At 37.5% G+C, this 60,377-nt stretch overlaps 3 protein-coding genes across 3 annotated transcripts; all 3 read right to left on the reverse strand.

Annotated features, from left to right (window-relative positions):
• Positions 1-8,092: 8,092 nt before the first annotated feature.
• tmem236 (transmembrane protein 236) lies at positions 8,093-12,247 on the reverse strand (the record flags this gene model as incomplete). Its single annotated transcript, XM_084120252.1, has 4 exons — positions 8,093-8,899; positions 8,982-9,105; positions 11,462-11,534; positions 12,000-12,247. The coding sequence occupies 4 exons, from the start codon at positions 12,245-12,247 to the stop codon at positions 8,289-8,291; spliced, it is 1,056 nt and encodes a 351-aa protein (XP_083976378.1). The 3' UTR covers positions 8,093-8,288.
• Positions 12,248-14,356: 2,109 nt separating this feature from the next.
• On the reverse strand, positions 14,357-27,178 carry stam (signal transducing adaptor molecule (SH3 domain and ITAM motif) 1). The gene is made up of 14 exons (XM_084121042.1): positions 26,964-27,178; positions 24,048-24,132; positions 23,881-23,956; positions 23,659-23,754; positions 23,428-23,574; positions 21,259-21,349; positions 20,975-21,170; positions 20,540-20,634; positions 19,147-19,235; positions 18,863-18,950; positions 18,712-18,766; positions 18,386-18,539; positions 18,113-18,243; positions 14,357-15,971 (listed from the first exon to the last, which is right to left on the reverse strand). The coding sequence occupies exons 1-14, from the start codon at positions 27,001-27,003 to the stop codon at positions 15,764-15,766; spliced, it is 1,551 nt and encodes a 516-aa protein (XP_083977168.1). The 5' UTR covers positions 27,004-27,178; the 3' UTR covers positions 14,357-15,763.
• A 1,944-nt stretch (positions 27,179-29,122) lies between these two features.
• On the reverse strand, positions 29,123-58,868 carry colec12 (collectin sub-family member 12). The gene is made up of 10 exons (XM_084120038.1): positions 58,337-58,868; positions 55,059-55,109; positions 38,016-38,138; positions 34,998-35,084; positions 33,389-34,432; positions 31,745-32,245; positions 30,460-30,602; positions 30,216-30,325; positions 29,893-30,035; positions 29,123-29,773 (listed from the first exon to the last, which is right to left on the reverse strand). Exons 1-10 carry the CDS (start codon positions 58,341-58,343, stop codon positions 29,754-29,756), a joined length of 2,229 nt encoding a protein of 742 aa, XP_083976164.1. The 5' UTR covers positions 58,344-58,868; the 3' UTR covers positions 29,123-29,753.
• Between the last annotated feature and the right edge of the window lie 1,509 nt (positions 58,869-60,377).

Raw genomic sequence — 60,377 nt, forward strand, 5'->3', positions numbered from 1 at the left:
CCACATATAAGAATTCTGTCATCATACCCTCATGTCATCTCAAACCTGTTTGATTATCTTCTTTATTTCTTAAAAAAAAAAAAAAAAACATCAGCATGCATGTTTTAACTATATCCATTCAATGAAGGTATGGGGTCCAAAAAATCTTTTTTTGTGTTTATATGAACTTTCTGAGGGATTCAGTTCGGTTATTGCTGACTTTAATGATAAATCAAATTTAGTCCAGTACCAACTAGAATATCTGCCTCTTTTTTGTACCTAAAATGTTGGCTATGTAACTGTCTACTTTACAATACTCCAGAAGAGCTTATTTTGTGTTTCTGGGAGTTTTTTCCTCAGTAATCCTTGTTCTTAACAGCATTCAGGTCACTCATTATGCCTGTTTGAAATGCGTCCTGGCATGAAAGCATCTTTCCCTGCACATCTGTTTGAATATGGCATTATAAATCAAATTTATAGGGTCTTCAGGGACCATGGAGCAATTTTTAGTCTCGCTGAGCAGCGTTTTCAAACCTCAAACCACTTTCGCAAGATCATCGTGCTAATAATGTCAAACTAAATTATATTTTACATAAAGGCTAGTGTTGTGGGCTTTGATGGGCTGCTCCTTTTATATGCTAATGAGGACCATGTTTAAAAAAAAAAAAACATTTGACAGTCACATCATTATAACCACAAACTGGCCCTCACACAGTGTCAATAAAGAGCTCAGTTCCATCTAAAGCCAAATGTCCCAACGAAATCCATGTGCCTTGAATGACAATTTAGCTAGACACACACTTACAATGAACCTTAGGGCTTACCCCTTTAGTTTAAGACAGTACTCACCCAAGAGACGTTTTTATTCTTAAGAGTTCTAGGCATTTCTGCAAAGAGGAGAAGGAGAACCGGCGACTGATGCCCTCAAGTTCCAAATTCACCTCTGAGATCTGTGGCCCATTTGCGCTGGTGTCTGGTCCCACCGAAGTTAGGCTTTGATATGATACACAGTAGCCATTGGCCACCACCTACATGATTTATACAGCAACTGACGTGACCATAACATGAAGAAAACTACAAAGTTTGATCTTCTTGTCTCTCATTTTCTCCCTCCTCAGCCCCTCTGCCCGGCAATGCATTATAATACTGCATGGATATGCAACGTAACATCTGGATGATGCTCCGCCCCATAGTACTGGAGGCAGGAACTCATGAGCGGCCAATCCAGCCCACCCAACAGCTGGGAGAGGAGATTTAAAATGATATAAAGAATAAGGTGGAGCACAGGGCACGTCCTGCCCAGTGTTGTCAGACAGATTGTATGTCTCTCTAAAACAGTATGAGCAATGCTCATAATCCTACGGCACAGTTCAAAACACTCCCTGTCCTGCCTCTGGAATAGGTCAAAGCATTGAGTGCTGCAAAACAGCACGGTATGCTTTTCATAACCATCAACTAATACCAGCCTTCTCTTTGTAAATATGATAGGTCCATTCTGTAATAAGTTTGGTAGTAACAACAAATTAAACAGATCTGACCAACGCTGAAAATGTAATGTATTTTAATGGATAAGTATGTGAATGGCGCTCTGTGGCACGACAGGGTTTTTGAACAGCTCTTCACTTCTAGTACAGGGTGCGACCTTCTTTATCCTTAATCTTATGTATCTTGCAACTGTTCATTTTTCTCTTAATACTCAACATTGATATACATGAACAACAGGTAAAATTAAATTTCAATCAGCATCGAACTGTCAGTATAGCGAATTAAATTTTGGGGTGGCCAATCAGATGTCAAGGGACACCCCTCTGGCTCCACCACTTGCAGTGGCCGATTATTGGGAGTATTTTGTACATTGCAATGGACTGTTTTTTATCACATAATTTTTAAGATAATATACAGGTAAAATATAATAACCCAAACTAGCAAGTACAACTCCAATATTTATACCATGTAATGAAAACAAAAAGTTCCGCTCCTTTCTCCTTTCTTACTACTTTAAAATGCTATAGAAACAACAAACAGCCACATAATCTAAAAAGACTGAAGAGAAAAAGAGAAAATATCGTCTTGCACCAAAATTTATTGTAGTTGCTGAGGTCAATTTTGAACACAAAATAAATAAATAAATAGGCCTAAACATTTTCAGTATAAGAACATTAATTGCACGTACTTAATTGCAGTTATCAACCAACTTTGCATGTGTAGATGATAGGTAATCTAACATTTTGTAAATAAATAATTCTAACAAGGGGACCCCGCTAAAACTTTACTCTTCAACCCCCAATGTTAAAACCAAATCTACGCCCTTGGTGAAGCTTAAAACTTTGTACTGGTGCCTACATTCGTAATTCAAAACCTTTGCCACTCATGTGACACATGATTCTTCACATAAAATAATAAAATAATCAGCGTTCCAAAGGGTTATAAAATACATGAGCCCATTGCTAAAGTTTCATGTGTACATTAATCAAAGGGGTTTTTTTTTGGGGGGGGGGGGGGCGTCTTGGGGCGTTGACAGCGTCTGTCAACTCTACGAACTGTTAAAAAAACACTCAGAGTGAGGGAAATGGCTTATCAAACAAAATAGAATGGGTATGCTCAACCTTTTCATTTAAATTATGTGGTGTATGTCAATGCCAGAAATTGGCATTAACAAAGGCATGTCCTTCATCCGCTGCCATCCTGTCTCCAGTATTCTGGCAGAATATGATAGAAACGGGTTCTCTTCCATTAGCCACTGCCAATAGCCAGATAAACACTTAATATAATTCAAATTCACTCAAGATCAATATCTGCCAAAGAAAAACAAGAGTTGAACGTCGTATTGGAAGAACATTAAAGTCAAAGCTGAACTAGGCCGTGTTTCAAACCCTTCCACTCATATTAAAGCCTTAATACTTCACCTTGTCAAGTTCAGCTGCTAAGTGACAGCAATTCCATTTAATGATTTCTTCATGAAACTATAATGGATTAAGTCAGTTTCCTCACAATATCACACTTATGTGAATCACATCTAACAAAAAAAAAAATCACTCAAAAAACAAACATAAGGTATAACGTTTGATCACATCTGAGCCTTTTGTCAAGAGAAGTGTTAAATGTGTCTGCAAGAGATCTCATGTAAGCCTGGATGAAATCTAAATTGTGTCTTTTAGACACAAATACTTGCCATATAATCCATGTTAGGTGATATAACAGAAACCAAGAACACATGGAAAGCAGTTGGAACAGGCCGCACCTCCCAAGTGCACTTCAGAGGCTTAACATGAAAGTTCAATACATTCAACACATCAATATATCACACAGAGCTCCCACACTGTCCTGCTCTATACTGAAGACAAAAATAGAGTTTGGTGGGGAAAAACCCACTTCACATAATCTCTTTAGTCTTGTTTTCTAATAAAAAATATCTAAAATCATTTCAGTAAACATGAAAACGCAAATTTGCAACTTGTTGTCCATATAATGTGATGTAGGCTTATCTATGTCAGAGGGAAACAGGACATTCAATGCTAATTATAATTGCATACTACTACCATACATGTATTGCTGCAGTAGTGTGTGCAAATTTTCTGTATGCATAGAATATTATACGACAGAGGTTACTGTCTGAAATACTGCATCCCACAATGCAATTTACTTTACTTTTAAGTATCAGACTATCCAAATTTAGGATATTTCTTCACAAAACTAGATTTAAAATACAAAATAATAGTTTTTTATAGCCTACCCAAGATGCTAAGTTGACTCCACTTGCTGATGACCACAATCATGTGGTCGTGATAAAAACGAAGCAGCTTGAAGCGTTTATTATGAAATGTTTATCACTTTAAAAAAAAATAGGCCATATAGAGTTTGTAGTAGGCTATGTATACAGCAAAAAGTTGTATACTAATTCCATTCTGAACAAAACCTAAAAATGTGACTAATTAACATTTATTATCATTATTATTATTATTCATATTGTCAGCGGCTGTTGCAAATAAAGATGAGAAACGGATCTAATTAAACTCAAATTCAAAACAAAAACTAGAAAACCATGAACAGAACAACTGACAATTTAATGAACTGAAAGAAATGCAGCTTAAGCAAACCAATCAACGAAATTAACAGGTGCAAAACTGATAATCAATTCAATGAAAAACCATATAAACTAACTGAAACTTAGGAAAACAGAAATAAACCCACCCAAACAAAAAACCTAAACACAGATTACCCTTAACAAATATGAGGCTGCGTCTGAAATTGCATAGGCCTACTCTCTTGAGTAGGTAGTCATTTTGAATAATTGAAACTTCACGACCGCTAAAAATATGTTCTATAGTATGCTATGAGTGTGTATAATGTAATCAGGACGTATTCGCCATTATAATGTGTGACCTACCAGCATTAGTTGCGTTGCTTCACTACCATTCACAAATCCTCTCCCGTGGCCTCATGGGATAGTAAAGTGTCCATCGCACACTTCAGAATCTCGCTGGAAGAAGTCATCCGGGTAGCATACTTTTTGCCTACTCTTTTATGAGTAGGCCACTGTGAATTCAGACATATGCTTCTTTTGTCACATACTGTTTTTCGCCTATATAGAAGGGAAGTATGCTGCCTTTATGTTCGCCCGTGACATCAGCACAAGGCAAGTCGAAATTAATTTCATGTTGACTAGGCTACTTGAGAAATTACTACTAATCAAGGTAATTTCTTTGAAAACCATAGATTAATATCCTATGCAGTGCTGGAATATATTTTACTTACAAATCGCACTATGTCAGTTTGACTACTCATAGCTAAAGACATTGATCGCCCTGTGCCGAAAATACCAACGGCACATTTCTGAGGATTTGCAAACATCTGACGCAGCGTTTACAGTAAAAGACGGCGCTTTTTTTATGATTCCTTTCTTTGCACTTTGAGGTCTGCGCCTGACACTGCATACGGTCTGAGGCACGATAAGCCTATTTACTACCTGTTTGCTTTGACAGCTTTGGAGCTCAATGTGCTTCAGTGTGACTGTGATCCCCTTCCGCCTGCTCTGGGGGATTTAGGTAAGGCATTCATCATGACACACACACACACACACACACACACACACACACACACACACAGTGACTCACGCGTTTCTCATTCTGTTCTTTTACACACACTCTCGTTCTCTTTCTCTCCATGCGGCAGCCCAGGTGGCAGTAAAACATGGCTTATAATAGCAGCAATGATATTTTTAGACCTTCTACGTTTTGAGTCGAGTTCCCGCTGAAAATACGTACTCGTACGTCAGTGTTATGAATGACAAACTCAGAGAGATACTGTGGAGGCGGTGGTGGTAGTAGTAGGTAGATCATGGGATCTTTTCAGTTCTGACCTCTACACTCAATGCAACTGAGTGAACAGGTTGCCATTTTGAAATAATAAAAGTCCAGAACAAAACAGTCAGGATTAATTACATAAACTTCACCCCTGTTTTTATCATTATACATAATAGACAGAAACACTCAATGGAAACTTTGAGGCTTAGAATGACAGTACCCTTATTTCACACATTCAAGTTCTACATAAAGTGCATTTTGTGATATTTACTCAAAATTGTATGTTTACAGGTTATATCATCATGTATTTTCAACCAAGAGCATCCTGACAGTGGAATTCACACTGAGCATGCTGCAGTTACTCACATAGGTGGACTGTTCTCTCCGCCAGTGTCCCAGACCACAGCAATACATCAAGAGAACATCCAGTGGGGTCCTGATGATGGTGCAGCCAAATTACTCTTTCTGTGAGACACAGCCTCTGGTTCCCTTTCTGTAAGGGACAGCCATCACATCAGTCTGATGAGAGACACAGCAGCAGGTAACTGTCTCCGTTCCACGCAGCCTCTGGTCCAGCCCATTGGTTTACCGAGCGTGTAAAAAGCGAACATTCCTCCACAAACAGTGATGAATGCGATGCAGTCAGTCAAAGTGAGTGATTCACATCCTCCTGATGCTTGAGACCAACAGGCTCACAGTCTGCTGGCTCCAGGTGTGTGCGATTTTGTTTGATCCACTCCGCTCCCGTTGAGTTCCTCGCCTTATTTATTTATGCCCTCCCCAGACAACCCCCCCCCCCCCCCACCACCCCGCCCCTCCCACCGCACCCCTTTTTTCAAAGACAGACACAGGCTCAGAGTTTAAAATTGATACACGGTGTGAATGTCATTTTCCTGCCTGACTTTCTCTGCGTCAGCTTTTCCCCGCCCACTCCGGCCAATCAGAGTCCAGAAGCGAGCCACGTCTGGGTTACCTTGTCTCCAGTCCACACAGGCAGAGGAGGCTGGAGTACACCGTCTGCTGTCTCTCCTCCCTGGTTTCTGATGTTTCTCTAGCTCCCGGCTCTCGCCTCCTGTGGATACGGGCTCTTTCTGTCTCTTTTCCCTCAGTGTCGTCAGGGGCGCTCCTGATTACTTGCATTACCCCCTTGTGTCCTTTCTGTGGCTGTAGTTTGCCATTTTCCCTCGCTCCCGGTTGCTACACTGCGTGCTCGAGCACTTAGTGAAGCTCGTAACGCAGGAGAAACACAGACTGAATTCAAATGCGCTCCCTTCTTCCTCTCATTGAATCTCAGCCCCTTTTCTGCATCATGGGCTTTATCAGTCAGTCCACTCCTCTTCTTTATCTTTATACTGTATCTGAGTGTCTGTCCTTGCTGTCTCCTCTCCCTCTGTTGTCCCCTGCTGAGGAGGCGAGCGAGAGCTCATGCAATTTCATTTGCAGCATCTGTTCACATGCTGACTGTCAAGTTTAAATGGAATGAATTAAAATTAAGCTCTATTCTGAAATCTGTGGGAGGCACACTGAGGCGAACAATTCAGTCACACTCAGAGATGGGTTTTTATCATCTCCTTTCGAGCGAATAAATTACACCTCATTGGTTAGATGGGAATAATGCCAAGCTGAGAAAATAGGCTTGAAATAAGCATCAGACAGACAAAAGAAGAATATTATATTCAGAGATTTCTTCAGGAATACTTACGATACATAAAGCAATATTCTGGTGGTCATAGACTTCAAAAATGTTTGAATGTTTAATAAAATTTATTTGACATATATATACATACAGGACATTTCATAGATTTTGGAAGTAAAAAGTATTCATTACCATATAATTCTCTGTGAAAAATATGACAGACGATACATGTACTTCTAGAAATAAAAAGTATAATTTAATATAATTTTATGTGAAAATCTACTAAAGACAAAGCATGTTCTTTACAGTAAAAAAAAAAATTGTTGTTGAAATTTTTGAAAGTGAAAAGAATTACCTTAGAATTAGCTTATAATTAAAATACATTTATACAGTTAATATGTCAATAATATTATAATTTGATCATTTGAAAATGATTGAAAAAATAATGAATTTTTTTTTTTTATTAAAAATCCTGTAAAATTGACTAACGTGCATATTATCCTTATTATTAAAATTCATTAAAAAAAATAATATATATATATATTAAAATGTATTTAATAAATAGTAAAAGAGTTAAGATCTAGTAAAAAGAATGTTGAACTTTATAAACTCTCACACTGTCATAGCTCTCAAGGTTACAAATGCATTACTTAGTATCTGACGAAAACAATAACATATCAAGTGTGCCCATTTATCATGAAATTAAAAGGAAATGATGGATGGAATTATGGTTTGCAGCAATATGAGGATTCATTTATGAGATGCAAGAGGATTTCTGATCATGGAAATTCAAAAGCTTCTCTGCATCTTATGATATGCATGAGAGTAGAATCAAAGTATTACTGTTCAGGCTTTTTAAGAAAAGCAATCAGTTTTTACATGATCAAAACATGTCCTGGCATAATATGAGCTTGCATTATCTTAAGTCAATGGAATAGCTCCACTCATATGCTGAAATGAAATCCAACAATAAATGTTTGCAATATCAGATGTTCTTAATAAAATGTTATATTCTACAAATTTGAATGACATTTGGCATAGTGAATTAAAATGTACATTAATAAAAAATAAATAAAAAAAATGCATGGATTGTGATGCATAGAAAAACACCAAAAAAACAGAAAGCCTTAAAACATGTAATGTACTCAAAATATTAACACATAAAACAGCATTTACCAATATATTTTTCAATAAATATTAATAGAATGACTAAACATTCAGATCCATCTATAGTTTTGGTCATCTGTAAAACAAAAAATAACAATCATGAAATATACACTTTCATTCGGAGACTGAAACATATTTACAAGTTAAAATTCAAGGGCTGTAAATCTGTATGGATTTCTTCTGCTATTTTGACCACAATGTCCTCAGAACATGCTTCTTTTGTTCAGCAGCTTTAGTTTAGTCATAAAGACAAAGTACACAAAAGATACCACAGCAAGAATGTTCTTTAGTATGTACAGCACGGGGGTCACGTAACCGAAGACCCCCACCAGACATATGCGTACCACCAGAAAGGGCAAATCTTGGGAAAGGACACCGGATGAAGCCAGCAGAGGACTGTCTGGAGTTATGACAGCACGCAGGATGGACAGATAAGCCAGTATGTAAATGGGAAACACCCACGCTGAGTAATACACAGAATCAGTCCCGGCCACCCTCACCATTTCCACGGTGTCAAACCAGAACATGAAGGTGGCCATGAAGAGGTCATGCCGAGGGTCTCGTATCCAGACGAAGCGAAAGGGACCTGAGTGAGAATGAGAGGAGTAGAGATATGCCGCGCTGCTGGTGCGAGACGGGCCGTGCACATCTGCGTCTCCCCAACGGCCCGAGAGTGACCCGTTCCTGACCGCCGACCTTGGAGACGTGTCGCCGTCCCGTCCGTTAGCCTGCAGCTGTGAGGACACTGATGTCACCTGCTCCAAGTGAGTCAGAACCGGAGCCGGCATCTCAAAATCCAGCTCTAATCCGCTTGCTTTTTAAAAAGAGCATAAAGGTAGAGCACAACTTAGACAGATCATTTAATTGGCCTGTATTTATTGGCTATTATCTCTTACCCTGTCCTGTCAGACGAAGAGGACGAATTCTCTCCACTATGTCCACACAAATGAGGGAGAACAAGACCAGAGAGACGGGGAGCTCAGTGAAGCGGTCATATTTAATGCCAGCGTCAACCTGAACCTGCACAACCATAATTAGGCCAGAAGGTTGCTGAGAGAAGAAAGTGCTGGGAGCAAAAAGCCTTTTATCATCCCAAGTGAAAATAGATATGGAAGACTGACAATGAGTTTTAGATGTATCAAAATCAGTTTTAGATACATGTATCACCAAAAACCAATCAAAAACCGTGAGAACCCCTTTAGAAACTGGTAATGCATTGACAGGTAATGCACATCTGAAGACTACAGGCCTCGTGATTTTAACCAGACTTAAGTTGGCTGTAATACAGCTCCATTCACATTCCACAGTCTATAATACCCCATCTTTGGGTTAATAGTAAATCTGACAGTGAGTTACTGAGTACCTCAGAGAGGATCTGTTTATGAAAGTTCGTTGTTGATGAGCCCTACGGTTTTTATTACATACCGAAACTGCCATAATGTCTCTCACACACAGTATTTATTTCGTACTTTCAGAACAAAGAAACAGCATATGGTGTTTGTATATGTTCAAATGGATACAGACTTTTAAAAAATAAAAGTTCTACGTTTTACAGCCTGATTCCATTAAGAACCTTTTTAAGTTCCAAATTATTCTCTAGTCCTCAGGAAACCATCAATAGCCGCGTTTCCATTACAGATTTGCGCAAATGTTTTGCGCTATTATCTAAATATCGATAAAAAACTATTGCGAAATGACGGTGTTTCCATTAACCGATGTTATGCGACTAACACGTCCTTTTTTCTCTCGCGATAAGTCATTCCAAAAATCACGGCAATATGGACGTTGGTTTATATAATATCACAGCCACCGCATTAGACATTATTATTATTATCAATCGAAGGAGACGTGGCGTGTTATCCAAGCATTAATGGCAGGAAAGACCCTTATACTGCGAACGACACATAAAGCCTAAGCAGTTTCTGGGTGTTTCACCCTCATTTCTGCTCCGATCTTTGATTGTGGCATTTATTTGAGATTTAGAATCCAGTATTCCTATAGGCTAATTATTGTTTCTTTTATTAATTTAATAAAGAACTCTGTCTCGTATTCTGTCCAAACGATCCATGTAGGCTACTTTTGTGTCACCAAAATTTTAATTTGAACTGGCTAGACCAACTGCTGCGCAAAAAAGTAAATATCGACGAATTTTCAGATTTTTTTTCAGTTTATGACTTTTTGCCCCTTTATTAAACATTTAAAATATTCACAAATTAAAAATGGAAAACATGTCGATTTTACTGGTTTTCTAAGGCCAAATTAGAACCTGGAATTGATGTTTTTCCCGCAGTGCTGAATGAGAAGAGCCATTAATATTATTAATAAACTATTGTTTTGGCTAAAATCACATCTCCATCTCCGCTGTTAAGCAGACGGATTACATAATCAGAAGGTATTAGCCTTCGATTCGAATTTGTTCGTTTTAAAGTGGACATTTCAAGCTTTAGCCTACATTTTGTTTCAGTTCTCGCGCTCCAGTTTATGGAGATCATGAAAGTGCGTCTGATTGTTTTCTTTTATTTTACAAAAGCACAACGTTTTCTTGTTATTGTGAGTTTACACAAATTTTGAGAATAATGTATTATTATTTTCTGTATGACCAGAAATGATAGAGTATTTTAAGTTGTTTCCACTGTTGATAGGAAAATGCAAGTGTTCGCGCTCGCGCCTCCGTGTCATGCAGTGCGCGCTCCACACTCAGCTTCCTTTTTTGCATAAAAGCGTCTTCTAAATATAGCCTATTAAATGTTAGAATAAAATAATATAAAATTATTATTATTTGTGTAGCTATACATGGACCTCAAACACACCGCGTCTTCTAAGTCAGGTGACTGTAAATGCGCAAAAACTGTTTCCATTGCGGTTTTGCGAAATATTCCTTTTTCGAATTGCCTGAAAAACCACCTCATGAGAGCGTAAAAACTTTTTTGCGATAAACGGGAGTTTTTGCGAAATTGACGTGTTTCCATTGTGCGTATTTTCAATTCGCAATTTCAATTTGCGCAATTTGAAGGGTAATGGAAACGCGGCTACTGTAGTCATGTTTAAATCAACCTATTAAAGAACTAATAACATAACATGAAACATTTTAATCTCCAAATAACCATATGGCAAATCGAAAACAATCTACATTGAACCAGGGAAGAACCTTTATTTATTTTTTGTAATTGATAATATGGATTCTAATAATATTTTATTTTAATATACCATTGTTACAATGTAATTACAAAATAATTGTAATTAACAACATTAGGGTTTAGTGTTAGTTGCTTGTAATTATGCATATTAACTGTTATTAATACAGGAAATGCATTCAAATAAAGTGTTGCCGCATATTCATATAGTCGTTTCTTAGTGAGACTGAATAATGCATTACCTTTGAGTTGGCTATGATGATAGCAAAGCATGGTAAAGTGCTGAGAATCACATATGCAAGTGTAACAGGTCTCCTGCAGAAGAAATAAGAGCGTTTTCATTATTAAACACAATTAGCATTACAAACCAAGAGACATAGGTTAGAAATTAAGAGCATAATTTCATATTTTTCATATTAGAAGGGGGAGGGGTCCCATGATGTGCCTTACTTATAATGCAGCTTGGTTTATAGTTAGTTGACATTACATGTTTGCTATATGCTATAATTCGTCTAAACGTTTTCAGTATTTTCCCACATAATTCTATCATTAGTTTTTATGACTATACTGAATATATTACAACAATTTGTTATTACACCGCAGAACCATTTACAGTGAAGGCAAAAAAACCCCGGTGATTCTGAAATGTGAAAATTGAAAAGAAACTATCAAACTAATCAAGAAACGAAATTCAAACTAAAAAGTTACTGCTGAATAATAAAAGAGTTCATGGATCGACTAGCCTCGTATAAAAATGGAGAAGCAGCGGTTAGTACTCACCAGTTAGTCACTTCTGAGAACCGTTGAGTCTTAAGGATGAAGTATTTCAAAGGAACCCACACAAACAGGGTTGCAGACGCCATATAGGCCACAGAGGCCGCCACCACCAGCCAGTAGGCAGTGTTACTAGACTTCACAAGTCGAATGACTGAAGCAAAGCGCTCCATAACTACAAACACAGGAATACAGAGACATGCGAACTGCAGAAGCTCATAAAGGATGAGTTTGACAGTCTTCCATGAGGGCATCTTGACAGTATGAGTCTTCAGTAAATCCCCACGAGTGAGCCGTCCCTGAATGCATCCAGTGCATCTCCCACAACACTGAATGACTGAACGCGCTGGACTCTGTACACTGGCACTGCTTACACTGCATTCTTACCTGTGCTCTTTTATTGCCACGGTAATGAAGCAGTCATTCTCTTTTTATGGAGTTATGGAAGAAAAATGTGTCATTCCAGTAGCAAACTGAAACATTACAGACAGTCATAATGATAAGCTGCAATGTCCCCACATCAAAAACATGTATTAATGGTGTTCTTAGCACAAAAACAGTAAAAAAATTAAAAATTAAAAGTGAGGATGAAAGTGTCTTATTTTATTTTACATATCAAGTAGTATTTTGCGGAGACTTTAGTCTGCACAGTAAAAAAAAAAAAAAAAAACTCTTAACAGTATCTTTATTTTTTCAGTAAAAATATCTAAACTCTCTTAAAACAAAATTTACTAAGTTGATGGAAAAAAAATACATGCTTCATAAATATATTAAAAAACTTGACAGTAATTGTCAGAAATACTCAAAATTATTTTTTTAAATGTTTTTGAAAGTCTCACCAAGGCTAAATACATTTAACCAAAAAACACGTAAAACTGTAATATTGTGAAATATTATTACAATTTAAATAAACTTTTTTCCATTTTAATACATTTTAAAATGTAATTTATTCCTTTGATGGCAAAGCTGAATTTAACATCATTACTCAATTCATCATGTCATATGATCCTTCAGAAATCATTCTAATGTGCTGATTTGCTACTCAAGAAACATTTCTTATTATTATCAATACTGAAAACAGTTGTGCTGCTTAATATTTTTGTGGAAACCATGATAGTTTTTTTTCGTATTCTCTGATGAATAGAAAGTTCAAAAGAACAGCATTTTTAATCAATTTAATGCATCCTTGCTGAATAAAAGTACTTATTTATTTTTATTTTTAAATCTGACCCTAATAATAATACACTGATTCCTGAGACAAGGGACAAAACATGTCATACACACAAAAGCCCTCTTTATATTAAAAATGAAGAAATTCATCAAAATAAAAATACGTAAAAAGTTACATCTGAATAAAATCAGTATACTCAGGGCATTCATTGCTTATATTTTTGAATAATTTATTTAGTATTATTTTAAATACATGCTCTATACTTGGAAAATACATGTAATTTAAACTTGCCTCACCATTAGTTACATTTAAACATTTGGCAAACACTTTTATCCAAAGCGACTTACATTTCAGGGTACACATTTACATTCTTATTAGTTCTTGCTTTCCCTGGGAGTCGACCCCATGACCTTGGCGTTGCAAGCGCCAACGCTCTAGTGTTTGAGCTACAGGAAAGCTCACAATGTTAAACTGCCAAACAAAGTGTTTTCTTTTTTTTGTGTGCAATTTAACGTGTTAAAACAGTAAAACCAACTGAACTACATTTTTATTTTATGTCTGATTTACCTAAGAACATTGGTTATATATTCTTAACATTAAAAAGGAGGGTAGAGAATTAAGGAAGTTAGGAACTGGATTGTTCATCATTGTGTGAAAACAGACATTTTTTTTAGAGAATGTATTTTAATCACTTAGCTCATTTACCAAATTATTATACAACGGAAGACTTTACACTGCTGTTGGATGGATCAAATTACAATAGCATGCTTTTTAGTGCGTCTGACAGAGTTGACACAAATTAAGTTATATTAAGTGAAAAAATTTTTTTTTTTTCTTTCCTAAAAACCTGTTCCCTTACATTATTCATTAGCTGAGCCCTTTGTCTACAAATATATCCATTTCTAATAATGTATTATTAAATGATGAAAATTAACATCTAAAGCATGTTTTTGTAACTTATCTGAAGAATCAGTGAATCATAGTTAGAGTCTGTTTTGTCATGTTAAATTAGCACTTACCCGAATCAAATGTAAATTATATTTTTCATGTGAAACTACTTATACTACACTCATTGCAAGGAATGTCTTGCTGTTGTAAACTAGCTCCTTAACCAATAATAAGCCACTAATAAACCACCTGTCTGCCTGAGCAAATAACACACTAGTGATGCATAAATATGAGACACAACATGTGCTGTACATTTGGCCTAGTTTTATTGTGAATACTAATAATTAAGATGATTAAAATAGTACATACAAACAACTGGGTACATAGAACTGATACACCAAAAACAGTCATTTTCCCTGTGGATAAGGTTGACGTAAGGATTATCATCTCCGTGTGCAAATGCTAAGGTGTTACATTAGAACTGGCCAGTGGTCCCAATTTCCCAGAATGTTCTCAATGAAACGTCAGTAACTCACTGTAGTTACATCGAGACGGAGATGTGGGGTACTGCCTTAGTTTAGAGTAGGAGATTCCAATGAACCGAGTCTGTTCGCTTTTAGTGTCAGTCTCATCCCTTGCCAGGACTTATGAAGTTAGATCAAGCATTCAACGCGCTACAGTGCATTTAAACATGACCATTCATTCCCAGGGGATAAGTTTCCAAAATCCAAGACAAGTTGCATGAGTATTTCTACCATCTGTTTTGAAACGGTTATGGAAAAAAGGGGAGGGTTAGAGTGCAGGGTTAATGCCATTCGGGTTCTTCGAGAGCTTAGGAAATGTACGTTTTAAATGGACACATCTGAAATGAGGGTAATGAAAAAGGTAAATTAAAAGTGCATGATGTGGAGTAACATTACTCCTCAACTTCCCATGTGCCCTTTCTACAGAAGCAGCAGCTGCTTTGAACGTTACGCTCTAAAGACAGAGGTGAGCTCTTGTATATACACATCTGCACACAGGCAGAAAATTACATCCTTCTATTAATGTACTGTCAATTAAAACAGCAAAACGACAATCAAAATATAAATAAAATACACTAAAAAACATTTGATCTTTTTTAACACTGAGAAGTGAGCTTAAAGACATTTGGGGTGATGGGCCACTGTCAAGACAATGGCAGTGTTTCGCTATATGGTTCTGGAGGAGAGATGCGAGATGACTTCTGTGGGCCTGAACACACTCTCGCATACACACACAGACACATAGTGATGACAAGTTTAAATGATGATGTAACCTCCCCTTTAGGACCTGTTGTGACAAACGCTGGACTATCGGGGACCGTACAACACAAGCATGCTCTCTTTGTGTTTTCCTGTAAGAAACGTCCAGTTAATTATTACTATAATGAAAATGCCAAATAAATGGTATAACTTAGCGTTTCTCATTACCTTCAGCAAAATGTTCTTATAAAAGAGAAGAGACCAAAAAAAGTATCAATCAGAACCGCTCTGTGAGAACACCACCTGTTAGTAGACAACAATCGGCACATCCTGTCATGATCAGAATCAGTTTTTTTATGTAGTGTGTCTTAAAGAAAAGGAGGAGAAGAAAATCTAAGAGATATCTGTGTGTGAGCTGAATGTTCTTTGTTTATGACTGTAAGTGTGTGTGTCTGTATGAAACCACAGAGGTTGAGTCTCTAGGGGTCCTATAAGAGGGCTTTCTCAGGGTAAGGGGTCTGTAGGTTGTCTGCAGTAGCAGGGTGGCTTTGGGAGGAGGGCACGTTGTAGCCATGGGTCTGGGTCATGGTCGCTGGAGCGCCGGGTTGGGTCTGGTAGTACTGAACATCAGCTGGGGCCAGGCTGCCAGGAGAGGGGCTGTAGACTGGAGGCTGGCTCATGTACATATGGGCATCACTGATAAACACATGTGACAAAAACAAATCAGACTTTTATAGAATTATACAAATATAATAATATTAATAATAATTTCATCAATGTATTGCTACAGATTTTTGAAACGTACAGGAAGTTCAGTCGACTATGGCAAAATTGGTATCTATGTTCTTGGCATCTATTAAGACCAGGGGCCGGTTGCATAAACATAGTTAGTTAGGGGTAATCAGTCTTACTGTTCGGTATTAAATTTGAACAATGTACGTTTTTATGTAACTAACTTTTAAAAGTTATGAATATAACATTTTATAGAATAAGCTAATTTAATCAAAAGTTATTAGCATTATTGGAAATTTCTTTATAATTTTTGACCACAAGGTGGCGCTGCCCCAAAACGTTTTGAGTACCGTCAGGGCATGGAGCCGAAGACAAATACCGAGTTCCGTAATGATACCCCAATGCGTTAGTAAAATATAACATTTTACGTCAAAATTCAAAATGGCCAACACCCAAAATGGCCGATATGAAAAAAAATTGGGTATCGTTTCGAATCAGCATGCTGCACTGAATCTAAAGAGACCAGTTTTGTGATTTTTTTTTTTCCAAACTGTTCAGAAGTTATAAGCAAAAATAACTATTTTTCATATCTCAGATCATGGTTGTCGTAACAGAAACCACGTTTGGTCAGAATACGCTAAAGCGTTACTGAGATATAGCCTCATGTTCATATTGGCATACTATTTGTCAAATTCATTCAAAGTCAGCGTTTTTCAAAAATGGTTTGACGAATCAACTTGAATTGAACATTTTGTCGGAATTCATTTGGTCTGAAGATGATCTGGTTAAACTTTCGTGAAAATTGGAGCAACGGCCTAGGAGATCGAAAAAGTTTTTTCTGAAAATTGTAAATGACAGAAAAATTTTCATGATAGAAAATGATGTCATATGGTGCAATCAAATCATCCTTGCCAAGGAATCAGAGGGAAAAATTTTTTTCTAGCCCTTACGGTACAAAAGTTATTAGCAAAAACGTAAGTGAAACTTTTTACAGTTGGTGGCGTTAGAGAGGTTGAATTAGATACTCCAAAACTGCTATGGTGACAGATCAGGCTGTCCTCTATCTGTGTGCCTAATTTCATAACTTTCCTGCAAGCGGGCTGCCATAGACTTCCAGAGCGGAAGCATCAGCGGCATAATAATAATAATAATAATAATAATAATAATAATAAGGCCAAACAGATACAATAGGTGCTTACGCACCTTCTGCCCTTGGCCCCTAAATATAGCTGCAAGCAGCCATTAAGGGGCTAAGTCAAGTCACCTTAATTTATATAGCATTTTTTACAATACAGATTGTTTCAAAGCAGCTTTACAGTGATAATAGGAAATTAATGCAACAAAGATTGTTTTGGCTGTACAGCAGCTCTAGAAGAAAGTCATTGTTTAGCTTTTTTAATTAAGTTTTTAAATTAAGCATTTCTGATGTAAAAATCATTAGTTAGTAACTTACACGACACCGTTTTCAACAGAAAACTTTTAATGCGTTCTGGCAGTTCAATTACACAACGTCGTTTTGACACAAGCTAAGCACAAAGGCGGCACGATAAGTCATGCCAGCACGGCATGAAAAAAATTAATTAAGGAAAATGATGTTATAGGGTGCAATCAAATCAAAAACCAAGGAATCATAGGGATTTTGTTTTTGTTTCTAGCCCTTACTGTTCAAAAGTTATTAGAATAAACGTGAGTGAAAATTTGGACAGCTGGTGGCGCTAGAGGGATTGAGTTAGAGACTCCACATCTGCTATGGTAACAGTTCAGACTGTCCAAATTTCATAACTTTACCGTGCGCAGTTCTATAAGCTGCCATAGACTCAATAGTGGAAGAAGAAGAACACTAACGATTACAATAGGTGCCTACCCACCTTCAGTGCTTGGCCCCTAATAAATAAAAAACTAAAATAATAATAATTTTATAAATGCATTGATACAGCCTTTTTTATTATTGTAAATGTAATAACAGCAACAAAATAAAAATTATATTTACATCCTCATCATAAATGCATTGATAAAGCCTTTTATGTTTTTATTTCTTTAAATACTAATAACTTCAAAATATTGAAAAATTATTATATTTGTGAAATATAATAAATTCTGATTACCTGGGAGGCTGCCCAGCCATTGGTGTTCCGGTTTGGTTCATTGCAGGGAGCTGCTCCATTGGAACATTGTATCCCGGTACTGATGTGCTGCCCATTGCATACTGCCCTCCAGTGGACTGGCCAGAGTACACCTGAAAACAAAACACAGAGACTTTCTCTAATATACCATTGCCAAAACATCAACAACAAACAGCCATCATAACAAATTATATTTAGCATTAAACCATATCAAACTTATAATATACACACTTTAATCATTTGACAGATTCTCACCTGCTGTGAACCGTTTGGGGTCTGCTGCATGTAGTACTGCTGGCTCTGTAGTTTAGCATACATAGTGTATACTGGGTCTTCATTCATTAGCTTAGCATAGAGAGACAGTGCTTCCATGACCTTCACGTTCAGGTCGGACAGCTCTGAGTGTTTTCTGAAAGCATGACACATTTCCTACATGTGAGATCTATAATGGGGAATGACGTGCACATTGGTTTCAATGGATTCCATTTGCTACAAATAATTGGAGGTTTGTTTATACGCTTTGCTACATATATGGAAGGATGGATGCTTTTTTATTTAAATTAGTTTTTAGATGGGAATACCTGTCAATGTCCTCCAACTTCTGATCAATGAGAGGACCCATCTGGTTACAAGCAGCTGATTGTGGGAGGGGGAACAAATATGAATCAATGTGCTCTACAACACAGATCCAATGTACTCTGTCAGAGCATACGGATATGGTTTTAGACTCACCCTCCAACTGCAGGAGTTCACAGGAGTCCGACTGGTCGTCTGTTGGGTCTGCGCTCTGGATCATCTGAAGCAACTGGTCCATTTTCTCCTGCAGAACATTCAAAGACATTCAAACCATGACACTTCTATGAGAGCTGAACACAGTTCTCCAACGAGAGTATCTGACATCTTTGAAATGAAATAGTGAATAGTGAATCATTCATTTCACTGTCCAATTTCATGTGTGTCTATGGTTGTGAGGGGTGTGTATGAAGCCAAATGCTGTGAGATATATGCAGCCTCACCTCATCAATGTAGACAGGCTCTGGCTCCGGTTCAATCGTCTCTACCTGGACGTCTTCACTGAACTGCACAGTCTTCTTCTCTGTTTTCACTAAGGACAGAGAAATATTAAAGATGAAATAATGTAATGTAATAAGCAGAAAACCAAAACCCAAGAGGATATTAGCTTGTGTTAATGAACGTCAGTCGGCTATGAAGCACCTGCCGTTTACTTCCGTTTTATTTATTTTAAAACTTCCGTTTACCGTTCACCGGTTCCCCCTTCTTCCCTGCGCCATGAACTTTGTTACATTTATATTAAAAAGCATTTTAAATAGCACATTAAAATAAAATACTTAATAATAATACTAGTAATACCTAAAGAGGTAGGGCCTAATCTTTTAATTTTTCTGTCTCGTCTTCTGTCCAAACATACCGCGCCATCTTTCAAGATTCATCGACTTTTACGTACGCCAGGTGACATGTAAAATCAAAAAAATAAATAAATTACCATTGCAGGTTTGTGAAATATTCCTTTTTCGAACTGCCTGAAAAACCACCTCATGTTAGCGTAAAAACTTTTTTGCAATAGATTGGAGTTTTCGCAAAATTGACATTTACATTTTGGCCATTTTCGTTATTGACGTTTACATTGGGCATATTTTAAGTTCGCAATTTCAATTAATTTTTTTATTTAAATCTGGAAATAAACATTTTAAAATTAAAAAAAGATTCTGCACTATTTCTAGGTCCTCAAAACAAGCATTTTGTGACACTGATCATGTGAACTCCATTGTACAGACAGTCAGATGTTCTTCTAGTGGAGCTCAAGATGCTCTTTTGATCATTCTCAAATCATGCAGGAGAACATGATCATCAGATTTTACACAAAAGCTCAAATGCTGCTGCCAATAAAGCAAGAGCCATATACAAAGTAATGACAATTATGAGAAAAGAAAGAAAAAATATACTTAAAAACTCCCTAGTGGTCTCTACCTTTTGGACCCCACTGTATTTCTCTTTTTCATTGTATTGGAATACTGAATGTTTAATATACGCTACTGTTCAAAAGTTTGGGGTCGGTAAGATTTGTTTGATTTTTTTTTAAGACTCTTATGCTCACCGAGGCTACATTTATTTGAAGAAACACCAATAAACATTTCTTACTTTTATCTATACTTAAAACAGTTTTGCAGCTTAATATTTATGTGGAAACCTTGATCCCTTTTTTGTTTGTCGGGCTTCTTTGGTGAATAGAAAGTTCAAAAGAACAGCATTTATTTGAAATAGAAATCTTCTGTTACATTATAAATGTCTTTTGATCAATGTAATGCATCCTTGCTGAAAAGGAAATATTGAAATATTGTGTTCACAATTGAAGGGCTGCAAAAGAGTAGATGTGACAACTTTACTCACTCATCTCAGGCTCTGCTGTCAGGTCTGCTGTGACGAAGTTTGACGGAAAAAGCCCAACACCCTGGTAAGTCTCGCCCTTCCACCAGTTAGGGTCACTGTGATAGAGAAAAGATGCTTAAGCCCCCTCCCACCAAGTTTCATTTAAAAATAACAACTCATTGGCTGTGTTTAGAATCATTCACTCCATCTCTACAGAGCACTGAATGAACAAATTACCAGTGAATAATACAGAAGCCCTATTCGGACGGGACTTGTTTTCTAATCACCCAACATCTTTGATTGAATGCGTAGATTTGGACGGGTTAGCCCTGGGAATTTTACTGATGTTGTGTGAAAAACACTAAAAACACAAAAAAACTAGTCCCATCCAAATAGGGCTAAAGGGAATGATTTCAAACACAGCCTGAACCATCCATTGTGACCATCAATGAACACCTGTCATCCATGATGGTGATGATCTCGCCTGATTTAAAGGTGAGCTCATTGTCCTCGGCTGCCTCAAAGTCATAGATGGCCCTGACCTTTCTGCCCTCAGTCTTGTGAGAGGTGAGGAGGCTGCTGGTGCTCGGGTAGAGGCCAGACAGAGACACCTGAGGCTGCTGCCGCTGGTCCTTCAGAGACAGTTCGATCGCTGAGAAAGAGAGACACAGACATCGAGATTACTTCTCTTTCTTCAAGGAAATTCATTGCTGACTTCAGCATTACAGATTTGTGCCCACCTTTAGCAAGGTCTTCTTCTTCCTTCTTGTTTGTTGATGTTGCAGGGTCTTTAGCTACCAATGCAGGACTGGCTTTAGCTTGTTCTGCTGCCTGAACAAATAAAGTTAAACATCTCATTACTAAACACTCTCTCTGCCATTGACGGAAATTTCCGTCATTTGTAACACAACATTTCCTGCGATTGATGGACAAAACACATGTGAAGAAGACGCAGAAACAAGCGATATCATGTAAATATGTAAAATAATGCAGTCATCAACATTAAACAGCATATAATTCAAAACTGCCTAACGTTACTGAATGAAATGTTGACCCGACGAGCTAAATATTGAGCTGTTCTTTCTTTTGATATATTCATTTTGATATATTGAGATATATATATTAATATATATATATATATTAGGGTGACCATACGTACTCTTTTTCCAGGACATGTCCGGCCGGGATTTCGAGATCGCCCAAAATATCCGGGATTCGGCTTTTGCTTTCTCGTCGCCATTCATTTTGTTTACATGCACACCTTTTGATTCAATAGGACTGAATTAATTCCGATTGGTGAATCTGAATAGTGTTTACATGAACGCTAAACAAGTGATCGGTTGATGTGCATTTTAGCATTGCTAAGAAAATTCCTGTGTTTTTGTCTCAATCGGGATCCGTGTGAAGCAGAATGCATGACCTGCAAAGCTGGCACGTATGTGTCAGTATCAAATAATGTAAACATAATGAATGGTGACTGTAGAAAGCAAAAGCCGAATCCCGGGCATTTTGGGCGATCTCGAAATCCTGGCCAGACATGTCCTGGTTAAACAGGACGTATGGTCACCCTATATATATAGCATATTCAAATATTCATACAACAAAATATTCTGGGGACCATGAAACTTGTGAAAATGATCACAAATGCTAGCAGTGGCATATCAATGTTTTTCCAAAACGCTGGTGGGGAAAGAGTTAAACATTAATCATGCACATATTTTCTTGTATTAAATCTAAATACTAATTCACACAAAGTCTGTCACTACAGAACACAAGGTTACAAATTTCCAACAAGTTTTTCATTTACTTTTTTTGTTATTCCATTTGAACTGTGACTCAAAAAAACATAAAAAAAACTGAAAAGTGCATAAACACGGTTTGTTTGAGCAGCCCAACATAATGGAAAAAATACTTTTTTGCAAAAAAAAAAGAAGAAGAATAAAGATATAATAATAATAACAAAATAAGATTATACAAAATACATAAAGATTATAAGAAAATACAAAATGCATGTGTGTGTGTGTATATATATATATATATATATGCACACACCGATCAAAAGTTTGGGGTTGTGATATTTTTTTGTTTTTGAAAGAAGTCTAATATACTCACCAAGACTGCATTTACAGTAAGAAAAAAAAAAAAAAAAACATTAATATTGTGAAATATTATTGCAAATTAAAATTATTTTCTATTTGATTATATTTTAGTCTATTTATTCCTGTGATGATAAAGCAGATTTATTTTAGCAGCCAGCACTCCAGCCTTCAGAGTGTCACATGATCCTTCATAAACTTACATTTATTCATTAAACACAGGCAATAAACAGGAGAAGTGCTACTAATACAAAGTTTCAGACATTGTTCAGATTCAGAATAGTAAAAGCTACAACAAGGACGGATTAAGAAATAGTGAAAGCACTGACTTTTTTTTCAGCAGGATGAAATCATTTTAATATGCTGATTTGCTGCTCAAGAAACTTCTCATTATAGTCAATGTTGAAAACAGTTGTTCTGATTAATATTTTTGTGGAAATAAATAATAATAAAAAAACAGGATGCTTTGATTAACATAAAAAACAGCATTTATTTGAGATAGAAATCTTTTGTAACATTATTAATGTTTTTTCTGTCACTTTCGATCATTTAATGCATCTTTGCTGAATAAAGGTATTATTTTCTTTAAAAAAAATAAAATAATAATAATCTTACTGACCCCAAACCTTTGAACGGTGTTTCCTGTAATATCAGGTTAAGCTTTTTTTTGTGCTGAAGATTCAGATTTTCCCTTTAAACTGAAACTGCCCTCCTGTCCTGACACACATTCAATTCCCTACATACTTGTATAACAAGTAACTACAGCATTTCACAGAATCCAGTGAACTGGCAGATCCTGGTAGAACTGCTCACCTGAGAGCCCACCGCAGGGAAGATGACGCCCTGTTCTCTGAGGTTCTTGATCATGGCCGATATGAGGCTGAGCTGGGGGTCATTACGGAAATCCTCAGCCCATTCCACCATGAGAGCCTTCAGCTTCTCACACACTTTTGGGTGGCCCTTGAAAAGAAAGGCCAAAGCATCATGCTTATGCTCCTGGACAAAACAATGAAGCATAGTAGTTCTACAAACAAAAGTACGTACCTTATTTAGCACGTTGCTAACTTCACTAGCAAATTCTCTGGAGCAGACCTCTAAATGGAATATTTTTCCACAGTTTGACACACATGCACCAAGTAGCTATGGAAGAGAAAACACTTATTTCATTTCAACAGTTCATTAATGGCCTCTGATGTCTGCATACTTGATTATGGAACCGTGCTTCCTGTGCATCCACTAGAAAGCATTAAGAATTGTTTGCCTTACCGTCAACGCTTGCATGGCAACATGGGGATCCTTGTGATTCACTCTCCTCATTATAGATCGCAGGCATTCTTTAGGCCTTCAGAAGTAGAGCAATAACGTTAAACCTGTTAAACACCCATTCATCTAAAAGACACTCTCAAAATCATTCTGAACGCTTGTTCACTAACCCAGTGCGAGACTGTCCGATCTTGTCACAAATGTCCAGAATGAGGCCCCAGTCCTCAGCTGTGTTCATCTCACATGTTGCTTTCTCTGCAAAACAACAGTTACTCGAATATTTATCCCTCATATTGACAAAGGTTTCCTATGATTCCACAGATTAAACAGCATAACGTTTATATATATATATTCATACTTAATAAAAGTGTATCTATCTGTAAAAGGCCCCAGGTTGTTCAAGCAAAATCGAAGAACTGATGATGTCCTTTCGAACGAAATCAGGCCAAGACGAAGTTCGTTTTGTGTTTGTTTCGGGAATTCGAAACAGCTAGCCAAAGTGAGCTTTCCGGAAAAGTCGAACTATCATTGGTCCGTGGCGATTACGTAATGATAAGGTGTGCGAGAAGGATCCACCTTCTTTGACATGGAAATATTCTCCAGTTCAATCCGTCAATGTCAGACTTCAACGAGTAACAACATGAACACTCTTTCTAACTGAAAGAGACACTGACACTGTTCTTCATGTTTGATACTGTTTAAAAGCAAGCAGTTTAGATCACATTGCTATGATCAGATGGTGCTTACTGCTGTTTTATCATCGCTGTCATACTAGTTTTCTATTTATTCTGTTATTGAGAGGAAAGCGCGCAGCACATATTTACATATTCATTTAAAGGCCGCTCTCAGCAGTGTGGGTGGCGTCGGATGTTCGCTAAAGGCCTCATTATACTTCTGCGTCGGACCTACGCCGGAGCCTATACGCCGTAGGCAACGTGTTGGTTTTAATTTATACTTCTGTGTCGTTGTCCGCGTTGACGCGCACCTAGGGAGCATGTGAAACCCCGAGGGAGGGGTTCTGGCAGACCAATCACCGCGCTTGTGTCCGCGTAGAATTGACGCGTTGTTACATTTTTGGAGAGGTGCACGTCAGGGTACGCCGTAGGGTACGCGCGCTACACACAGCCTACGACGTAGCTACGGCGGCAGTTCGACGCAGAAGTATAAAACAGGCTTAACAGTATACCGCTGGTCGAGTATTTCGAACTTCTTTTTACTCCTAAGCGAAGAACGAAAGAACAAAAAAGAACTTGAGTGAGTTTATCGGGGCTTTTACACCTCATTAAAGAAACCAGAGTCAGAAAAAAATGCAACCGAAAGGGAAAAATCACCCTTTTATGAATTATACTATTATTATATCTGTAACTATACACTACCTTTGAAATATTTGGGGTGTAAGATTTTATTTTTATGTTTTTGAAGGTCTCTTATGCTGAAGACTGCATTTATTTGAAATATCTATTTATTCCAGTGACAGCAAAGCTGAATTTTCAGCATCATTACTCCAGGCTTCGGTGTCACATGATCCTTCAGAAATCATTTTAATATGCTTTTCTGGTGCTCAAGAAACATTTCTTAGTATTATCAATGTTGAAAATTGCTTATTTTTGTAAAAATATGATTTTTTTTCAGGATTCTTTGAATAACAATTAAATAGAACAGCATTTATTAAAAACAAATCTTTTTAACATTCTTAAAATTATTTAGGCCTATTACAATTTCAATTTAATACATCCTTGATGAATAAAAGTATTAATTTCCTTCAAAAACTGACTGACTGAACTTTTGAATGGTAGTTTATATGTCAGATATCTGTTTATATTTACATGACATTTAAGAATGCGGCTTTCGAAAATCGCCATGTTAATTGTTATAATATGTTACAAATAATTATTTACAGCAACTTTTGTATTTGATGTGGATTTGATTTTATAATTAACAGCCATAATTTCCATTGTAAATCAAAAAAAGTCCCATGCAAATCAATTCCAGCAGGCAGCAAACATTCCCCTTAAAACAAAAAAGGTTAATGTATGACACTTACAGAAAGCAGAAGGTTAACTACAGTGACCTACATTTGTTGTGAGATTCTGTTGATCAATCTAGCAAAGTGTCAAATAGAGGACAAAGGTTACCTTACACAAAAACACACCTGCCATGGTCAGTATCTGCGATTTGGCACAGAGATAACTTACTTACCACTACAAAACACTCACAATAAACAAAACCGACCAGGATATTAATTCTATATAATACAGTCTTATACCATCAAACAGCCAATAACATCTGCAGCCCCAGAACACCAGTCACTGCCAAAATATGACATTTCCCACATCACCATGATTTTATCTGCAATGTTTGATCAACTCATATGTGATTGTATTAACTAACCTACAAGTGCATGAACTAAATACTAAATATAAACGCGTTTATATTAACGTTACATCAACACATTCTGGCTTTAACGGTGGTCCAAGCAAAACTATCATCAACAGGCTCATAATACAGTGATAATATACACAATACAACACTGAAATCTTATTAAAAGCCTATTATAAAGGATACAGTCATGCAGTAGGAACAGCATCATTTTGCAAAACAAACACGGATAATAACATATAAGAGGTGCAGAAGGGGGCATTTGCAGCGTCACCGTATGAACCGTTAGCTCGAGTCAGTCGGTGCTGAATTAAACCATTATAAGTGTGAGATGGCTCAAATCATCTGAAGTAAACTGCAAAGCGCCTGTTTTTACTCAATTGTGCACTGTCAGTGCCATAAAAACAGAGAAAATTAGATCTGCTCGCTAACAATCATAGCTTCTTCAGCTACAAACTTGACTAACGGTTAGCCATCAGGCTAATAACATGTCTAGCTGTGAGACTGTTGTCATTAATGCCTAGGTTAATAGTGTCAAGGTAAAACCGCTGGTGGGAAGTATTTAATCACTGGAATGCCATTGCGAAAAAAACACAAATATTTAAAGTGAACTCGAAAGGAAACAGAAAGCCGGTGGGTTGCCATGAACAACAAAAGACAGAGATGAGGTCCCGTTAGCTCGCCTGCTAACTGCATGACAAACTTACCAACATCTTGATCAAAGGGATTTGACGTGAAGAGAGGCATGGCCGAGATATACACACAACGAAATCTAAGCTCGATCCTCTTCTTGTTCGTCTCCCTGTCAGCACTTGTTTAAACGTGAATTAATAAACATAATCAAATAGAAACTACAGTCAGTGTTGCTGATGGGATCCCCTCCTCAGTCTCTTACTCAGTCTCGCAGCAGTGCATTCTGGGTAATAGAGGTGTCGCTGGAGTGCACTGCACATAGCCTACTACATAGACAAACAGTTTGGCATATCCAAATAAATATGAGCAGGATTAGATGTAACGTTACTGTACGACATGTATGTTATTCGACACTGGAATTTGTTAATCGGATCGTGTAAATGATGAATTAGTGAAGGTTATGGAAAATACAGCTGATAAATCATATGACTTAATCACATGGTAGACTGTCTGACTCAGCAGCAGTCACGAGATAATATAAACACATTTTTTTTGTTTGTTTGTCTTATTAGACACTTGAACATAATTTGTGACATTTGTGACTGGGGAGACCGTGGAAGTGGTCACAACAAGTGCTTTATCTCAGTATCTATAAAAGGAGTGAGGTGTAGGGCAATGATAAATGTGTTTTCTCTAACAACAGTGACTTTATATGTTGGTTTCAAAGAGGATAATTCATACGTTACAATATCATCATATTTTTTTATATGACTTTAGTTTTAGGTAAACATATGTTATATTTAACATATGTATAACACATACATTAGACAACGGGATTTTCCATAAATATGTTTTATCAAAAAATGTAACATTTAAATATATACATTTATGCTCACCAAGGCTGCATTTATTCGATTAAAACAGTAATATTGTGAAATATTTCAATTTAAAATATTGTTTTCTATTTTAATATATTTTAAAAAGGCTGAATTTTACACACACACACACACACACACACACACACACACGTTATGTCTTATGGACTTTCCGTTACCACAGACTTAATAATTTTCATACTGTACAAACTGTATATCCCCTAACCCTAAACACAACCCTCACAGAAAACTCTCACATAAAATGTTCTGCATTTATATATACAGGGGATGCAATGAAACTGAAACACCAAGTTTTAGACCACAATAAGTTATTAATATGGTGTAGGGCCTCCTTTTGCGGCCAATACAGAATCAATTCATCTTGGGAATGACAGATACAAGTCCTGCACAGTGACCAGAGGGATTTTGAGCCATTCCTCTTCCAGAACAGTGTCCAGGTCACTATGCGATGCTGGTGGTGGAGGAAAACGTTTTCTGACTTGCTCCTCCAAAATACTCCAAAGTGGCTCTAAATATTTAGATCTGGTGACTGTGCAGGAGATGTTCAACTTCACTTTTATGTTCATTAAACCATTCTGTCACAAGTCTTGCTGTGTGTATCATGTTGATACACGGCACCCTCTACAGTGTACAATATTTGAACGATCAGGTGCACATGGTCCTCCAGAATGTTTCTGTAGTCTTTAGCAGTGATGCGCACATCAATCACAGTAGGGAATGCCATGATGTGGGACAGCGAAGGTGGACTCATCAGAGAACAATACATGTTCCACATTGTCCACAGGGCAAGATTTGCACTGTTGGCACCATTGAAACCGACATTTGGCATTGGCCAAACCAAACCAAAATTAGCCCGCCCATTAATATTGACTCTGTGGAGCTGCCGACAAACAATTTTGATGGAAACGGGAAAGTCGAGGTGTGCATTTAATTCTGCAGTGAGTTGGGCAGCTGTGGTTTTATGTTTTTTGGATACAATCTGGGTTAGTAGCTGGACATCCCTTTCAGACAGCTTCCTCTTGCATCGACAGTTACTCCTGTTGGATGTGGTTTGTCCTACATGGTGGTATGCCGACCTTACCCTGGATAACATAGCTATCAATACACCACAAATACTTGCTGTCCTGATCACAGATGAGCCAGCGAGATGACCACACCAAATTCTGTCCTCTTATTTGTTCTGCTCTACTGATGGAATGTAAAATCAGTGAAGATTGGCCACACAATAAAAACTATATACACACACACACACAAACACTGGCAGACAAGGCAATACAGGAAATGAATACATTCCACATTCAGACATAAATAATAATGATAATAAAAATGTCAACATAGAGCATTTTGAAAAATACCAACTATATTTTATTTCAGATAAAAACATGGTCTTTCATGATGATTACATACATGTACATGTATTCAAATACACAACTATTTTATACATAGCTACTGCATAATCAAATATTTGAAGCGTTAAAGATTTATTCACAAAATCACATCAATAATGTCCAAGACTTAAGAAGTAAAACTCTGGTGTGAACAAATGTTGGATTATAGTCATAACAACATATCAACATATTAATTTGTAGCTTTATGGTTGGCTGTTCAAAGCTTTATTTTAATTAAAGCAGCTACAAAGCTTCATTGTATTGCACTGGAGTAATGTGGCATCAGCTTTGTTAATGACACAGGTAAAACAGGTATTTACAATCATGTGATTACAATACATTACAGCTTTTTCACTTATCTAAACATTAACATAACTGGTGATCAGTGTATTTAAAATAGTTTGCAGTCTTGACTTGCTCGTGATTGTCAATGACATTTACTTTTGTGTCCATCCTGTATGCTGCTCACTGGGCAAAGCGAACGTTCGTGCTTTTGTGAGAGGATACTGTGACGGAAGTCTTCTGTACTGTCTCTGTGATTGTTATATCCAATACTCTCTGTTCATTCATAACACTCATGCTATAAAACTGGAACTTTGGCTGTGAATAATGGAGAAAATACCTCAATGAATTATATGAAGTCAAGCACACCATGCAGATAACACATTTCAACAAAAAGAAGCTAGAAATATATGCAGGAAACAAGAATCGGAACTTACATTCATTAGTTCGTTCACAAATGAAACCAATGCGTTCTGTGCAGAAAAAGTCGTTCCAACTGCCCTCGTGTATTAAACCTGCACAGTCTTCCCCCGCTTCATGACCATGGCTCCAGTTATCAGGCTGCCCAGGTTTCCATTTCCTTTCAATTAAAATCAGATGTGACTAATGGGGATTGTCTCCTAACACTGTAATCTCTCCTCTATATTACTGTGAATCCTCACTGGATACACATTACATTATGTATTATGTACACTTATATACACTGGAGTAATAATAATAGTTCATGGGTATTTCATTACATGCATTGTTATCTACTCACGTATAGTTGGGCAGGCTCCCATCCACCCATCTCCAGATGTTTTCCTCTGCACTGTCTGTGAGGCCCAGCCAAAAGTAGCCCTTTCCAGAAATCTGCCTCTTTATCCATAGCTGTGATAGATAATAAAGAGTGCATTGTGTAACACAAATGTATAGTGATATTAGGTCTAAAACTCAAGAGTAATATAGATAATGCTGTTTAATTAAGACGCATTACATATTCAAGAATAGTATCCAAGATTTACCTGCTCATCTTCATCATTGATAATCAGCATAGATGAACTCTTGTTGTTGCAACTTTCCTTCGTTTCATCAAAGTTCAGAATTTCTGGTGGAGCTGAGAAATAGTAACATTTGTCTCTGAAGCTCTTCCACTGAGGTGGGCACCCTTAGATAAAAAAATAAAAAAATATACATAAGAAATATTGTTAAAAAAGTAGCACTTATGAGAAATACAGACTGGTTATGTACTGTATAATTCAGTGCATCGGTATATAGCATGTGCTATAATCTCTATGTGCAATGCATCTTTAGTTTTTCATGTTTTTGTACTGTCCCTATACAAACGTTTTCAAAAAGTAACACCAGTTACATACTAAAGCGTGGTTAGTGAAATTGACAACTTTTAAAGTGCCCCAATTTTGCTACTTTAAAGGTTCCAAATTTTGTTTTGGAGGTCTCCAACATTAGGTTTACAAATATTTTAATTGCACATCACCTCTTTCTCACAGTGTCTGAAACGGTTCGACCAAGGATCCAGTCTCTAGTACCCCTCCTTTCTAAAAGCCTACTCTGATTGGTCAGATGGCCCAGTCTGTTGTGATTGGTCTACCGCTCACAGCGCAAGTTGGAAACGAAACGCCTATTGCCATATCTGAATTTCAGCACTGGAAGCTTCCTCGGCGCTTGATACACAGTAACAATGGTGTCGGGTTTTACCCATAGACTGTAAAATGTTTTACCGTATCAATTCCAGCATGAGTCCTCATCCTTTTGAAGTGCATTAAAAGTTGCAAAAAGGATTTGCAGCGTTGAAAATAGCATCTTCTCAATATGTCGACAAAACAAACCAAACTCTTCCAGGCCTCAGCTACAACTACAGTGTTTGAGGGCGAGTCAATGTAGAGCAGTCAATAAAGCAGCCAATGAGGACCAAAGGCTGGCATTATGCAAATATGTTACATTGTTATGTAGGTTTGCAACAGGAAGTGAGACTGGAATTGCTGACAACTCGTTTCAACAGTTCAGAATCGATTCTTTCTTTTATGAGACAATAACTAAATTTGTCGTGCAATTTGATCTTTAAAATTTAGTTTACATTTAGTAAAAGCTATATTACACACTACATGAAATGTAATATTTAAAACACTTTAACTTATATACAAATAAACAAAATACATCTCAGAGTACAAATGGCAAATATTTTGAGATCCTTATTTTATATCAAAACTATCCACATTACATAAAATCGGAATTATTTATTCTGTATAAACCCTAAACAGTGAAAGAGAACATAAGAAAAGCTTGTACCTGGTGTACTTGTTGGGGGCGGCGCTACCTGGCGGTTGACAAAGCCTTGGGGATCTACCGGGGGCACAAATACTGAAGCAGGATGTCCTGGTATTCCAGGAGGTCCAGGTGGGCCAATGGGGCCAATGGGGCCAACGGGCCCACGGGCGCCTTCCAATCCTGCAGGCCCAGCTGGCCCTCTGAGTCCCTGGGGCCCCTGGGGCCCAGGAGGACCTGGCTGACCATCTCTTCCAGGCAGACCAGGTATACCGGGGTCACCTTTCTCTCCTGAAGGCCCTGCCCTGCCCCCTGATCCTCGTGAACCCTTTGACCCAGGGCTTCCTCTTGAACCAGGTGGCCCTTTCAACCCTGGCACACCAGGAGGCCCCGTTGGACCCCTTTCTCCTTTAGGCCCAGCAATACCAGGTCCTCCTTTTTCACCACTTTCACCTTTCTGTCCAGCTTTGCCAGGCAGTCCCTGGGACCCTTTGTCTCCCCGAGGACCTCTTGGACCAGGAGGACCTGAAATTAATGACAAAAAAAAGTATCTTCTACTTGATTGTCTAAAAGCACAAAATGCATTTTTTTGTATTTAATAAACTGCACTTTGGTTCGTATAAACTCGCCTCCAGTGGATCTGTTTATTAATATCCAAACCTGAATGAAATACACTCGACTCGACTCGACTCGACTCGACTCGACTCGACTCGACTCGACTCGACTCGAGAACATAAACTCACCAACAGCAGTACAGGGAACAATACTCGACAAGAGACAATAGAAACATGAGGGCTATTTATACAAATAACTTAACAAGACACACCTGTGAATAATCAACAAGGACCCAATGAGAACATGACATGTCGACAAGGGAACCAATCAGAACAAGACACATGAACCAGGAAAGCACATGACAGGATCACATGAAGGGAACAGGGAATCACGTGACAAACAGGAAGCAGGAAACATGACTAAGGCAAAATTACAAATTAAAAGACATGAAAACAAAAACAAACCAAAACAACGTGACAGTGCTGCTGTTGCAGCTGGTCATGCAAATGTTTTGATATTGGCGCATTTGTCTGCAATTTTTGCAAAATCTGTTGGTGAGTGAAAATTGGGGATAAAATCGTGCAGTGTGAACTCGACATAATGTAGTTAACTAATGGAACCTTAATGTAAAGTGTCATCTATATTTTTAAAATAAAGTAATCTTTTAAAATAATTTATACAGGCTACATGATCCTGTTTTCTGAATTCAGATTTATTATTACACCATTAATTAGCTTGCCTAAATCAATTAGCTTGCGCACTGTTTCTCACTAACAGTGAGATTCTCACAATCTCACTGTTTAATAGTATTTATAGATCCTTCTAACTTAATAAAACAGGCAATGTGACTATGATGAAAGATTACCTCGAAATTTACGTCCGTATGCAAGTTCGAGGGATTTAAATTTAATACATACACCTCTTTAGCTATTGTCATGTGCCAATGATTATCCCTCCCCCATGCCAATGTTGGCACACGTGCCATAGGTTGCCGACCCCAGCTGTAATATTTTGTATAACAATAATAATAAAATATAAAAAGGAATTATTCAATTGTGTATAACAAAACAGAATTGTATTAAATAGTCATTATTTGATAGCCTCGGCTCTTACCCTGAAGGATAGTGAAGTTTGTGATGAGCTGCGAGTGTTTGCTGTCGACCAGTTTCATTTCCTCCATGACTATAGAGAGGCTGCTGACCTCTTTGTCGAGCCTGGCAGCGAGTTCCTCCTGCTGGGCTTTGAGCTCTGTGCTGTCTGCCTTAGTTTCTGCCACACTGTTGTTGAGCCCCAGCAGCAGGTCCGAGTGCTGGGTCACCGTCTCGGCGCAGGTGCGCAGGCCATTCAGGTCCATGCTGATCGCTCCGAGCAGCTGCGTGGCGAAGCTAACATTCCCTGTAATGCGGTCCATTTCCCCCTCGTTGCGGTCAAGATGTGCCTCTAGTGCATCAAACTTCATGGAAGTGGCATTGTCGTGGTCTCGCTGCTGGTCCATGAGCTCACGCAGGCTCTGGTCGTGGCCGTCGGTGATGGCCGAGGCGTTCTGCACCTGCTCTGAAAGCGAGTTCAGCTGAGAGGTCACGTCCTCCAGAGAGTCACTGTTAGAGCGAGTCAGTGCAGAATTATTAGCAGCTAAGGCCTGAAGGTTCAGCACCTTCTCCCTCAGCCAGTCGGCATCCGCTTTGGTCTGCCTAGCCACCTGCTGAAGGCTCTGATAGTCATTCTTAAGCCTCTGGACAGCCTGGCTAGTGTCTTCCACTGACCTCTGGAGGGTGCTGAGGAGGCTCCTCTGCTGGGTCTGGGTGAAGTTCAGAGTGCTGATGCTGTGAGTGTTTCGTCCCTGTTCATCTGCCTGCACCTGAAGATTCGTCTGGAGCTGCACAGTGTCAGTCTTTAGTCTGTCAATCACACCGCTGTATAAGTTTAAGGTGCGGTTTACTTTGTTGATGACGTTGACGTTGCTCTCCAGCAGATCTCGCAGTGAGAGGTGTCCGCTCTGTATGTCCTCGCCGGCTAGCTGTAGGTCATCGAGAACAGCTCTGTTGCTAGAAGCCTTCATGGCAACGTCACTGAGTTGCTTCTGCAAGGTCTGAATTTCCAACTTGAATGAGAGGAGTTCACTGGTGGCGTTCTCTGACTTCTCTCCCGTTTGATCATCTGCACATCAAATATAGAAGTTCATGAAGTGAAAACAAAAAATGGATTCAGAGCAGCTGAGCCAATGACGGATAAGAGAGTCCATTATAAATATTTAATGATTAATTGAATGCAATGTTTAATGGCTGTTCTTTATTCATTTTAATGACTTTTAACCAAGTAAAAAGTAAAATATATATTTAAAATATTTATATATTTTATATATATATTTTTAAAAATATTTTTCAAGACAATTGTTTTACACATATCATGCATTATTAATTCATTGAAATCACACATTATATAATACAACCTGTACTAACCTTGCCTTGACATAAAAAGGTCCCACCACATGAATATAAGCAGTGAAGCAGAATTGTTAAATAATAATAATATTATATTACGTAATGCCACAAAATAATATACATTTTATTTAAAATATACATTTTAATTCAGAAATTCAAAACATGCTCATCAGAGAAAATGTGTATTCAAATAATTGAATGTGTGAAAAAAAATTAATAGATAGGACAGAAATTTTGCCAGTTATGTGATATTAATAGGGCAACATCTCAGGTCTACTTACCAAGTTTCTTGAGGTCTGTCTCTACAGCCATGATTTTCCCTCCATAAGTCTCCATACCTTCTGTTACATTATCCATCCTTTGGACCACTGTGGGACACACATTACAGATGCCAGTCAAACCTTGTCTGTACTATGTACTACAAGTATACTATAAATCCTGAAGGATGCACTTTTAATAAAGAGTCAAGAGGCTGCTTGAGATTCATCTCTGAAATTTCCTTCAAAATGCTGATCATTTTGACCTGTGGACATGATTCAACAATTTTAACTTTCAGTGCACATGCATACAAATACAACATAAATTCCACACATACAATCATGCAGGAAATACATGACACTTCATTTCCTCTGGAATTTGGAAAGGATCCTGAGGAGTCTTTATCTGAGCATCTCCTGAGCCTTTGTGGTAATTCCCAGCAGTCTTGCTAGCACCACTTTAGATATTCAAGGACATATTTTGGTCTCATCCCTGATTTGTACAATAATGAAACCCCAGTTTAAGATGCCCAAGGGCTAAAATGTTAAAATAACCTGCCATAACCATGACTAGGCCATTTATGTACTTATGTACAATGTTGTAAACATCTTACGTTAGTCTTGATTCTAGAGTTCTAGTGTTCACATGCAGCACTAGAGGGCGCTTTCACTATGCATTCTGGTTGATTCTTTTAGTAAGTGGTATATGATTAAAATACCAACCGTCACATTCATCTTTTTCTTTGGAACGGTCAGAACACGATCTTACAGTCTATTATGACAAAGTCCTGGTATGGCTTCAAAGCCCCCTCTTGATCCCAGTGTTTATCCCATTGAATATCTCCCTGGCGGTCAAACATGAATGAAAAAATAAAGTCATCTTTGCAATCTTTGCTCTCTAGTGTATTTACTATCACTATTTCAACTCGTGTGACCTCTCGTGTTTCATTCAGACATGCAGCACTCAGCAATTCACTGACAGCAAACTCAAACACATCAAAGATCTAGGGTGTTAGCATTCCTGACTGTGCTTGTGTAACCAAACACAAAAAAAATATATGCTGTAGGGGAAAAACAAAACATGGAGGTCCATTTCAAAGGCTTGTTGGTCATTTTCACACTGGGAGTCTGTCAGCGTGGGGTCAACACTGCCAGTTCCTCCTCTCAGTCTCCTGCCCTCATTCTATCTCCCACTCTCCTTTCTTTCTTGTATAAGCCATGTTATTTTTGAATGGAGTTTAGTAGAATGGTTTTCTTAGCTGTATTAGGCCTCAATCTAAATATGCACCAAAGACCACTGAGACACTAACTGGACTAAATCTGAACATGCAATTAAAACTCTTGTTGATATTTAGCTGTTCAGGAGACAGTTTAGAAGTGATACAGAATAAGCAATAAAGTGACCATGATTCACTCTGGCACTGCCAACAAAGGAAACAGGAACTGCATTCAGAATGCCACAAAGTCCCTGTCAATCAACCTGTGGGTTTCGGGACAACAAATTGCTGATAAGGCATAAAATCTCCTGTGCAGTGTGCAGAGCAGGTTTACAGTGAGACTTGCTGCTTTACATGGTCTTCTCATCTGGTTGGCATTAGGGCTTTAGAGATCCAGAGGACACATATGGACTCAATGGACACATGATCTGGACAATCAGATCAAATACACTGAAAGGTAAATAAGCAAGGAGACATGTTCAAAGATACAGGGATGAAAGTAGAAAAAAAATCAATATTAGTGAATGAGTGTACAGTCTTATTTTAGTCTTATTGTATGATAATCATTTACAGATACTTTTATCCAAAATGACTTGCATTGCATTCAAGGTATACATTTGGTATACATTGTTGTATGTGTGTATCTATCTACTGTATCTGTCTGTCTGTCTGTCTGTCTATCCAGCTAACAGGGAATGTTCTGTCAAGGTTCACTTAAAGATATGAACAAATATTCTCCCAGTAACTTTGATAAAACATTCCTTCAAAGTTATCTGGTCTTTAATAATGTTCTCAAAAAAAAATAAAAAATTACTTATACATTGTTCATGGAATAAATTTAATAAACCTGAAACATTTAGTTGTAAATCAGAGAACATTCAAAAGTAACGTTCCCATTATGTTTGCAAAATGATAAAATAGACTTTTGCATAACCAAGAATAACCCTTTTAAACTGGACATTTCGAAAGTTCAGAGAACATTCAAAAATAATGTTTTTAACAATAAGGTTATTAAATTTAACTTATTTCGTAATGCCTTATAATATTATGAAGTGTATTTACTTATTGTAGAGTTAACGAAAGTTATCATGAGCACTATAATGTTTGAAGCTGATGTCAAAACAAATGTCAGTAGACCAGGAAGATTTTAAAATGAATGGGTCATTCATAAATCCGTAAGATCTTACCTTTATAATGTGGAAATACAAACCGGAAGACAGAACACAACGAGCACAGCGCTTAAAAGGGATGGGGCTTCTTCATAAGGTAAATAGGAATGTTTAAACACATAACTGACTAAAATTACTTAAAATCAAACTATATACGAAAACTAGAAAAATACCTCTAATTTACAGTGGCCGCCTGGAAGACAATAATGTGCATTATCTTATCCTGATTTTTAGCACCAGACAAAATAAACCACGATGCTTTGTTTCACAGTGTTCTGGCTTTCCCAGCTAATATAGAAAGCAGATGCCACAGTCTGATTGAAAATATTTGGAAAACTATCTTGTTTCTATGGTGCAATACAGTTGCCTTATGTCAGGACAAAAAAAAAGTGAGCCAAAGTTCAAAACTGAACAGAATAAATTATGGTGAATGTTAAAAATTATGGCACATTCTTGATATTAGTTGGACATAAAAAAAAAGTATAAACCCAATGAACCTAGATTTTCCAGGTTTCTGGTCTAAACAACAGACAGCAGGAATTTTGCAGTACAGCAGGAGTCTGTACTGTAATCTTCAGTGTGAAAGAAGGCTCTAAATGACTCTAAAAGATGAATGAGAGAGTATCTTCAAAAACAACGATCAGAGGAATTCCTACCTTTGTATCCCAGCACAGCCACAGCTATGGTGAGCAGAGCACAAAGCACATACAGAAGAGCAATGGCCACCCTCAGAGCCCAGTCATTTTTACATTTAGTGCATTCACTTCCCTCCTGGATACCTGCAACACAAAAGAGCATTGCATCAAACATTGAAAATGCTTTTCAGCATGATGTAAATACATATCCCTCAATCCCTCATTCTTAAATGACTCAAACTCCAACAGGAAAAATCATGGAACCTTTGGTTCCTTAAAGGGATAGTTCACTCACAAATCATCATTTACTCAGCCTAATGTTGTTCCAAACCTGTACGACTTTCTTCTGTGTGACATAAAAGAAGATATTTTGAAGAATGTCTCTTTTTTTCAGTAGGGTCCAATGTTGTTTTGGACCTGATTGACTTACATTGCATGAATAAAAACATTCTTTAAAATATCTTCTTTTGATATTTACGTATAGAAAGTAAATAATCACAATATTTGTGTTTTTTTTTTGGCAACACTTTATAATAAGGTTTCATTAGTTTACAGTAGTTTCACTTTTGTTAACATGAACTAAGAATGAACACTACTTTGACAGAATGTATTAATCTTAGTTAATGTTAATTTCAACATTTACTAATACATAAAATTAAAAGTTGTATTTGTTAAGAAAGGGTTAATGTACATCCAGCCGGTTATTATCGCAGAAACCCCCCCGACGGAGTGATCATCACCCCGACGCAAAGTGAAAAATGGCAGCAGCGTTTGTATGAAACCAGTTATTATTGATTTGAATATTTTATTAGCTCAACAAACGCAAAACTTCCACGAAGAAAAAACATTACTAGCAAGTGTAAAGCGCCGACTTTAGTGACAGTTACCCAGATGAGCATGGATTATCAGTTTTTACCGGTTATTTTGGGAAATAACATACCACTGAGTGGCACGACTGACCAATCAGAATCAAGTATTCCACAAAGCCCTGTAATAACATTAGTTAATGCACTGTGAACTAACATGAACAAACAATGAACAACTGTATTTTTATTAACTAACATTAACAAAGATGAATAAATACTGTAACAAATGTATTGCTTGTTGTTAGTTCATTCATGTTAATTAATACATTAACTAATCTAAACAAATGAGACCTTATTGTAAAGTGTTACACTTTTTTATTGCATTAGCGTATTTTTATGGTCTTTAATCATAATGTTTGACATGTTGATGATGACCTATGCTTTTCATTCAAGTTTTAGACATGGCTAAGTTTAGAATTGCCAAACATAAACTGTCAAAACATCTGAAACACCGTCAGGAAATTACTTGAAGAAAAAAACAAAACACAAAATTCCAAGGGACAAACAACTATTTCAGTGATTTCACGCAAAGCAGCTTTAGAGATCACGGTGTTTCACCACATGATGGTGTAAGCGAATAACTGCCTCTCTGTTTGTTTTCAAGAGTCAAGCTGAAACTACACCATTGGGGCTTACTGCAGCGAGAGACCATGTGTCATGCTTGTCCTGAACATGAATGACTGATTTGTGTCAGTCTGGTTCAGATTACCATTGAGCCAAATTGTTTTTTCTTTCGGTCCAGAGGGAATAAGCAGTCAACCGTAAACAGTGTCCCACTAGGACAAACCACAAGTTTGTATGGTCATAACAGACTATGACGTCAAATTCGCCACACGCTGCATGTTCTTGCTGCAGCAGAAAGTAAAGATGACCCCTGTTGTGTTTAAGTTGAGGCTTAGCAAATAAACATGTCCACTATCTCCAGAAACACTCCAAACATTCCAATGAGGCTCACATCCTTGTTTGACTTATCAGCATATGGTCGGAGTGGCAGCCATGGCATCCAGGTCAGGCTAAAATGAAAGCCCCAGGAGAGAGCTGGGGGGTGAGCAGGTCGCTGAGGAGCTTGTCCTTAGACCCACACATCTGTGTAAACATCATGGCAGAGCGCCTCAAAGGGCCCTCCGAGCTATGGCCCCGGATGTAGGGGGGGTTTACATCGAGGATTTGGTGAGGTGGTCTGTGTGGGGGATATCAGAAGATGCCTACCCACCCTCACTCAACTATAACCAAACCGCACCATGTAAACAAGCAACATTACAACCTCTGGCTATGGGTCACTGGGGTGTGCAAAGGAGAGAGAGAGAAAAGAAAACAATAAATGCATCACTTTTACATTGCTGTAGAGTGTTTATTGCTGTGTTTCTTTCACCTAATGAAAACTATTAACTAGAGATGGACAAATTGCTCCTGACTTACAGCACTGAAGCTAGATTGCAACACAGCTTGCTCCTTTTCACACATGCTTTCAAAATCAGGAGGGAAAAGCTGATTTAACTGAAGAAATACAGATGTGTTCTTTCAGATAGCAGGAATTCCAAGACGGGACACTTAAATTTGCACTTTGTAACAACAGACAGGGAACAAGCAAACATGTTCCACTTACACTAGCGTTGGGAAAGAAAACTGCTTCTTATTCAGGTTTTTTTGGCATAGTTTGTGTAACATTAGCAACACATTATTAGCTGTTTGATAAAATAGTCAAGCAAAAGGCTAATCATATTAATTTACCTCAATAAGTTGGCTGAGTGAATCTCTGAGCTTGTGTGAGTGGAGGCGGGGCTAATTAGCATATTCATGAATCCGCGTATAATAAATTAAGCTATTTTAAGGCATGAAGAATTTTTTTTCACAGGAAAAAACGTTTAAATATGTCATGTTGGTGATCAAAGATGAGTTTTAAAGGTGACATATTATGCCCCTTTTCACAAGATGTAATATAAATCTATGGTGTCCCCAGAATGTGCCTGTGAAATTTCAGCTCAAAATACCCCCCAGATAATTTATTATAGCTTGTCAAAGTTGCCCCTTTTTGGGTGTGAGCAAAAACACTCCATTTTTGTGTGTCCCTTTAAATGCAAATGAGATGCTGCATTTTTGCATTTATGTTAAATATAAATGTTTTTTTATTTTATTATTGAAATTATGTCATCAAATGGCAAAGGAATTGTATTTCTTTTTCCAATATGTATTCCTAAAGGTACAAAAACAATTGATAATGGATTCTTTAAAGAACTAGAATTGTTCTATATAGGAATTATAATCAGAATCTGACTTGGTCATTTCTTCACGATTCCCATCCTTACTTAAAATGTTTCCTTGTTCAAACCTCTCACACACTTGCCAAATGTATTAATGCAGTCTATGTGGACCGTACATGACAACAGTCTCTATAAAAATTCGGACACATATCCAAACACCCACACATTTAATGTTTGTAACTCACACACATAAGAAAACCTATAGGGAAAAACAAACTGAGGCCCTGGAATGGATGACCATATCTTGCCCTTTAATACAGGGCTTTAGGGAGGGTCTGGAAAGTGGCTAGAGTTAATTTCAACAGGCCAGCAGTGACTGGTTCAGGTCCAGGAAATTCCCAATGAGAAAATAACTAGTCAAACAGCCTGAATGAAGTTAAAGCATAACACAAAACAGGCGAATCCCACTGTATGTTAATGTGCATTGGATGACGGTTATCCTAGTCAACACTTCAGAGTTTGGATCTCATGATGGATCATATTAAAAGTTGGAGAACAAAAGTGCTGCTTTAACTCTGAGTGAGATGAGGTTGTTAAGCTGTGGCAGGAGATTGGGAGGGAGAGAGAGAGAGAGAGAGAGAGAGAGAGAGAGAGCGAGAGAGAGAGAGAGAGAGAGAGAGAGAGAGAGAGAGAGAGAGAGAGAGAGACTGAGGCCCGCATCAATGCCTGTGCAACAGCTGTGTTTCATTTAGACTCAGGAAGTCGCTCAAAGAAAATTCCTGTACTTCTCTTTTTTCTTTGTACCTGCTATAAGACCCACTCACACTTGCCCAATGCAACAGAACACTTATGATGGAAATTTCCATGGCAACAAAAATAATTTTTTCCACACTACAGTACACACAGAAAGTGGTCCATGTTTTGATTTGGTACTGTGACAAAATATGGAACGGGGATTCTTCAATTAGGGGAAGTTTTTGTGCCCTTGAATGATTTAAAATATGCTCTTGCTACTTTTATTATTCTAGTTTTAGCATAAATTATAGTAGGTTTTAACTTTTCAATTGTCTCTTTATAGTATTTTCTCATTTTTAAGAATACTGAAATCCATCTTGAGTCTCGAGTCTGCGCAGTTGTGAGCGTGAAGTGAAACCACGGTATCAAGGCCCCGCCCACATTCCCGCAGAAACGGTTAGTACAGTTTACTGCAGAACAACTCTTTATGTCGGTGTGAAATAACCAGCTACGGAAATGTAGAAATTAAAGTTAAAGCTCCTGAAGATCCCGAAAAAAATCTGTTGGTGCCTCAGTGACTACTTCGCTCAGAGAAGCTGTGAATCACAGCTGCCAATCATGACGCCACATTCCTGTTTTTATAGCATCAAATAACTAACTAAAACCAAACTTATTTAAAAAACGGAATACTTGAACTTACATCAGCGTGATAAAAACTACCTAAAATGACAGAAACCATCTTTGGAAAAAATATATTTGAAGTGTAATTTGATTGTTTGTTTTGACTCACGTCCCATTAGATTACATTGAGAGGGTGGGGTTTATGACCTATAATGCATTCAGTCACCTGGGGGGGGGGGGATCAAAACGTTTTGGCTTCACTTTTCAGGACTTGTGCGGCACACTTGTTTCTACTTGGTTATACAGGGTAAGAGGGAGAATGACCAACCATGATCCCAGCCTTATTCCAGGACAATGAGACAAATGTAGTTAAAAGTGAGAAATCACCCAAGATCTCCAAAGGCCGTCTAATTTGGTCTCACATAAACCATAAAGGCCTCAAGTAGCCTTTACAATTTTTTTTTTTTAGAACTTGCTCGCACATTTACTGTGGGTGGCTGATTCATAATTATGTTTAATGATGCCTTCCTTAACGTTCAAATGTTTGAGCTATTGTGACCTACAGTTTGAAAGCTAATGAATAGTTAGAGATACATTAAGCCAATCTGAGCAATGAACTCCTCAGGGTCCAATCAGAGTCCAGGCATTTGAGAAAAACAATTCTTTAGTCATTTGATAATAATTATAGCCTTATCTGCATGATCTGCATGCAACAAATGTGCAAAAGCTGTGATAATAAAGTATTTTTTCCTTTATAATTTCATTCAAGCCTTACCTCTACTCATTTCATGTTGGCCATCGTTTTGTGACTGGACACATCTTGAAGACCAGAAGTGTGAAATGATTAAGCATGGTCAACTAGTAAAAACAGACTCAGTCAGTCTCTGAAGATGAAGGAAACAAACCCTTGCTGTATGTCATTGTGGTTTATTTCAACATAAGAAAACAACGAGTTTCATCATGTTAAGTATATGCTACTCTGGATGCAATATCTGGCCACTGCTCACATCTGGAATCATCACTCACAACAAGACTCAAATGAAATACTATTCACATGCAATTCTTGCAATTCAGTTGTGTAGCACCAGAAATAGCAAACTTTGTGAACCTCTCTGGATCCAATCATCATGCCCCCAGCGTCCCTCAAAAGCCCCCTCTCTGGAATGTTAACAAGTAACGCTTTAAAAAAGGGGGTAACTACAGAGACAAATTACTACACCATTATGTTTATAAACCTCTGAACTGTACAGCTCCACACTACTAGCATGCCATGCATCAACATTTTTTCCCCCTTTTTTGACAGCAAACAGGTTTATAACACTTTAAATGGGCACAACCATCTGGAGCATATTAAAGAGAGGGGGGGGGGAATCAAAGGATGCAAGAGAACATTTGATACATCATTCCACCATGCCAAGGACTGAAGAACAAACATCTAAAATGTCAGCTCAGCTTACAGTTTGGATGCAAGGAATGATTTCGTCAAAGAACCCTTTATGTTACTGACTTTAACCTCATTTTAAATGCAACTTGGGTAAAGGAAGTGAATTCTGTAGCATATTTTAGAGAGATGTTAACTTATGAACAGCTTGAACATGCCACCAAATCTGGTGTATCCGTGTGGAATAGGTCTGGACCAATAGCACAGCCAATTAAACTGGAGCATTTTGATTGAGCGAGTAGATTCATGAGATCGAATCTTTATAGAAAATGACTAACAATCCAGGTTATAATTCCTGCAGATTCTTACACACTCATGGTTGGGCTACGACATGAAGCCTTTGTTTACTTGTCTCTGCTCAAATGTAATAAGACACATGCAGTTTTGATACAAACAAATCAACAGCAAGCAATTTATAGAACATCTTTGTAACGATTCTGGATCCGACAGTTTTTTTTATGACATCAGCAACAAAATAAAGGCAGAAATAGGAATAAATCCTCTCTGGAGTTCAGAGAAAGGCAATAAAGTCTTTCCTAAGACATTGGCAGAATCACTGGGACACGTGTGGGCTGTTTTCAGCTCCAATTATTTCCTTATGTGATCAAGGCCATGTGCAGTTTTAGAAATCCAGTGAGACTCTAAAAGAATGAGAACTAGTGATTGTGAAAACAGCTTCTCAACAGCTTGAATAACTGGTTAATGGTCATTCAAGATAAATTAAACATATTTTGTTCTTGCAGCTTAGAATGAAAATATTGAGAAAAGACCAGCGTCCATGTAGATGCTTATGTGGAGCCCTGGAAATCATCTGTATTGTATTACTGTAGAAATACAATGTGGAATAAAGCACATCCTTAAGAGGAAATCCTAAAAAGGATGTATGGAAAATGTGTGGAGACAAAAACAGAGAGAATTCACAGCCAGCCAGACAGGCAGATCCCACTCAGAATCTGAGACAGGAAATCAAAATCCGAAGCCAAGAGCCTCTGGCTAATGAGCTAAAAGAGAGATTCTGTTCTTGATATTGGTCTATTGCACTAAATAAATGCAAGTGCCTTTAAATCCATTCTTCTCCTCCTACTTTTCCAAATGGTTTAACAGTATTATGCTTATAATTTAACCTGACCCTCAATTTATATGAAGTTATTTATTTGACGTAATGTCTGTCTTGGTGATTGATGCAGAAAGTGCTTGATACATGGAGAATTTAGCAATGACTTGAGTGAAGTGACATCACCTTGTTCTTATTCCAGCACACAATATGTTATTTTTATTGTTGTTGTTTTTAATTGCACAATATAAAATGCAAAATAACTCTTTTAGTCTACTCCTTACAAATGTACATATAGAACTAACATTATGTACAGTCATTGCAAAGTCCTGGCGTTGTTCTCGAGTGGCTTAGTGTGCAGTGGGAATGGGATACATCCTTTGTAGCCTCTTCACTCACAAGCATAAAGCACAAAAAAGCTAAAAAAAGCTACATTCACAGTTTGTACAAAGTACAAATCTACAGCAGTTGCAATAGTTTTGAATTGAGCGTCAACCAATGCCAAATGAGTTTCAAATAAACTGGCCATATAGAGAGACCTGACAGAAATGTGAATAGTTGCATGGCAAAATTTGTTATAATTTAGAAATAAAAGGCATTTTTCCTAGCCTGATTTTAGCCTCTGATTTGAACACTCTGTTTGAAGGGGCGTGTCTGTGTGAGACTTCAGTGTAAACGCCCACTGCTGTGATTGGCTGCTGTGAGACTTCAGTGTAAGCCTGTTGATCGCGTGAATGAAGATCTTATCATTGCAACGCAGTTTCTGCACTCTCACTAATGATTTCACCAATGCAAACATGATGTACGTACAGTAAGAGCTTCGTTGTGCAGTGTAACAGCGTCATTGATTTCATAACGAGTTTTGGCAAGTGTCCAGATAAACTCGCACTGTGTGATTGACAGCTAGGGCGACTGGAAAGGGATTGTTCTTTGATCGCTATCTGTATATTAATCACAGTTTAAGTAAGATTATTTTCATCCTACTAAGAGAAACAACGTGAAGTTGATCGTTTAGTCACTGGCTTGATTTACTGATGCATAAACCGTATTGAACGACTTTTGAGAGAAAGATTATCTGTCTGAACTTGAACAATTACACATCAGACATTTACATAACCCACTGGTTCTTCAGAGGCTCGGATGAAGGAACTAAAAAAATACCTTTGTGTTCATTTGTACATCCAAACACTGAGCAACTGCCATGCTTTGCTCGTTTGCAAGCCATGATGTCTCTTGAAGAAAAATTATTCGGACGATGATTCGGCTGCGCAGTTCCGCCTGGCCTTGAACATGGGCTGGCATATGCAAACGCTAGATGTCTCGTGTGCGCTGCTGGCCAATGGAGGTCGACGTCCGCACGTGGCGGCCATCTTGCCACAGACAGCTCGCTCACTCGTTTAATGGTGCATGTACTTTTAAATAACCATAACTTGCTCAATTTTCTACCGATTTTCAAACGGTTTGGTTTGTTACAAACGTCAGAAATGTAGTTATGACACTGCATACATACACTGCATACATATGAATAATTATAACATACATGTTCAAGCATTCGGAATTATAGCCACGTTAATAACGTTTACCAAACCAAACCGTTTGTAAATCCGTCAAGATTTCAGCGAGATACGAGGATTTGTGTGCGTGCTGATCACTCACCTTACAGGGCTCAGTAATTTCGGGATTTCTTCGCTGTATTCTCGCTTTTTGCTCGCAGGTTTCTTTCTAGAGCTCCCCCTACAGCTTCGGAATAGATATTTGACAACACTGTTGTAAAAACTCGTTGGCGATTCTCAGACACCAGAGGCTAGTAGATCAACGACATCAAAGCAGATGGGACATTCTTTAAAACGTCTTCTTCATTCGGGTTCGAACAGTGTGAGGGAGCGCAATAATGACAGCATTTTAGCAGATTTCTTTTGGCCGTAAAGCAATTCGTTACATCGCGAGACCTGATATCACGCGATACTTCCTGACGCGGTGGCCCGCCGGCTCAAAGTTGCAAGTGCGGATTTTCCGCTCACGGGCACCAGGGGGGTGCGAAACGACCACCATTCAACCCGAAATAAGTAATATAACCATTCCAGTGACTCCGAAGCTGTTCAGTTAAGGTAAAAAAGTTACTTAGTTCACCTTTAAGCCTGCCTGTGACAAGATGGCCGAACGGTGATGCCGGAAGTGACTACGCCATAAGACATCTAGCGTTTATATATGATATCTATGGGCATATGCACATTTTTGGAGGCGTACATATTAATGATCCCGACTGTTGGGTCACAGTCGGTGTTATGTGGAGATTCGCCTATTTTGCAGGGGTGTTTTTCAAAAACGAGATTTAAATAAGAAGGAGAAAACAATGGTGTTTGAGACTGTATGTCATGTCCATGTACTGAACTCTTGTTATTTAACTATGCCAAGATAAATTCAATTTCAAATTCTAGGGCACCTTTAAGTTCAAAGCTGAAGTACTAAAAATTAAACTAAATAAAAATGTTAAATAAAAAAAATGACAAAAGCACATAACAGATTTACTAAAACAAGTTAAAAAACTGAAAATATAAAAATAAAACTATAGTATATAAATCATTATTAACACATTCTATTGTTGCATACTGCATCTGCATTCTTAACTTATACAATTAAATCATTTTTAATTTCTGTTTACATTCACATATAGGTTATTTACATTCGCTTAGCAGATATTTTTGTTTCTAAATCCCTAGTATCTAGAAATTTTGAATTTTTAACTTATTTAGTTTAAAAAAGATGTGTCATACAGTGTACAATAGTACATAGCATTAAGCAGAATTCAAACGTAGTTTAACTTAACAGCCTCAAGGCTAAAGCATTTTATTTAAAGATGGACTCATGCTAATGACCTCAGTGATAGAAATCATATTACGAAATAAAGGTTTGCTTTCAATATTTTATGGTTAAGGTTTTATAAGGAACTGAGAGGAGACTGCAGGGGCTAATGAAAAGAACACCTCCCACAAATGTACTGCTGCCTGAACCAATTTTCAATACGGCTCATTGCTCTTGACAGTAATGTGATGTCATCTAGATGTATCCAAGGAGATTCAAAACAGCCCCCTTATTCAGAACACTGTAATGTTCTGGAATCCGGCCCTCAACTTTCATGACAGAGAAAGAGGGGGGAAAAGACCCTCTGAGCTATTGCAGATTATTTTGGGGTCTGGATACATAGTCATATAAATGTAGTACCTCTCCTCAGAGAAACTTGCTTGAATGATAATTGAATTGTTATGTAGGCTACATGTTTCTTCAATAACACATAATAAGCGGACAATAAAGAGTGTTACCACAGAGCCATAGAGTTATATTACACACTGATTTACAATATGATTCTGATGTCAGCTGAAAATCATAACTTGCAGTGAAGAGGGATACTGATTTTCCTGTTTTCTGCATACACAATTACCGGGTGACATTTGTTTCATATCTTCAGTCTCAGAGGCATGATCTCATTTCGTCAGTATGTTTGCCAAAGAACATGCTTGGAAACAAAAAGGCAAGAGAGTAAATTACAGCACTAAACAATGATCCTTCAAGGAATTAATGGCATAGTTCAGAGTCAACAATTCCTGCATCCAAATTCAAACAGAGCAAAAACACAACAGGCATTAAAGGGATAGTTCACCCAAAAATGAAAATTCTGTCATTAATTACTCTCCCTCATGTTGTTCCAAACCCGCAAGACTTTCATTCATCTTCGGAACACAAATGAAGATCTTTTTGATGAAATCTGAATGATTTCTGTTCCTCCTTTGACAGCTACACAACTACCACTTTGATGCTTGAAAAAGAGATCGTAAAGCTAATCCATATGAATCGAGCGGTTTTGTCCAAATTTTCTGAAGAGACACGATCTATTTATGAACAGATTGAATTTAGGCTTTTATTCACATAAACATTCATCAACTCACACATCAGTTGTGGTAAACGGAAGCTCAAGCATGTTCGCTTCACATGTGAGAACCAATGAGGCTCATTCTCGTGTTACGCAGCACGTTTGAGCTTCTACAAGAACCAATGAGTTTTTTTCTCGCGCAACAAGCAGTTACGGGTGAGCTTCTGTTTATGTTCGCTGATCAATGTTTATATGTGAATAAAAGCCTAAATTCAATCTGTTCATATAAAGCGATCGAGTCTCTTCAGAAAATTTGGACTGAACCGCTCAATTCATATTGATTTTTTTACGAACTTTTTGAAGCACCAAATTGGTAGTTGCTGTCAACAGAGGGACAGAAAGCGCTCCGATCTTCATTCATTTGTGTTCTGAAGATGAACAGAGGTCTTACAGGTTTGGAATGACATGAGGGTGAGTAAATGATTACAGAATATTCATTTTTGGGTGGACTATCCCTTTAAAGCCATTTAGAATTGTGAAACACTTTCTTCTCTTCTTAAAGGGACAGTTCATGCAAATATGTAAATTATGTCATTATTTAATCTATGGCCTATTGATTTTCAGTGCAACACAAAAGTAGAATTATCTGTAAAATTGTTATGCAGTCCTTGCCATACAACAACCAGGGGCTGTCAAGCTCAAAAAAGGATAAAAACAAGGATAAAGACCACAAAAGACAACATTAGGTGGATTATTTATATACTATTATAGTATTTATTAATATTTTTGAATTAGATTTTATTTTTACATTTTCATTTTAGTTTAAGAGTTGTCATTTTATTAATGTATATTCTTTTTTTATATATCTATTTTTTTTCTAGCTTCTTTGTTCTAGATTTGAGGTGAATGTACATTTATTGGTGAATAATAACCTTATACATTATACATTACATTATAGGAGATTTTTCATTTAATATTTAGTTAAAAATAAAAGAAATTTTATGTTTTTAACCACTGATAAAAATCAAGAGCCCAGAATGTCGTACTGTACCTTTAAATTTTAGACGCAAAGCCATTTTTCATGCAAAGCCTTCGAAAGACTTTCATATGGAAACGCATGAACAACTTTCATGATACTTTTATGGTGTTTTTTGTTCTTTTTGGAGTTTGACAGCCATGGTCACAAAGGACTATGTAAAGAGTCTTTAAGAAATTCCTTGGCTGAACTGTCCCTCTAACCTCTTTACTGTGTATGGAATGTTCTAGCAGGGGCACTGTCATCTGCGCTGGCGGGAGGAGTGTGAGTCAGGGGGTTTGGAGCAGGAAAGGTTCATGCTAGTGGGTGGCCCACCGCAAGGCCTGGATCCTGACTCAGCAATCAGCAGCCGTCACAGTGGAAGGCTGTTCGTTACCGCAGCAACTAAGCTTAGCCTGACATAAGCCAGAATCGCCTAAGAGCACTCAAAAGCTTCATCACTTTACGCAGCCAATAAAACCACCAAGCTCTTTAATAAACTTCCATGCCAGGCATGCTTGACACGTAACAGAACAAAGTGCAACAAACACCAGGAAAACGGTGCAACTCCACCCATTGCGCAAATAACTGAGAAACAAATATAAACACTAATTACACTGGGAGACATAAAAAACAAACTACTAAAAATGAAATGGGGATGTGTTCGCATTGTTACAACACTCAGTGGAGCCATGTCCAATTAAACTACAGATGTACCATGAAGAAAAATACATTGTGCCATAGTTCAAAATTATTACAGTACAAATGTCAGCCATCAGTGGAAGAAATCCTTGCTTTTTCACAATAATTTAGAATTTATGAATGCTTATCCGAGTTAAATTATACATTGAAAAAGTAAAAAAAAAAACGTAGCCCGATCAAGAATAATACCATGCATCAGTTCCCTTGACAGCCAAAGTAATCAAAGTCTCAGAAACAAAGGCACTGTGCCTCTGTCTTGGCCAGTTCCGCAAAACAGATTGCCAGTAAGTAGTACTCCGAGCAAAGGAAAATACTAAATCTTTCTTTCACTATACCTTTTTTTTTTTTAGGTCAGGAAGCGCAGAGTTGATTTTGGCTGAGTTGGGAGCCAAAAGACTTTCATTAATATATCAGACACAGCGCTGCACTCGGGGCCTGTCTTTTATTGGTAATGGCAAAAGAAAAAGGTTGGTCTCCATCAGTGACATGTATTGTTTTTGAATGAACGCCAGACCCTGTGGAGCAAGAAAAGGCACAGAGTCCATCCATCATTTAGGTGTGACACCCTATCATATGACAACATGTTATAGCGGGCAAGAACATTTCCGAAGACCTCCTGTAAGAGTGGACGGATGCTAACTTGACCCACTCTCCTCACACAGTAGAGTCCACCAGATGGTTTGTTTTAGAAGCTGAATTTATATCTATTTGTCAAGAGTGGAGAAGGAGAGCTTTGGTTGCATTCCTTGTTTACGCAAGGAGACCGCCACTCCTGATCTGTTCCCTGTCATACAAAGAAAATTGACTACTGAGAAGCACGAATTTAGTCAAGGCCTTCAACAACAAGTCAATTCAGCATAAACAAGTAAGATTTACTCTAAATCTTTCTTGTCTCTGTGTAAACTACATTGTTTTACAAAGAATTGTCAAGTTCAGATTTGTGTGGCTGCTTATCTCTCTTTTCCAAAGAGTCTCCAGCACTGAGAGCTCCAGCAAAGGTGCTTTTAAAGAGGCGAATTCAACTGGCCTGACCCAGCGTTGACCCAAGCGCTTTCCAGAATCCTTACAGCCCATGCTATGAACCTCCTGCTGGGAACCGGCCATTTGTGAAAAAAAAACCCTGTTCTCTGTTGGAGAACTGTGTGCCATGCTCATAATCCAGGCTTGAGAGATAAGGATAAAATCCTCCAGACCCCCCCTAACAGCTCATCCCGCAGACCCTGTTGGCCATCTACCTCCATATCCTCCTGGTCTCTGCACATATATTGAAAACACAAAAACATGTCACGTTTCATGGCAGCATTACAGAACATCATGAAGACCCAGGGGGGTGCATTAAGCATGTACTCTGAAAACATTCTCTTCTGGTAATAAAAAACTTGAGCCAAATCAAAAACACTCACTCTGGCACAAACATAATACTATATATCAAATGCATCTACTACAAAACGTAAATTAGAACAAAGACAGATACAGATACAAAAAAAGAGACAGATTTACTAGAGAAATTCTGTAAGATAAGACGTAAGCTTACTTTCCAACTTTCTAGATTTAGTTCAATTTATGCTTTAAAACAAACAAAAAAACAACAAAAATAAAATAACAAACATTATATCCTGAACGATTCTTTATTTCATTGTTTTTCTATTTGGTTTTGGTTTCTTGTTTTGTCAGAAAAATATAGAAACAGGTTATTACACTCAAATTGTGAAGGTTCTTAATAGAAAAAAAAAGAAAGAATTAAACTAAAATATATATATATATATATTTTAAAATATAAAACTATTTAAATATAAAAATGTATGTGTGTGTGTGGTCTTGGTAAACCTTACGTTATGGGGAGAACATATTTGGAAATTTTTTGGTCCCCATGAGGAAAACAGCTTATATGTACAGTATAAATCCTTATGTCTTGGAAAGTCCCCATAAAACATGGAAAAATACGGATTAAGAAAATCTTAACCAAAAATACGGATTAAGAAAATGTTTAATTTGTAGAGTGAAACCTACATCCTACTATTATTTTTCTCGTCAGATTTTACTGTGAGCAATCAATACATAATAGCTCATGTACTTTACTACCAGACTTTGATAGCAGTATTGCTCATTTCTCTTCAAAATGATCTCTTTCTGTTTTTCCTTACATCTACTTCCTTCCCCATCCAGCGCTTTTTCCCAGTGGCACTGAAAACCATCCGAAAAAACATATTTCCATGTCAACGACTTATAAAACAGTAAAAAGGATACCTTCCGCTGAAGGATAAAGAGTAACTTTTGCCAAATATCTGGCAGCACTTAAAATAATCAACTTAATAGTGAAAATGTGTTCAAATCAAACTGTACGACAGATCCAAACAGACAGGGTTGATTGTCTGGTTTTGCCACAGAGAGAAGCGGCTAGAATAGTTTCCAAGCTTTCCCACTTTCTGTCTATGACTGCACTGGCTTAGCGAAAAGCAAAGTGTAACCACTTTATTTAAGAGGGCACACGCCTCTGTGTGGACCTCACAACCCATCTGCCCCTACACTCTTGCGCTGACGCAGCAGTTACACATTCTGCTGGATTCCTTCAAACCAACTTCCTCACTCGTTCCCTACACCCACCTCACAGCCATCAAGCCAAGAAATGAGCCTGCATGAAAAGAAACAGTTCAGTGACTATAGACTACCAGCATGTCAAACCCTTGTAGATCATTTCTGTGTAATATGGGACTGCAGTTCTGTTCAAACAAACATATTTCAATAATATAGCCAACCATATTTCTTCCATTCATTATTGCCCAATGAAAAGTTTTAATCCAATTAAGCTCTAAAAACTCATCCAAACCCTAAACTTAACCCTAACTCTGACTTGATCATCATAAAATCTCATTTATAAAGGAAACCTAACTCCAAGTGTAGACTATAAACCTCATAAATCACCTGTATTCAGTCAAATTAACTTAACACTCCACTAAAGTGCTCATGACAAATTCACCTGGTACCACTCTTCTGCTGTGATAAATGAACTGTGGGCTCGAGACCAACCACTTTTAAGAGCTGTGCTCTTAATGTTCATGCCCTTTATCAACCCATTCCTCTACCTCAGTGGTCAAACAGCACATTATTACTCTGGATGAAATGAAATCTAAGTCAAACTGGGAAATAACTCATGCTGCTTTAATAACTGCTAGATGGATGGTGGTAGCTCAGACAGAAACCTGAAGCCTTTTTCTTGACCACCAAAGACTATTACAAATGCTTTAGTTTAAAGGCAATAAACTATCGAATTACACAGATAATGTGATGTGTTGGTGGAGGCATCTCTTGTGGGATACAGTGGCTAAATAAAAGAAAGCACTTCTTAAAATGAAGAAGGTATGAGATTTAAAGCAGATGCTAAATGAACATACATCTTCAACATGCATTCCTACAGCATATACAATGCCTTGACATTTTTATAATATTGTCCGTCACTATTGTATGTGAGTATAGTTTTTTTTAACTCCGGATAAATATTTTCATGTTATGGCCAATATAAAAATTCTATATTGTTTTAAAAAAAATCGAATCAGATGTTGATACTACAGAGCCTTGATAAAAATGAGATGGGAGGAAATATAATAAGTTAATGCTTTTGCGTTCTCTCACTAATGTTTTGCGTTCCGCAGAGAAACTTCGCAAAACCTTTTGAGCTCTTTACACGTGAACGCAAAGTTTTTTGAGGGAACACAAAGGTTTTTGCAAGCAACGCAAAGTTTCTTGGGGGAACGCAAAACATTGGTGAGAGAACGCAAATTTTTAAAAAAAAATTTTTTTACCCATCCCATTTTTTTTTTCACCACCATGTGTTTCAAATGAATTTAGGCAACACAACATTATAATGTACAGTATGAAAATAGATATTTTTAGATTCGACTATAGATATTTTTTAACTTTAAAAATACTAACTTCAACTTTAAAGTCCGTGACACACCAAGCCAACTGTGCTATCGCCTCACGATGGCCGTGTCTCGGCCAAAAAAATCGTAGGGAAACCGAAACACTCCAGACAGCAGATCTACAAACCGTAAACAAAGCAGTGCTTGCTTACCAGAACATACCTCAAAAACTAGTCCGACAGACACTCATTCAGCCCTAAGCCCTAAGTGAAAGCGTCAAAGTGAATAATATGACATATAGAACTTCACAATCAAATCCTCGAGGAAATCTGTTTCATGGGACTATAGACAAAAAAAGCAAACCATTCAAACATATTATAAGTAAAGAATGATCACAAAACAGTCAAATAAAAAAGCAAAGAAAGGACTGAGGCATCCAGATCTATTCACTAAACATCCGTCTGATGGGCTAATGATAATAGCACATGTTTAGAGGGGAAAACAACTGCAGCAGATACCAGATTATGACCTTGGGTAACTTATAATCAGCTTTCCTGACTGTAAGTTAAGGTCTAATTCACCTTTCAATCACTAAAAACCTGTCCAAGCTGATATATGGAGAAGAATGAAGAAAACGATGAAGAACATCTCTATCGATCATGAACTGGCTGCAGATTCATCAGGCACTGCAATACACTTACCAAACCTTTTGTAGCCAAAAGACTGCACTTCCTCTTCATCATTGAAGTCGTCTGCAAAAGAAACAAATGGCAATGATGTTAGTACTGCAAGTGCTACATGCCTGGTAATCACATGATGTCTTAGTATAATATTTGACACTGAAATATACAATTATATTTACAATTATAGCTAGACTGTATATATACACATATATATGCATATATATAAATAAATACATTGAAATTTAGTTTAGGTTTACGCTATATACACATACTGCCATTCAAACATTTGTGGTTTGTACGATTTTTTTAAAGATTTTGAAAGAAGATTTTGTTGTTTGTATTTTTGTTTGATCATAAATAACAGTAATATTGTGAATTATTATTACAATTTAAAATAACTGATTTCTATTTTAATATAGAGAAATCATTTTAATATGCTGATCTGATGCTCAAGACTTTTCAAAAAAAATAAAATATATATTATTATCACTGTTGAAAACAGTTGTGCTTCATAATATTTTTGTGGAAACAGGGATACATTTTTTCCCACGATTCTTTGATGAAAAAGAACAGCATTTATCTGAAATATAATTCTTTTTTTAACATTGTAAATGTCTTTACAGTCACTTTTGATCAATGTAATGCATTGCTGAATGAAAGTATTTTTTAAATCTTCTTTCTTACCCCAACCCTTTGAATGGTAATGTATATTACTTTAGTAAAATAGTATATATTTAACTACATTATGCATTATAAACCAAACACAACAAGCTCTGACATTTCATAACAATGTTATATGAATATTCATATTGTTCCTAATAAACAATGTCAACATATCATGCTGAGATAAATAACATAAACAAACACATAACATTAGCTTTGGGAGTGATAAAAAGCATGTGGTCTGCATCTGATTCTTGAAATAACACTGGCCAGGATGGTCCATTCATGAGTTAACTAAACGATACCATCTTCTACTTCCTCTTCCTGTCCTGGAGCGCAGTTTGCCTTAGAGCGCTCTCTCATGTGGCTACCATGCTCATGGGAATGGAGAGGGGTGACTCCGGGCGGTTTTATGTGTCATTGTCCAAAGCCAGAGAAAATAAAGAAGGAACACATGTTTCTGTAGTTGGAGCCCACTCCCCCTCACTCTGATACTAAACCAGAGGAAGAACCGCAGGTGGGAGGGGGAACAGTCCGTCAAGAAACCCTACAGAGCGCGACCTCAGGTCCCAAAATCCAACTGGACAGATATATAAAACCCATAGAAACCGCAGAGTGGAAAACTAGGGAACAAACAGGCTTGGGACAAAGAATTGAGGACTGATGCTGACAGCTATTTCAGTTTTTTTCGCTGAAAATAACAACACAACTCTGGGAAATGCACAGGAACAAAGCTCCCACACACCCAAAAACCAACATTTGTACAAAGCCACAGCCTGAAACATGACATTGCAAGAGAAATATTGCTTGAAAGAAAACCTTTAAAGTTAAAAATGTTATGCATGGAGAAGAATCACAGAAGACCGCAGATGACCCTTACTCAGAGGAACAGCATTTCACGGTGTGTGGTCTGAACACCCTTATTATTTCCGTGTGCCTTTTGCTCCGTTTACTAATCGTTAATATGTCAATCCCTTAAATTGATTCATGGAAAATAAACATTTATTTAACCAAAAGATGAACCAAAAACAGCTACAGTATCTCATTTGTTTGAAGTCTGGCCAAAATCCAAGCAAACCACAGTTTGTCACTTTTTTACAAATCAGTCGGTGAAAAATACAACATCCTGCTTTTAGATACAAATTCAGAAGTGATTTGTTTGGGAATTGCACTGCAAATTCCAGATGAAGCAAGATTCAGTAAATGTAAAAATGTCATATAGCCTCCAATGAATCACATGCCTATTGTTTTCAGTTCAGTGTGAATTCTAACAAAAGTTATGTTGAGATTTGAAATTTCCACTAGATGGCAGCATTCTGATTGAAAATTAGAAGAACAGTGAAATGTTGCATAACTCATATGGCACAAAAATGTGATGTGAAGGCTTGTTGTTCGTCAGAACATCTGGACATTGGACATCCAAAAAGACTCAGGATGGGGAGATGTGGGGGTTGTTTTTACTAAAAGTGGCTCTATGAGTCACAAGTTTAAATTCTGCAGTGCAATCAAGATGGGAAAACATCTTGGCTCTTAGAAGAACATGCAAGTTCTGAAAATACAGAGGATCTTTTCATTTTTAATTATATAATTCTGACTTCATTTTCCTAAGCTCAACTTACCTTAGAATTAAGAGCACATGGCACTTTTAAAAGTTGCACTCAGTACATTTTTGTTGTTGTTAATCATCCCAATATTAGTGTTGTTAAAGTTAATAGACTAGCCAGGGATGAAACATTTTGTTGCTGCTGCTCATTAACAATGAAGCTGTTTATTTACCTTTTGGTCTGTTTTTGCTTTCTCATTGAAATGTTTTGTTGTTGATATTTGTGCACTTTTGCACTCATTTTGAGCACAGACTAAAATATAGCTATTATGAAGTAAACATAATTGACTAACATAGCCATCACGTGATCTCAACATGGCCGCATCCATGAGGGTGGACCTACTTCAAGCAGAATCAAAAGCTGTTTTCAGAAGACTGATATATCTGGAGTCTTGATCTTATGTCAGTGTACATTATTTTAATATTAACATAATGTTAACTAACATTCTAGATATTTTTCAAAAATGCTGTTAATTTTTGTGTGTGTAAAACTTTAAGTTGCATACCAAAAAATACTGAGTGCACCTTTAATAATAATTAAAAAAAGAATAAAAACAAACTCAACACTGAAAACTCAACATTAACACTTTAAAGTCTCTCAAGCTTAACAGAATTTTTTCAGAAATGAGAATTCACATATTCTTCAACTCTTAGAGGAACGTCTTCACACCCCGCCAGATGTTTCATTTGTAACGTGGCCACGCGTTTTCATTTTTTTAAGATAAAGGAAACAATGTCACTGAACATCCCACACAATAGCCGGTCAGCAACACAAGGCTGTGTGTGTATATCCTTCTATTCAGCTGTCTTATTATGGCAGTTCAGCCAAACAATCCGCCAACCTTAGACACCACGAGCAGTTAATCGCAACCAGATGTTTCATGCACTGGACTAACTCACATTCCTCTGAAAAGAGAAAGAAAAGCAGAAAACTGAAGAGCGAAACGCGTGGATAGACTCAAGAGACTTCCCTTAAAAAGACACAGCACTAAAAATGTGTAAGAAGAGGGTCATTTGAAATGCATCTTACCCTTCATTGTGGTAAAACTATGGTACACCGTTCCGTCACGAGCCAAACGTTCACATCAATCTCATGACAATAGCGCAGACTCAAGTATAGCGCTCGCGCACTTCCACGTTGAAGTTTCACAGATGCGAATATTCCACCTGAAACATGCGTAGTATGTTTTTCACCCCCTCAATCCCTGTGACTGACGCTAAACTTGTAAAAAGTAAGACACAAAAGAAAAAAACAAACAAACTCGTGGACACCTATGTTCAATAAGTCGTAGCAAATTGCTGCTCAAGACGCTAACTTTTTCCCTCTCTCCATGAGAACGTGTTCACGATGGAAATTCACTTGAGGTGAGTGAGGACTGAGGAGGATGATGCTTCCTCTTCTGCTTGTTGGCTGCAACCTGAGAAGAGAGAAGTTGGGAGTCCGTAGGGTGTTTGTTAGTCCGCTTGTTTTCTACATGAACTTATTCTCCTAATGGAAAACCAGGTAAAAAGCAGCAGCAGCCTCCTCTACACTGAAGCTCTGAATATGCTGCATCGCATCTGGAGTTAAACTTCCTCTGGCACATGGGAGGGTCTTACACGTAGCACGAGTTAGTTATTGTTGGGCTTAGAGTACTGTGAAATCTTAACCTGTAATAAGAAACAGTATAGAAAACATTAGGCTACTTCTTAAACTAGCCTACTATGTAGGCCTATTTGTGTTTACCCAAAGCTCAACATTTTAAAGATCTTAAACTGTTATTCATCACTGTTATTATGATGGCTTAAAAGGGGTTAAACTGTGCTATGAAGTTTAAGCATCGAGTAGGCCCAACTTTGAGACTAAAAATTAATCGTTAACAATTTTAAGCTTCTGTATTGGCCTGAGGCTTGTTGTCACACAATAAAGTTATATCTGTAATTTTAAGGTTTGAGCCAGGGTTAGGGTTTTGTGTGCTATAATTGTTTGACTTTAAATTTAGCCTGAAAAGCTTATGATAGGCTGTTTAAGGCAGGTACCACTGTGATCTTACCCCAGTGTGAAAATATTATCCATTACAAAAGATCAATATAATGCATCAAAACACATGACCAACACCAAATAATTATGTGTTTTATGACAATAACATTAATATAATAATATAGATCTATATAAATGCTTCATACAGAAAGTGTTACTGAATCTTTTTTTCTTCTTTTTTTTCAATCAGCTGGCTTGTGCTTTTTTCAAAATAAATGGCTCTGAATCCCAGGACTGCCAAGTGTAAAGTCCTTTGCGTGCATTGACTGTTGCTTAAAATTGCTTGCACTATTGTTCCGCTCCCTTCGGGTTTAATAAGCACACAGCTCATTTTGTTCTTTCTTTGCATTTCTCTCTAAATCCCTTTGCCACAGGGATCCGTGATTAATTATTTGACATCCCGCTGGATTGTTCAGAATTGTGTGATCTGTTGCACCACACAAGTCTAGCACCGCACTGGCCTGAAATGTTTTTCCAACTTAACGAGGCTAAGCACTAATGTAAAAAAAAACAGCTCTACCGTATTAAAGCTGCACTGCTGGGCTCTAAACCGACTTTATTTGCCCTCTTAAGTATCTGGAAGCTTTTGTGCCAGAGCAGGTGCCTTATCCATTTTTATTTACCTTAGAAATAAACACTTACTAAACTTTACCATGGTAAACAAAGTTTCGCCAAAATACCATAGTTGCTACAGTTATAGAAATGAAACAAAATGATTCTGAAAGCTTCTTACAGTATTTCAAGGACATCCAATATTAATATGGTTTTACTGGGGGAAAAAAATGGTACATTTTCATTTTCAAGGTGTATCATTTTATACTAAACCAATGTTTTCTTCTCACGTTCTGCTGTTATATGTATTCTGAGGTTCCAGTAATTCACTCTCAGTCTGCCAGCCACCGGGTCTTTTGGCAGTAGATGAACGCAACAGGTCCAGATAGGGTTATGAGAAACAGGTGTGTTTAGACTTAGCCAAGATGGACATACCAGTGGCCCATATTGCTGTTTCTCATTAGAGGTTAGAAAATACTATTTTCAGGGTCACAAGCCC

This window comes from Abramis brama (genome assembly GCF_963993115.1).
Source record: "Abramis brama genome assembly, chromosome: 7".
In the NCBI taxonomy this organism is placed as follows: Eukaryota; Metazoa; Chordata; class Actinopteri; order Cypriniformes; family Leuciscidae; genus Abramis; species Abramis brama.

Coding starts and splice junctions, on each gene's coding strand:
- colec12 (XM_084120038.1), bottom strand. Junction 30,326..30,459: donor TCAATGATGAAGATGAGCAG/GTAAATCTTGGA, acceptor TATCTATCACAG/CTATGGATAAAGAGGCAGAT. Junction 30,036..30,215: donor GGGAGCCTGCCCAACTATAC/GTGAGTAGATAA, acceptor TTTAATTGAAAG/GAAATGGAAACCTGGGCAGC.
- stam (XM_084121042.1), bottom strand. CDS start 27,003: ATGCCTCTCTTCACGTCAAATCCCTTTGATCAAGATGTTG. Junction 21,350..23,427: donor TCCCTGCGGTGGGCTCTCAG/GTGAGCAGTTCT, acceptor TTATTTGTTCAG/GCAGCAGAACAAGCTAAAGC. Junction 18,767..18,862: donor TGAACTCCTGCAGTTGGAGG/GTGAGTCTAAAA, acceptor TCCCACAATCAG/CTGCTTGTAACCAGATGGGT.